Source organism: Anas platyrhynchos, chromosome 7 (genome assembly GCF_047663525.1).
Source record: "Anas platyrhynchos isolate ZD024472 breed Pekin duck chromosome 7, IASCAAS_PekinDuck_T2T, whole genome shotgun sequence".
Taxonomy (NCBI): domain Eukaryota; kingdom Metazoa; phylum Chordata; class Aves; order Anseriformes; family Anatidae; genus Anas; species Anas platyrhynchos.
This window is the reverse complement of record NC_092593.1, coordinates 8892112-8945929: the sequence shown is the minus strand read 5'-3', so window position 1 is coordinate 8945929 and position 53818 is coordinate 8892112. Positions and strand designations below refer to the sequence as shown.

The window sequence follows — 53818 nt, the reverse complement described above, 5'->3', positions numbered from 1 at the left end:
GGCAGAGACACCCAATTGGTAAACCTACTGTTTTGTGCAGGGAGGAATACTGAAGAAGGTTGAAGCAGTTGATGAGTTGGGGAAAAATCATTTTATTAAAAAATAAGTTAGAGATCAGGTCCATCAGTTTCCAAAAGGCTGGGAAGAAAAACATTACAGCTCCAAAAGCCTTAGCTGCGAATTCATAGAGGACAAAATTCAAATATAAAAAGCAAGAGAGTGCTGAGCCCAGAAGACCCAGGTTCTAGCTCAGTTGTTAAAAACCCACCTAGTAGGGTTCCATAGACAGTGAAAGTTCTTACATTCAGCTGTCTCTGAAGCCTGGAAGAAGCTGTCTCATGCAGAGAGAGTAAGCAGCCTACGCTCATTCACAGTCCCACTTAATGGCAAGACCACGTGCATACTGCAGCCAGAGAGGCACGCACTGCTTGCAACTGAGGGTCAGCTTCAGCAGAAGCTCTTCCTTTTAGCTCAGACATTTGTGATTCAGTCACACCAGCGGTCACATGCCAGAAGGGGAAGATCCCTCTTCAACAGCTCTGCAAGCTCCCACATGAGGCATGATTTCATTATTTCCTTTTCTACATGCCACAGGGCAGCATTGCCATCATGCTGTGCATCTAATGGCAGTCATGTGGCATGTCGATTTGGAAACAGCTGTGGATGCATGCTTCATATTCTCTCCTGCCTAGTCACAGGCACACAGGTAGCAGCTGCTATCGGTGCTACCTGCTATTTTTCCTTCACCAGTGATAACAGAAAGGAATCAGCTGGCTTGAGGGTGGATCTCTCTGAAGCTTTTTTGCTGCTGATTAAAGGATGGGTTATTTAATAAAGAAACCTGATGCCTCATGGATATGGCATAGTCAGTGTTACTAAACAATGAACATTAAAAATTCAATCTCCATAAATAATGTAATTGACTTAAATTCAATCTCATAAATAACGTAATTGACTTTAATCAGGTGATTTAATATATCTAAATTATATATCAATATGAAGGCTTTTCTATCTGCTTTTTGGCTTTTGAGCCCTTGGAGAGCTTCCTTTCCTCTCCTCTCCTCTGCTTCCCTCCTCTCCCCTCTCCTCTTCTCTCTTTTCTATTCTTCTCTTCTCTTTTCTTTTTCCATCAATGACAAAATGAAGAAAACCTTTCTTGTTTGTTTTTAAATTAAAACAGAGACTTTTCACTTAATCTCTTGATTCCAGGAGCTGGGCTTTAGACAAACACTGAATATTGCAGAGCCCATAACAAAAATAGGGAGAACTGGCAATGCCTTATTACACAGCCTCACATCTTTTAAGCAGGGCCACTTAGGACAAAGATTTACCTCTAAGATTTTTAGCATTTTTCTTACCAGTCAACTCATAAGCAGCAGTTTGATTGACTCCAGTGAATGTGTTAGATTTTTTAAAAAATTTATTTTTATTTTTTGTACTTCAGAACTAATGAGGTCTTTTTGTTGTAGAATTCTCCTAGCAATTTCTCTGCTGTCTCCAGCAGTTCATTTTTTTGTGAGTTTGAAAAGCTGGAGGTAATATGTTTGGAGTTATACCGTGCATCCCCAAAGCATGCCCTCTTATCAGTGACTACTCCTAGAAACAGATGGAAAGGGAATGCCTTGAAACTTCCGTGACTTTGCAACTCGGAAAAACATTCCTACAGACACAGTAACAGTTGGGCTATGTTGGAGGCTGTCCAGTCTAGTCTGGTCCAAATGGCAATTCAAAACATGGCTCATTCACAAAGCAAGCATAAAAAGCTGCCTCCAGCAAGCTCTGCTTCCCATTACTGCTGCCCTCTTACTTGGGATCCGTGCTACTTTTGCTTAGTATAAGAAATAGATGTGCAACTAGCGCTTATCTCCTAAATCAGCCTCTGTGTAGGGAATATAATCACCTCTTCCGGCTTTCTGTCTCTTGGAACTGCTCGCAGAGCTTAGTCATGCTCCTTTTGCACCATACCCCTGGCTAGTACTACTGTAACTGCAGAGACATGGTGCTGCTGTTTTTCAGACCTTTTACAAAGTAGAATCCCATCCTAAGAAGCCACACATTCCTGCAGATGGATCCAGCAGGAATTTTTTCCTTTCACTGTGGGAAGCCTGGGCCTGGTGGGAAGCTGAGCAGGCAGCACTGAGCCTTGCTGCAAGCCAGCAGTTCAGCACAGTCAGCATGGGGCAGAAGTGACCAGCTTAATTTCTTCATTTGTTAAAATTTTTGTAAAATTTGTTAAAATTTTAAATTTGTTATATTGTTCTACGGAGCTTAAGGACACTTCTGTCTTCATCTCTTCTGCCTAGGTTCTCTCCCACCTCCCTTTCTACTGCAGATTTAAAGAGAAATCTGGCAATGCATTTTCTTTTTTGTCATTCTCTTCCATAGCTGTCTATACAAAGTCTCTATTTGTATAGCAGAAAATAATCTGTATTTTTTTTTTTTTTGATTTAGAAAGTAGGCTGAAATGAGCTGCATATGCTGTATCAGAATGTCACATCAAGACTCACCTGCCTCTATTTCTGGAGCTGTATATGATGTGAGGCAGCATGCTGTAGAGCAGCGAGAGGTGGAGAAGTCAGCACAAGCAGGAGAAAAGTTGCAGCTGTTCTTAGTGAGGGTCAAGGTGTTGAGATGCTCACAGAAAACAGGTCTGTGCTGAGCTGTAAGAGAGAGAAAAAACAAGTCTGCTTTTAGTAAGAAGTGAAATGGGGTTGCAAAATAAAATGGCAAATGGACTGTCCATGCTGTGCAATGTCAGAAATGCCAGTGATAAGCCATGGATTTGCCAGCAGAGGCAAAATTTCCAACATTAGGACAGTTCTGAAGAGCTTCTGGAAGAGGGAAGGGCTGCCTGCATATATGCTGGGTGGCTGTGCCGAAGCCTGGCTGTTCACGTAGGAGAAACCAAAAAGAAGAAGAAATGAGTTGTGAAAGGGTTGGAGTCAGAACTATTATTTCAAACACTTTATGGAGAAATAACAAAGAAAGAATCTCTGTAGCCTTTGACCATGTTCAGCTCTAGACCACATTCTTTATAAAATTTTTCAATTAACTTTCATTTAAGAGGTGGAAGATGACTATTCTGTTCCATGCCTCATCCAGAGCTGTTTAAGAAAGGATGGGGACCTGAGTCTGTCCACCAGAATACTCGCTGGTGCTAGCAGGCAACCCAGCACTGGAGAACTCTCATGCAAGTCTGGTCGCCCCAAAGGTTATTGTTGCACTTGGAAACTGGTGTGCTGGTGTTCTGTTCTGATGCTTTTGCACTGAATTCCCTATCAAATTCACCAAATTTATAAGGCAAAATATTACTTTTCTAACTGCCAGCTCTGCACTTAACAGAGTATCTGAAAATCGAGCTACCTTTTTTTATGCCTTGTAGTTCATAACTTAGCTCTGATAGCAGCTGATATTCTGGGATCGGGATGGAACTGCAATTTTATTGCTAAGGCATAAGGGGAGATAGACTGTATTTTGCTTTTTCTGCAGCTGTATTGATTATCAAGCTTTATAGTAATTAAAAAAAAAAAAATCAGAAAAGCAAGGAGTTGGAGGTGTTGCCATGGGGAAAGAGTTAATACTAGAGTAGTAACCTGCTTCTGACAAGAGCATATCCCTGACACTGCAGAAGAAAACTAAGCTATTTCTAGTAAATGTAATATCATCATTTAACTTTCAAGGCCATCAGATTAACTATCTAAACACAATATTTAGGTTAATCTTCAAGAATCTCTTTAGCTTGCACAGCAGTTTTACTGACAGTCTCATGCAAAGCCTGCTGAGGTCAAAGTAAAGATTTCTGTTGCTTTGTACTGAATCAAGCCAAAGAATTGTCATTTGCTTTTACAGACTTCCTATCTCCAATTGCACCCAGCAGTGATAAAATACTTTTTTACTCTTCACATGTTTTCCATAATACAACTCTATTGTATGAAGTCACAGTCTTTGCATACAGCCCTGGTTATTTATTTATGTATTTATTTATTTTTCTGAATGCACCCAATTAGCCCTGAGGATACTTCTGTTTGTTAAATACAGCCCAAATGCCAGCATCAGGTGATAATTGGACTGGAAGGAACTACTTGACACGCTGAATGATATGCGTTGATGATCCATCTGGGCTGGTCCTCTCTGCCTAAAAAATTGGCCATGTTTCCATTGCACACAGTGAGAGATACTGGAGTTACTGGTTGCTTTTCAAGCTCTTCTACGTTCTTTTTAGTTGGAAACGATGGGATTTTCAGGATCTGTTTGAGGGCAGACAGGGCAATAGTGCTGGAAAAGGACCCTGAGGAAGGTTTCCCCTCGTGGGAGGAAGATGCAGAAGAGGAAGTGAGCAGAGGGAGCGATGCCTTTACTTAGCCTGGTGTTGCTGGAGCCTTGACAAGACGTGGCTGGGGTGAAAAGCTGCCCTGGGTGGGGTACAAGCGTGCAGAGGATGGCATCACACAGCAGTCTGTACCAGGATTGTTTTTTATTTAATATTCACTGCCCTTTTTAAGACTTCGGTGGGCACACAGCATCTCCTGGGAGGTCTGTCAGAAGACCTCCCGAGAGCGGTAGCAGTAGCCTGGTGTCTCATGGGTCATAAACCTCATGGGCAAATACTTCTTCCCTCTTGTCCTTGCAGAGCACTGGAGCCTTGGAGGCGATGTGACACCACCTCGGCCATTTCCCGGCCCTGGGACAGGTTCCCCTGTGCACCAGCAGATGGCAGCGAAGTTCAACAAATGGGTGGCAGTGACCGAGCCCCGGTGCTTTTCCTGCAGGCTTGTGTTGCTGCAGAGAGCTGAGAGCTCCGAGCATATTCACAGCCTGCAAGGTTCATTTCCAGTGCACAGATCACCCGTGGGATGCCTTAGGTACATCGAGGTAGCAGAAAATGTTCATTCATTCATTACTGTTCGTAATCCAAGTCATATTTATTATGTTTGTGATGTTTTTTTTCAGAGAAACAGTAGAACATACAGTCTCTGCTATCTTCCCTTTCTTAAATCTGTAATTAAAATCTATGTATATCTGCACAGATGAGGATGAAGCTCAATTGCAAGTGAGTAAACTTTTATTCTTTATTATTATTTATTTAGTATCTTGTGCTACATTTGAGAGAATGAGGATATATCACCATGGGCTGCTTTACAACTTTTATAATGTAATTTTTTTGCACCACACAAAAGCTGCATGAAAGGTTTAATAATAACTTGGTTTAAACCCCAACAACAAAATGATTAAGATAAAAACTTTTTCAGCCCAGCTTCACACTTTCAATTAATCTCACTTCTGGCAGAAGGATGGTAGAAGGGGATGTTTGTTTTCCAGCTTCCATCAGGCAAACGATGGAGATGTCAGGAGAGATGTTTGACTGCAACTTTTAAATTCCTTGCCTAAAGTGAAAAAAGGCTGAACAGATACTAGGGATGTCTACTTAATGCCTTTAATGTGTTAGCTCCAGAGTGGTATCATGAAAGACCATGCTTGCAGGATTTGTGCTTGTCAAGAAGATGCTAAACCATCCTATGTGATATTTATCTCCCTTACTGCTCAGTGCTTGATCCATCTAGGGAAACCCAACACGACTCTGCCTCCATCACACACCACGGGGATTACACAGCCCTCTACAGTTATGCAAGATGCTCAAGGAAGATAGGGCAGTCAAGGCCTAGATCTTAATTTCAAAACCTGTTTGAGACATTAACAAGTTTTGTCTGAAGTCCTCAGCTATTGACATTGCTGAACTGAACATAAACACCATGGTAGCAGGAGAGGATCCCTTCTTGTGCCCCTCTTTTGGGCCATTAATGCTCTGCAACACAGAGCTGGACTCCGTAGCCCTGTTCCTAGGAAAGGAATCAAGCCAGTGGGACTGCTTGGAGAAGAGAGGGCTTCAGGGCTGCTCAGTTTGATTGCCCTTATCGTAGCAGCATGCATAACTACATATTTTCTTTTCAAGCTCATATTTACACATACCATAGTCTGAATATGCTTTTAATCTTCCAGTTATATTAGAATTTTTGTTAAAAAAATGTGCATAACAACCCAGTAGACAAATTTATAGCAAGCAAGGGCACATGTTTCAGTCACTTGCGAAGCAGCAGCATTCTTAATCTGTCAATCAGTCCATGCACAAAACGCACGGAGCATCAATTGCTTTTTAGGTTATTTACTGTGACTTATGTATCTGCCAATAAATCTAAAATACAGGTCAAAGAATATGTAGCTCAAGTATATCCATAAATGTAGCAGAAAAGCTTCACTAACTACCTCAGATTGCCAAAGCTGAGGTCATTTCCTTGTTGTGAAAAATACTGAGGTCCATAAATTATTTTTATCACCTCTGGGGCAATGCAAACAGTTTCCCACAGATGCTGAAAGTATGATATGTTTTTTCTTTAATATCAGAACACCACTTTTACACAGCTCTTAAAATATGAGGTCCAAGATTCTGCTTTTGTTTTAAAGCCCCAATTCAGCAACATATTAAAACAGATACTCCAGGTCCTGACATTAAACACGTGCCAAAGTGCTTTGTTGCATAGTCATATTGGCTGTATTGGAGCCTAAAGGCTAAACCTTTTTCTCATGAAACTCAGAATTTACCTTACAGTTTCTTTCAAGGAAAACAAGGCATTTATTCAAACAAGATATCAATAAACATTTAAAAACATTTTTAAAGTCTTGTCTTTCAGATATCACTTGGTGAATTATGGAAGTAAACCTTGGTGGAGATAAAAGTTGATGAAACTTTTTTTTTTTTTTTCTAACAGTTTAACTGGTGTTTATTTAAGGCTTAGTTAGCATTGTTTCCTTGAGGAAAATAAAAATATGTTGAACATGTAAAGAACATAAGCATGAATGGTGAACCTCCTCCAGAGAACTTTGGAGAAAACACCACTGAATTAACTTACAGTACATTTGTTAAACATGAGCAGCTCTAATAATGACATTTCATTTAACAATGCCCTTTGTCTTTTCAGTTCATCAGTTACCTATTTCAGTAATGAACTGCAGTCATACCATTCTGATTTTCTCCTAATGTAAAGGCTGAGATCACTTCAGTTGCAGTGGAGCATGATGCTATTATTCAGTTTGTGGCTTAGGAAAAAAGCTATAGAATATATCACATTTGTAATTGGCCAACAAATATTAAAGTCTGTGATTGGTAAGGATACCAATAATTTCATTTAGTTTTTAATAGGAACAAGTAAAATTAAAAAAAAAAAAAAAAAGGTTGAAAATGGCCAGTATATCTATTTCATGTGCAGAGCAGTAAGTGTTCAGCTGGGAAAAAAAAATTATCCACACATTAAACGTTATTTTAATTTTTTATCAATGGTCCATACATAGAACTTAACAGCAACATTTTTAGTTAGGATGAATAATATTGGTTGCAAAAATAAAATGGAGTTACCTGCACTGCTTAAGGACAATTTTCTAAAGGACTAGAGGAAGTCAGATTAAGTGGGTAATATCCCACTTTACACTATGTAAACACAAGGCAGATAAAAAATATCATAGGTCTACTTGATATGATCCATAAGTCTTGCAAGGGGTAATGGGGCCTACTTTTACTCATTTGCCTTCCTCTTTTTTGGGTTTCTTATACTTCAAAAGCTTTTTCATTGCTGTTCCAGCTGCAAGAGAGACATTTTAAGCAGGCTGCCTTTTTCCACTTTCCTGTTCACTGTGATCCATTCACAATATTTTCACAGCTCACCAAAAACATTTAATTAGCAAAGACTGATGTTCAGCACTTCATAATCTTTTCCCAACTGAACCAAATCTGCACAATTTACAATAGATCTTTGGAAAGCCTCTTTTTACCATGTGCTGCATCTATAGATCTCTCTCAATTACCCACAGTAAATTTAGGCATTGTACAAGAGCAAATTTTACAGTCCATGAAGAGATGAAGTGAAATCTAGATGAAATTCATTGTGACAGATTCTCAGTTAGTGCCCTGATGTGTCTGTATTACAGAAGATAGACATTCTATTAGCATGGAAGCTCCCATAATGGACTGTGAATCATTTCAGGTAATAGAGATGCCAACTGGAATGACTGAAAAGCACTATTGAATTCCATTAGAGCTCTTTGTTTTTAAATCAGTCATTTCTTTGTGAATATCCAACTATATACTTCTTGACCCTAGCTGGGAGTAATAATTGTGAACTAATATTACAAAACATTAATCTGAGTTACTGTTCAATTAATGTTTCTGTTCAAGGGTTATTTTTATGCTGCAAATGTGAAGGAGACTGGCTTGTATTACAAATATGTATTTGGACTTGAGCTAGCGCAGAATGCAATTTTCAGTTATATTTCTGTCTCCACTGTATTCAGTCTCATCTCATTAGCTGTAAAAAGACTCAGGTATTGGCTTTTCTTTTTCCAAAGTCATCCTACCAGAATAAAATAACTATAATCAACAAATCTATACAGATAAACATTTTTATAAGGGATGCCACAAATGTTCTTCTTTCATTTAGGTGCTTGGTTAATTATCAGCAAAATAACTAACACCATATCCTGTTACCCAAACAGCCCCACCTTATCTATCAATCATGTATGATTTATCAGACTTGATAATTGCTTAGATAATTAACACAGAATTTAGGTTTACTCAGTGTGCTGAAACCTCAGAAATGCCTGCATAATTGCCATTTGTGTAGAAGATGAAGTTATGAATAATTCTTTTTCACATAAATCTGAAGGCTGGATTGCAGGCAGTGCATATTTCCTCATCCATTGCTATTAATGCAGATATCATGTCATACAAGTGTATGGCATTGTCACATGCCTTCTGTTAACTGTATGTACATAGTCAAAGTAATTAAAATACATATCTATAAAAATAAGACAAAAATGTCTTCCTTTGTTTGTAAGTACTGCAAGCTTTTTTTCATGAGGAAGTACAGAAGGGAGACTGAAGAAAAATTAGTCTACTCAGTACAGTGGCAACAGGATTTGAATCTCTGTAATATTCTCACATAAATCCTCTGGGAAGACTTTAAAAAGAGTAGGCTCTATATCTTCTGTCTACGATCATCTATTTTCACATCAGAATGAGCAACATTATCCTTATATGCCAGAGTATCTGTGTCTACAGCTTGAAAATGAGACTCTCCTTAATGTTGTAATGACAGGTGTAAGATTAACTTTGTTAGGTGTCTAGCCACTCATGCAAACTAAATTAAATTAATGGAACAAATTTCTCTCATAATTAAGATAAAAATTCATGTCAGCTGTAACCTTGCTGTACACTAATTATATACAAATGATTTATCATCTGCTTCGCCCAGAATATTAATCCTCAACTCATTGATAACTGCAGCCAGTGTTAAGAGATGAGAGTTGATTAACTATGACAGATTGGGCGACCACAGCACCAAGTGCCTGAACAACCAGTAAAACCAATAATATTCAAATAGCATTTCTTATTTAAAAATGCATTCCCGTGGAAACAGATGCACATTTAATGAGGGATATGGAGATTATTTCAATAACGACTGATATTGGAACAGTGGGCAGAACTAATCAATAACAATTAAGCCTGGTTAAGATATGGTTCTATAAAGCAGGTTATACACACATTAGTGAAATACCAGTTTGGGCCACATTACATGTAATGTCTTCATGCATTCTCTTACTTATTTTTTTTCCTACTGCAGAAGGTATTGCATACTTTTCACGATACATAAGCTCCGACAAAAAGAAGATGAAATGATGCTGCCAACCGTCTTTTGAAGGCCCAAATGGGAACTCCAGTGATAATTATGCTCTCAAAAGTGGTACCTCTTTATGAAAATGATGTTCTACAATAAATAAATAAATAAATAAAATAAAAAAGAATAAAAGGGGGGATTGGGAGAAAGGAGAAGAATCAAATATTGAGGCATTGTATGTGAAACAGGATAGTCTTTGATCTCCTGGAATATGACATTATTCTTCTATTTGAAAAAAAAAAATTAAAATTAACTTGTGAAACCTTTAAGGAAAAGCTATTAGTCTTTTATTTAACAGCTGGCATGTATTTTGGGGAAGATTGTTAGTTAGTAATATATCTTTTAATGAATAAAAAAATATGCAAAATTCCAGACATTGAAGATTCACAAGTTTGGGCTTGGATTTTTATTTTATTAATTTTGTCTCCCCAGGACAGCTATTTTATACTAATTGCTCATTGAGACTCCAGGAATCCCTGTCAGAATGAAGGAAAAAAACAGTCTTTTGTACGTAGGCATTAATAAGACACAACCAGCAAGCTGAATTAACTAAGTAATATTGCTGTAAATTATATTTTTTCTGAAAAGTCTGAAGCTGAGTTATGTGTGGAAAGGCAAACTAATTGCTAACATAAAATTGAAGGCAATTATGAAGTTAACACAGAGTGGGAGGAACCTGTTATTCAGACTGGTAAGCTGGGACAAGCCCTGTGGAGCACTGTCAGGTTTGAGGTGTAGGGTATAGGTCTGGTCTTCAGGGATGGAGATGAGAGCTGGAGAGCGGTGCCCAGAGCTGTCCCTTTTACCAGTCACTGCAGTCACAACTTCAGCTCTCATATTGACCAAAGGGTGTTGGATTTGACAGAAAGGGAGCAAACCCAAGACCCTGTCCTGTCCTATGACTGCTCAGTCACTGGATGTTGAGGGCCAACCCTTCTTGGCCTGCCGACTCTTCATGTGAGGACACCTATTCCTTTAGCACTGGAATGGCTCACTTCACATAGGCTACACCTGGATCACATTTTAAATGCAAGTTGGAACCTTTCCTTGAGCTCACATGTTCCTTAGCATCCACTCAGCACCTGGCCAAACACAGGTGCTTGTGAACAGGTAGCTCCGAATCTAGGCTTGGAGGAAAATTTTAGCTCCTACGCCTTACTGTCTGTAGCACCACTTCATGCTAGCCTGACGCAGAGCCAGGCTGAGCACAGTTTGTCAGTGCTCTGTAGAGAGATTGCAGGCTGATAATTGAGCAGACAAGCCAGACTACCTCATAGAAATAACAAGTGCTGCCCACAGCCCAAGCTTGAGCTGCCCAGGGGAAAGAAAGAACAAAAATACCTGAGCTAGGCCGCTTCAGCCTGGCAGTCCTGACCCAGAGGCTGGGTCTTTCTACCTGCCTGTATGGACTCAGCCTCTCAAACAATGTCTGATTCACCAGCCTAGGAAGAAAATACTCTATTTCATGAAAATGGTCCTCCTCTGCCTCCAGTCCCATGAGGGACTTTCTTTTTCCATTTGTCTTCTGTTCTTCAAAAGAAATTACAGTTCCACTTAAATGACGATAGGAAATAGGAACTTTATGGGAAATGAAAATTCAAACATTACTTTCTCTGCATTTCTAGCAATTTCTGGGCTAATTGCCTTTGACTTTGTAAGCGCAGATAATGAGAAGACTCATATGTATATGGAATTGAAGAGAATATATGCAGAGCAAGCCAAGTACTTGATATCCAATTTAATGTGGAGTTTGATATCAACTTTAAATAAGCAAAAAGGCCCTATGTTTTTTTCATCATCTTTCCTCAGGGGATGTACACCTGCTATGAACCTAATCAGCTCTAGTACATCACTGGTCCTCTATGCCAATGCTAATGAACAAACATTGACATGGCAGGACAGAGGTGGATCATCAGCCCAGGCAACCAAAGACTGGTGTGTGTGCGTGTGGCAACCAAACCCTGCCCTATCCATTGCTACCAAGATTCAGTACAGAAGGTTTTGTGCAAATTGCCTTTCAGGTCCTTGGGATCACAATAAAAATACATTAATGTATTTTTAATGTATTTATAAGTGGTTCAGCTGTACTGTAATTTTTAGGAGTACACTTCCATGTGAAGTGAGTAGCAGTTCCTGCCAACACAGTGGTCCCATCCAACACTTTAGCCCTTTTGCACATAGTATTATGTAGCTGCTCTGGTGGTTGATGCATGTTGCAGTTCATCAGTAGCTACTGCTGCTCTTTTTTTTCCCCTTTTCAGATAAAGAAATCCTGGAGTGAAAAGTTACCTATCCTTCTAGAGCACATAGGAGTTAATGGACTGATTTCAAGGGTGATAAAGTGGAAGGTTGTGACACTCTTCACTTTGCTTAGGAAAAGTAAGCTAAAAAGAAAGCACTAGTTAGAGGGCTTGCAGCCATTTAGCACATCTTTTCTAGCAGAAACTCAGCATGAACATTTGGCAGTGTTACTGTCTAAAGTCAGCCTTCTGGCAATGGCTAAAACAGGTGCATATTGATTAGTGCTCCTTTGGCTAATGGCTCCGAGGTAGGAACTAGGCTTACAACACACCAGTCCCTCATTGCCACCAGCTACAGCTACGCCTTATAGACCTGAATTTGCTGATACTGACACACAAAAGAAAATACACTGCCTTTGCCAGTTTAACAGGCAAAAGGAAAAGCGGATGCCAAATATGGGTAGTGTTCTTGTCCTAAATCTCTTTTGCACAGGGAGTTACTCTCACCCTGAGCATCTTCTACCCCCTCTGCTTAGTGAGAAATGGGATTGCGCACTGCCAGCCGACTTCCCCAGCAGCAGCAGCTCATTCCATTGATCAGGCTCTGCAAACAATGCAATTATTTCAGAGGAGAGTGCAGTGAGCCCTAGTTTTGCTACTTCCACTTATTACTGAGGAGCATCAAACTACACAGCCATTTTCCTGCAGCCATCTTTAAAAAAGGCAATGATCTCAATGTGCTGCACACCTAATGAGGGTTGTGTGTGACAGAGTCGTAGATACATTTTCTCACTAGCCTAATGAGGAAAGAGACAGTGAAACAGTTCACACTTGAGTAATTTTCTAGTCATCAGCAACTGCAGTGTTCACGGTAGCAGAAGCCAGAGAAGGGACAGAGAGATATACAATAAATACGCGCTGGTCCATTGGCCAGAATAAGTTATCACTAGGATAGAGGTCTTGGGGCAAACTCCCTTAGGAAATTTAAACAAAAAGAGTCAATTTAAGGCATCTCTAGCAGTGCATTCAATTAAAATTAAATTTAAAAAGTAGGATCAGCTGCTGGGCTGTTAGGCCACCTGCCCAAAGGAAGAAAAAAATTAGAGATGTAACGAACCTTTACTCCCAATGTCTGCAAGCTGCTCGCAAATGACTGAATAGCACCCACTGCCCACAGTCACCCATTTGGCATAAAGTCCAATTCTCCTTCTTTGCCTCCCACCCAAAAAAGAAGGAAACGAGCAGCAGATAGCTCGTTATCCATCTTGACAGCAAGTGTTTGCATTAAAAAATGCTGTCCTTCTTACATTTTTAAAACATTATTACTTTCTTCCAGGGAAATCACTGTTTCTGGAGGAACATTGCTATGAGCCAAGCCTTGGTGCTTCCATTAGCACAGACTCCAGGACTGATGCCACAAGGAAGCAGTAGAAGCTGTGCAGAGCTACGCAGCTCTCCAGGCAGGATGTTTCTGTGGCCCAGCACCTCCCATCAGCTGACAGTCACCTACAGGGGTGGTAAGGAGATGCTGCAAAGCAAGGAGCCCTTCCCAGAGATGGGAAAACCAGCTGGCCCAAGGAGAAGTGTTTCACATGATAATGGCATGTTTCTGGTCTTGAGAGGAACAGAGACCACAGCTTCCCCCCCGCTGCGAACAAGTCCAGCTCCCTGAACTGAAGGGATATTAGGAAATGAATAGGCTTGTGGCTCTCTGCTTGAATCCTCCTGCTGTGGCCCTTCCTGCCATGCATGTGTGGAAGCCAGCACGTGTTCAGAGGGACAGGTCATATCAGCTTCCCAGCTGTGCTGGAATGACTTCATGGAGAGCTGTGGACATGCTCTGGAGGTGCAGCAATTAGCCACAGCCAAGATCACACTGCTCATCCAGGCCTTCCATGGCTGCCCTGCAGGCAGCAATGACCTCCCTTGGTGTTTCAGCATAGCTCTGCATAGATCTTTCTTCAAGCTGCTCTGTGGGAGCTGGATGATTCCCAAAATGCCTGAACTCACCTCTCGCTGCACCAGCCACATGTTTGCTCAGTAGGGCTGCTGAGGCACATACATGTGCTATAGGGTGGGTCAAAATTTCCCTCAGTGATCACATCAGCAAGAGATGAGTCCTTGTGCAATTAAATCCTACCCTGCAAGAGCAGTCTATAACCCCTGGACAGAGCAGACTTTGCTTCTGTTCCACTGAAGGGAGAGCAGCTCGTGGCAGAGCTTTTGCCAAATGTTAATTAGCTAATTTTGACAGTCACTCCATAGGTCATTTCTGCTTTGCAGGCTGCTGGGGACGAGAAGGCCTTGCAGGAGCCACCAGAGGCATGGGTGCAGTTTGTTGTGACTAGTTCCGAGTTCTGGGTTTCAGTCCTCAACTCTGTCTGCTTGAGCACAACAGATTTATCCCAGCTCGCTATGTGAGCTTGGATAAACTTGTTTTCTCTGCCTTGTCTCCCTGCGTGTGTGAAGGCACCCCCTCAGCCTGGAGCAGCAGGGCTGTGGTTCAAAGGCGGCTGGGCTCTGAGTCAGATGCCTCTGCCCTCACACCGCCTCTGCTCCTGTATGACCTTAGGCCAGGCGTTTAAACTTGTTGCACCACACGTGTCATGGCAGAGGAACCTGAAAGAGCTCCTGCGAGGCTGTTGTGTCAGCACAGTGCAATTTGGGGCAATGCTCATTTGCTCCGCTTTCTCCGGATCCAGGTCCTGTGGCTTGGGTTTGGAGATGGACTCAGCTTGGATCTGCTCCTGGCTGGGGTTAGCCTCTCCCTGACCACATCCAAGTACCCACGCACAGTCTGCACCCACTGTATTTTATTTTATTTTATTTTAAATGCAAAAGCACATGGACAGAATAAATCTGAACAAAACGGGGAGTCTTCCTTTGAGCCACCCAGCAGAGATTGCTGCAGACTGTGCCACTGTTGCACAACCCTCAGCCTTACTTGGGCTTGACTTGCAGCTGGGGTAAGCCAATAAATACTGGGATTTTCTGAAAGGAGTAAGGGAATTAGGTGCTTATCTCCTCCGGACTTTCTCTGGTGCTCGGCATTCAATTCCTTTAGGCTATTTTAAAGATCCCCGTCTAGAAAAAGAAACTGACTTTTATGGGCATAGCACAAACATTTGACTACTTTGAATAACTCTCCATGTGGAACTGCTCATGTGCAATAAAAATTGAAGTGTTTTCCAGTATAAATAATCATTCAATTCTTGAGATCATAAATCGTTCACTTCTTGAATTATTTGGGTGTCAGGGGATAAACTGATAAATCTATATTTAGTATCTAACTCCAAGTTCTGCCTGATTTTCTGAAGTATTGCACACTCTTCAGCTGGGAGACCTTGTACAACAAACCCCTCAGATAAAGTGTACAAATTTGAACTTACATACTTCAGAAAACTGCACCCAGTGCTTAATGGTAATCTGTAAAGGAAAGTAAAAATTAGTTAAAAGCTGTTCTGAGAGCTTTCAAAAAATTGTACAGTAGAAGGCATTCCAGCTGGAAATGTATTTTTAGCTAATTTTTCAGAAACATCCTCCATGTTGTAAAATTCTCAGTTATCATGGATGTGCTGGAAGGGAATAGCTCTAGACATGACAGCTTGATCACATGCTGTGCCTGCCACGTGAGGCCACAGGACAGGAGGGAACCCATGGTCCAAGGGGCTGCCAAGGAGGAACTTAATCTGTGCTGCTCACTATGTATAGATGGAAATAAAAAATAATAATAAAAAAATAATAATAAAAAAAGTTCAGCTAACCAGGAAGCACAGGAAGCATCAAGAGAATCTTAACAATCTTAACCAGAGAGAAAGATTTAAAGAAATGTAGTGGTTAAGTCAATGTTCCTAATGTTCCTTTTACTTTGTAGCTTACCTTGATTGATCCCATAGGTGAGCCAAAATCTCTGAGGCAAGAAATGTATGCAAAAGATGCAAACATCTGTGAAATGGTGGGACAAATAACTTCTACTCCTCTAGTAAAACAAAGCAGCAGCTGCTTGTGAAAAGAACCCACGTGTCAAATCTGTAAATACGCTCTACCTCTTTTTATGCTGCTGCTATAATTAATCTAAGAACCTTTAAAATTCCGATCTGATACTTACACTTGTTATAGCAACATATTTAATTCCAGAGCTACATCTTTTAGCAGATTCTTTTACTTCATTCAAATTACTAATCGTTTAGATTCTCTCTGAAAGTCTTTCCTCCCTCGCTCCCCATGCATGCTTAACCTAATTAACTATAAATGAGAAAAAATGCTATTCACATAAAAAGAAAATGTTAACCTATAAATTATCCAGTGCTCCCTCCTGAGGCTGGCAACGCCTCTCATAGAAAAGCTCAGATGTTGGTGCAATATTCTTGGCTTGCTATCCAGTTTCTGCCACCCAAAATCATTTTATACAACACATTACTCTGCCATTTTGTACATCTGGCAACATTTGCTGATACTAAGTCCTCTCCAGTGTTTTCAAGATTACACGAAGGAGAATTTCCAGGATGATTAATTGGAGAGAGAAAATCATTCCTTTACATTTCAAGGAACATTTGCAGAAGACTAATGGTCATTTATGGAAATATGGCCTCTTTATACCCATTAATGTCTTGCAGTGCTCCCCGTAGGTCACACAATTAACCACCCATTTGTGTTTCCTTGCTGCTATCCCAAGTTCTCTCAGTTGTCATCATCAAAAAACTTCTGCTTCTCCCCAGCCAGATCAAAAGCCCACTCAGGTCTGTGGGACTGAGCCACTGAAGGGACAGTCTTCATTCTATAGGTTTTTTCTCAAAATCCACTTTTTTTCCTCAAGGTTCCCAACTACGTTCAGCCAAATTCCACCCTGAAAACCTTCTCCAATCCTTTATTTCCCACTCTACTCCCATGTTTTTGTGACTTCATTCATCTCACTTTGTACACCTACTTACTAGCCTTCTCGTGGTGGGAATTCTGCACTTTCCTTTGCCCCGGCTTGGTGGAACCACCCATACAAAACAACTGCAATAACTAACAATTGCTGTGCCCCAGTTCTCCATCTTGGAAGAACTGAGCAAGGAGTTCAAAACATAATCTTAAAGGAAGTCTATATCCAAGTATAGAAGAAAACGAAGCCAGAGAGAAAGGAGAATGGACGACAACACAGGCAAAAACAAGTAAATGCTATATCAAATATCAAAAGCAGTAAATTAAAGGAGAGACAAACTTCTTATCCATTCATTCCCAATTTCCTGAAGATTTCCCCATTTTGATAGTGCTTGTTCATGAGCTGAGAGGAGATGGGCTCTCCAGCTGTGAGGAGACAGCCTCTGACTGTAGCAGAAAATAGAAGCATAATTTACTTGCCATACTTGAAAACAGTAAAAAGAAATGGAGAGAGAAAAACTCAGGAAAAAGCTATTGGCATTTTCCTTTAGCTTTCTGGATGGTGAAATCATCAAGACATGGATTTTGTGAATGTGTGCGCATTATATGGTTCAGGAAAGTTGCCATTACACGTTAGTTGAATTAATTATACATCCACAAGTTTTCTCAAACACCCTTATTGAAGGTATATTTAAAGTTGTGGAGAAGATAATGTCATCTCTTATTTTAACATTGCTGAAGGATGATTTACAACATCTCAGCAGAAAATGCAAAAGCTGTCTGACATACTTTCATTCCAACTTTTACATTAATTTTCCCTCTGTGGTCCTTTCTGTTCTGTGGTCAACCAAAAGACTGGATTAGGACAGCAGCACCTCACAGACAACCCCTACTTGAAATGATCCTTCCTGTTATGCCCCCACAGGCCCCCTCCCAGGCAATACCTGCATCGCATCCCCTGGTCTCCCTGTTCCCGTATCCATTTCCATGACCCCCCCCCCCTCCACTTCCATACCATAACCATTTGCTCTCATTGACAATGGTTTCATCAATGGGTTTTCAGGAATTTCAGTTAATTGGAACTAATTATAGTTAACTGTAATTAGGGCCACATTCGCAGGGGGAGGTGGGGATGAAGGAAGGGAAATGTAATTCAGCCCACTCTTAACTCTGTACACACACCTAGCTGAGCTGGGTTAATAAGAGTATCAGTGTGACTCCCAAGCACACAAGAGGCGATCAGCTAGGTAAATCGAAGCCATTTTTCATGTTTCACTCTGCAGAGTGGAGTTTTACCAAGACCCATTTTACAAGTGAGGTGAATGACTCTTAGAAAAAGCAAGTAGCTTGACCAAGGCTCTGCAATAAGACTTTGCCAACACAGAGATCTGGAGCAACTCCTTTCCAGTCCATACTGATCTTCATGAGAACAAAATCCTACATTTTTGTTATTATTATTATTGTTGCTGTGAAAAAGCTACCATCATTGCCGGCACCAGGAATTTGAGGCTGCACTGTGGCACAGCTGTGCAATTTCATTTTAATTAATCAATCCCTAATCCCTGATTAGGGGAACACAGCAAGAAGAAAATATCTGAGAGAAAACAAAGCTCTGCCAGATATGTATACATACATATGTATATATATTATTTTCAAGGCTAACATCTTGCATCAATTGACAACTAACAAGTTTCAGTAAGCAGCAGTGGAAAATAAGAGAAAGTCTATTAGCAGACACTGAGGTGAACATTGTGTTCCCACCTTTGAAACCCAAGCTGTGGTTTAAGATTATAACTATCTTTTTGCTCCAGAACAACAAGAAAAAAATTGAAAGGCACGACTATTAAGCAAGGATAAAGGTTGGGTCATAAGCAAAAGTCATGTTATAGATTTACCTACCAACAAGAAGCCAGCAGGGTTCAGGTCAGAGGTTAATGAAAGACATCCAAAGGTCGTCCAGTGATTATGTGAGAGCATGAGTTTAATAGGGCGCGGGGACGACAGACACTGACAGAAGATTTATACCAGAGGTGATGACACTGCTAGGAATACTGCTGATAAAAAGAGCCCCAATATCGGACTGAGCAGGATGATGAATGGCGCACATGTCTACTCACACTTCTCATTATAAGCTCTTTCACTCATGGTGGCACTTAGCGGCGTTTATTTACTGTGGTTTGAAGGTACTGAGCAGAAGCACAGTATATCTAATACTTTAAATGTAGGCTTGCCATATAAAAATGAAACAAGAGATAAGATTAGACCATTGAATAATTGCCCAGCTTTCCTGCAGAGATTATATTCACTAGTGCTAACATTATTTTTTCCCTAATGTTCTAGCGTATGAACAGCTCAAGTGAATTAATTTTCTAAGGCAGAAGGTCAAAGGAAAATAACTGATAAGCGTTGTGCCTGCTATAGAATATCACTTTACAATATTCTCTCCTCCTCATTTGTCAGATAGAGAATAAGAGATAATATAATAAAGGTATATAAACATATTTTTTGTCACGCCGTATTTAGTTTTAGTAGTCCCAAGTGCTATTTTTCCTTGTAGATACTGGTAGGGAGAGGATCAGAGAAGTCAGACAAAAAATGTCAAATAAAAAAATAAAAATAATAGAAGAATAAACCTTAGAACCAAACCCGAGGAAAACTAAGACCTGATGAATAACATGCACTGCACCAAGAAACTCCTTTTCAGACTGTTATATATTTATCAAACCACTGGAGTGTGAATTCTATGAATAAGTCTTATCATCTTTCAGGCAGCAGGCACAATAAAAATTAGAACTACAGAAAATTGTGGGTATTACAAAAGGTTATTTCTATCAATTCGCACGTATCAGTAGATGGGAATGTCACAAAAGAAAGTTCTGTATGTCTTGCCACTCGTAACTTCGAGCAGAGATGGAGCAGTATGGCGTGACGTCATATTTAACATTTAGCTGGACATGTAGCAACATAAATAAATCCCTACTCGACCAGGAGGTGTTGTAAATAGCCTGTGTAATTTTTGAAGGTGGAGATGTAACATTCTGAGCACACTCTACCATCACTCTGCGGGATGGTTCACTTACAGTTACCTCGTGTGTGCTGCCATTATTACCACTTCCAAACACAATACATCTGTATTATATGCCGTATCCATCTTGTAGTACCTGAACATCTCCCGTGTAAGAGAAAAGGGAGGCAGCCACAGAAATGCATTGTTGTTTTTATTTCTGTCATTGTTTATTGTGGTCTGTATTGCAAACGTCATTTTCACAGGGATCATTTGGGTAAGCAATGGCTTATTACACCAGTTAAGAGATTCACAGATGGGTTCTCAAAATGTTGCTTCTAGATGTCACAATTATGCTATGTGTTGCACTCACACCTGGCAAAAAGATGCTGCCTCTCCCCAAAAGCTTACTGTCTCATAGATCTTACCTGCTTGAGGTAGAGGCTGTGGTTGGCACAGCTGAACACAAGGTAGACATCACTGAGAATGTGAGGGATGTGCTTGCTGGAGCACTTTATGTTTCTGTAATAATGTACGAGGTCTTCAATCTTAAAAACACTCACATGAAAACCTTCTTAACAAACTGCTTGTGGCCAACTCTTCATGAACCAATTTCTGGAAAGGAGGCCAGTGCATCCACGTTACAGTCTCTAGCCACATGCTGACTCTCTTAGTAAGGAACAAAAAGTAATTACTAAGAAAGGGAGGAAGTATTTTCAATACTCTTGGAATTTCATTCCTTCCTCAGAGTGGAAATATGTGATAAGTGAGGGAAAAACAAACAAACAAACAAAAAACTATTTGCATCTCAGAAACAAAAATATTTCCTGTGTCTCCTTGAAAATCACAAATTGATACCTAATATCTGAAAGGCAACTGAACCCCAGGGATCCCTCAGGTTAAGGGGCCTCTGATAGACTCCAGAAAACCAGATGTAAGGCAGCCAGGAGTTGCTCAAGTGCCAAGTCTAGTTACTAGAGAGGGATTACATTTGCTTATACTTCTGTTTGACTAGGAGGACTGAAAAAAATGAAAAATGAATTCAAATAAAACCTCATCCCTGTGCAGCATATGAGGCCTGTGCACTGTGTAAGTAAAAAGGGGATTGTGAGTAATGGTACCTTTGTACCAGGCTGCTGCAACATGGCAAACTCCAACCTGAGAGGAAGCAAAGTCTTTTGTTCCCATACCAGGTGCCTCATCCCACCAATTTATACCCCTAATCTGAGTCACAGATTTAGCACTCAACGCTCATTCAGTCACCTCTTCCATCTATGCCCAGAGCAGAATATCTTTGTTTAAAGACCTCACACAGTTTTCCAATGCTTTTCAAACACAGCAGAGTAATTTACCAAAAATAAATTTCACCAACATTTTCCAACAGCAGGGTTCTAATTCTTGAGATCTTGGCACCCACATTTCCCCTTGGAAAAATAATGTAATCAGCTTCATCTGACAAGGCTTTACACTGAGCTAATCACTAAAAATTAATAGAAACATACCAAAAGGTCCATGCCTCCATTAATATACAGTAGTGGGGGGTAGACTCAGATATAGGAAAACTGATGAAGAGGCAAGAGGCAGAATGGTTTCTTTCTTTAAAGCTCTGTAGTCATCAGTGACACTTTGTCATTCAGCATGTTTTATTGTCCACTTGAGTCAAATGAATAGGACGGTCTAATGGAAGCCATGGTGTTTCTGAATAGACAGCATATTTGTTACTGAGGCAGACAATAAAATGTTAGTAAAGTATCTGAAGTGTCTCTACACCAAATGAGAATGAGATTTCTTATTTATGAAGAGGAAAAATAAAATTTGAATGCAGTCCTTCTTTATTATGCAGCAAAAGAGAAAGCCAGGGCAACTGAGATTCTGCTTAAAGACTAATAGTAAATGTGCCACTTCTTCAGCGCGGCCACAAGAGACCAAGTTTTGTCTGAAGACATAAGATACAAGATCATTGCTGACTATGAAGGTGAGATCACTTCTGAAGCAGCAGAAATTCTCTGATGACAAAACATTACTCATTTTGGCCCCTGTTCTGGTTACAAGCACGTCAAATTACTACTGAACTGTCTAATAATATATAGCCAGAATTTAGTAACCAGAATAAAATATGATCTTTATTCTGTTGCACCAAAAATGTTAGAAATATTGAGCTAAGAGTCAAGAAATTGTAGTAGATTATTCTCAGAAAGACTGATGCATGAAATTCCCGTCTTTTTACAATATATTTGGCAACTGACACACAGCTTTGAATTTATTGGGAGTCGAAGATCTTCATAAGACTCTCAGGAAACACATTTCAGAAAATGACAGTGAACTGCTGAGAAGCTGGTGCTCTTTTGCAAGCTAATTATGTTATTTGGAGCCCAGCATCTACCCTGGAGATCCAAACTCAAGACAAACTAAATATCAAATAACCTAATCTGATGGAATTAGATTGACCTCTGTAAGAACTAGCAGATACTATATTTGCATCTAGATGTATGAGCAATGTTTTTACTTCAATACTCCCTATGATTTTAATTCATTTAATTCTTGAAAAATGTTTCTTTTGAGAAAAAAAAAAAAAAAAAAAAAAACACAGAGAAGAAAGTATTGTGACAGCAACCGTAAATCCACATCAGAAGGTCTTCCGGGTAAGTAGCATAGACCTAAGACAAGACCTAATTCTTTTCTGTGTTTAAAGTATTTGTGTTCACTTTGAGTATTTGTGTTTATCTTTATGCAATTCCTGGACTGTTAAGGGTACTTAAATTCTTGGGTAATGGAAATACCATCAGAAGCCTGAATCTCATCAACTTTTTCCAGAAATGAATCACTAGAGCAAAAAGAAAAGAAAAATAAAACTTTTTTTTTTTTTTAACAAAAGTTTTTTGTTTCATTTTGTTATGTTGTAAGAGACTAAAAAACCACAAGGAACAATCCAAACACAAACACAATCTTGAGATTTTATTTATGTCTCTGTTATATGAAGGCCAAATTCTTCACTGGGGCAAATTTACAAAGCCAGCATAAATTCAGTCCAAAATTTGTACTAAAGGGATAAGACAAATTTCAAGATACAGTTTAGGCTGTTCATGGTTCAGTGACCCACATCAGCAAGGTAGTTTGGTATGTAAGTTTCTTTAAGTACATGTAAAGTCCTATGTAGGTCAAGTTATGCGTTCACCTTGTGTGTAAGATTTCTGCTAAAACAAATAGAAAGTAAAAAAAAAAATCTTCCTCATTAAGCCTTCTTAAACCTTGCTCACTCAACCTTTAAACTAAACCATTAGATCATCATCCACCTTAAAAAATATGCAGAAGAAGGTACAGCTCATTTTCTTATCAGATCCATTTGCTGTCACATTCAAATCCACGTTAAGAATGTTCATACCTCATGTTCTGGTTGCAACATCAGATCTTAAACAACACGGCTAAATCCCAGTGATCATCAGAAGAGGACAAGTTGAAGCAGGAAAGAGAGAGCCCAGAAATATAGGACAGCCTAACAAAACATTGCTGACAATAACTGGTGGTTCTCTACAGAAGAGATACTTGTTTATTTATTTATTTATTTTTCCACAAACATTATAGCCAAAATTGCAAAATATATGGAGGAAATGGGTTTCTATTTTTCAGGCCAAACTGAACTCTGAGAGAGAACTCTGGAATACAAATTCCATTTACATTATTTGTATTGCGTTCTTCTGTCTCTTTCCTTCTCCAGCACATGGTTTCCTAGCGTTGCCTTTGATCCTGTGCCTCAAAAAACCCTGTAGTGCTGAGTCATATAACCATTAATCTTTCTTGTCTTTTTATAGCTTCAGGGGGATCTACATGGGGTTGCTTGCTAGCTACAGCTCCATTTATCCCAGTTTCCTTGCCTAATTAGTTATATTCTGGCCAAGCTGGTGGGACTCCATGTCATGTGCAGCGGTGCTCAGAGCACAACCTGCCTCTTGCCTCAGGACCTGGCACTGCAGGCGGTGGGTGAGCCAAGTACACAGTGCCCTGCACTTGTTGGAGGTCCTGGCATGGAGCTGCCCGCTCATGAATTTCTGGATGTTCCAGTGGTAACGTAACCGGGAGGGGCCAAAGCGATGTCAAGAGTGTGGGGTGAGACTTGAACGCGCTATGGCACGGGCCTCTCCCCTTTGTCAGACTGAGAGCCCTTGAATAACAATAGCAGATGGGATGTTTGATTGCATGAAACCATGTAGTTCTGCAGAGATTGAGACTAACCACCTGAGTGAGGCCTATTCTGTAACAATTCTATGATTTTATGATTCCAGATGCCTCAGCGTGCCTCCCCAGGTGCAGCTGCACCTCGGGAAGGTGAGTGCCCTGCACGTCCCATCACCCAGCTCCATGCAGGTGTCCTGGACGCCTTCACGTGTTTCTACAATGGAGCCTGAATCCCATGTTAAGGCACCTGTATCACTTCTGGGCAAAATCAGCAGAGGCTGACGGGATATATTTCATTAAAACTACTTTTCACGGAAAATGGTGTTTCTAAGTGAGCTCTTGGTTTGCTTGTTTTTTGCATCTTGCACTGGGTACTTTCAGAGGGAAAGGTCAACTTCAGAGGAAGGTGGATTGCCACAAGATGGAAATATTTGTTGGAAACAAAAAGTCTTTCAGTATTTGAATTGTCACTGTAAATGGACAGATTTCTGTTGGCTAAGAGAAACAGACAATTTTCAAACTGCTCTGTAATGTGTCCTTCCCAGCAGTGTCAATGCCAGCAGTGATTGCTGTCCAACGCAGCTATGTCTGAGAGTGGTTGCAATACAAACATTCGTCAGCACTGACCCAGATAACCTGTGCTGTTGAACAAATTACACAGGATAACATCATTATCTCCTTATTCTGAGGCCTAAAAGTTACATGCCTATATGAAGTTTGGCATAATTCTGTGATTCTATGATAATTTCCATTCGACAGCAACAGGTGAAGGGAAAAAGCAGCCTTCTCCAGGAGATACTTTTTTTTAACTTAAAATAGATACACCAAATGAGCAAGAAGAGTCACTCAGTATGTGCTATTTCTCTCTACCAGCCGCAGAGGAACCTACTTAAGGTCCCGTAAGTCCACAAGGGTAGACCAGTTCTCTTTTTTGTACAGTGAATAGCAAAATAGGGGTGTATGCTATTGCCATATCTTGAAATAAGTTAAAATGAGTTGTTGCCACTTTTTTTTTTTTTTTTTTTTTTTTGTAGACATAAATGCAAGGTCTGTATCTCTACAAATCTAATGCAGATTGAAATAAGTTCAGTGTTACCCAATGCAGTTGCCATTGCAATTTCTTGCTAATGACATAGCAAGACTTATGGTATTTGGTAGGAGCTTTCCAAATACAGTTTCTAGAGTCTTTAGCTTCCTTGTGGATCTGAGATGCCACAAACAGAACAAGAGGGGAAGAGGGGGAAAAAAAAAAGAAGAAAGAAAGAAAGAGAGAGAAAGTGAGAGAGAAAGAGAGAAAGAAAGAGAGAAAGAGAAAGAGAGAAAGAGAGAAAAAGGAAGATCTGTAATTCACAGCTGCAGAGAAATTGTGAACCCCCAAACCTTAAACATATTAATAGGGAAAACATTTTCTTCTATCTTCAATGCCACATATATTTAAAACATTTTCACAAAACATTTTAACTTCCTGTGCAAGACTACTTTCATTCTCATACACTGCAGTTTTCCTGTTTGCATTTCTTATGCCATTCTTCTCATCCACTCAGCCATCTATTTTTAGCTTGATTTGACATGAATTTTCTTCTTGCCCTTTTCCCATTTACTAATTCATCTGCACTGACCTTATTTTCACTCTTAGCCAGTGACACGCTTCTGACACATACACACACCTAGAACTGGAGTTCATCTGTATACCTTTTCTGTATCTTCAGTTTCTTTACTGTTCTTCTTCCCACCAGAATTCTTCTCTGAAAAAGCTATTTCCTAATGAAGCTCAGTGTCCTGGCTATTCAGTTTTGTTTAGTCTGTCTATTGAATAAGATGTTGTATGGCACTGCAATAATATGATAGGGGGTCTTTAATTTCTAAATCCCATAGTTGGATGTATTCTAACATGATGACAGTTACCTTGCATTTTCTGTATTTTATTTAAATGCCATATTCCTTCAGTCCTACAGCTGTTTGTGGGTCTTTGGCTTGTGATGCAATGAGGTTATCTTGGTAAACTTCTGACTGGGCTGGGCTCCATATCACAGAAACCACGGCCGTGGCTGGCAGCGTTTACTCCCTAGGTAACTATTTTAGCAAGTACTGAATGAGTGTGGAAAGCAGATCAGGGCTAAGCCACACTGGCACACTGATATAGGGAAACTCATGCTGCATTTATCCACGCAGCACCTTTCAGTAAATAAATAAAGGACTTTAGCCTCGGGAGCTAACAGCCCAGCATCTTTTGCAAGTGTCTAAATAAATAAAGCAAACAAAAAATGCCTTTGATATCAGCCCTAGAATTGTGCATCCTGTTGCTAACCTGAGATAAGCACAAGCCTTTTTCATATGTAAGAATGCATATGATCTGACAGTTTCACATTGCTGCTGTCTCTTTTTCCTTCCCTCTCTAAAATGCCAACCCTATTGGAAAATCAATTTTATAGAACTTATCTGCAGCTCTTGCCAAGACCCCAGACTCATTCACAGTACACTGCCCCTTTGTGCCTAACGAGCCTCCCATATGTTGCAGGACTTGTCAGCCATTCTCATCTTTGCCTGTGACCCAGCTGTGTGCTAACGAGGATGGCTACTACGCCTTCTTTTGCAGATAATAAAAGAGACAAGACAGCAGCCTCAGCTGGTGAATTAAAAGGCATTGCTGGAAAATGTGCCCAGTACTATAATCCTTCATTTCTGAAGGCCTTCCAGAAGCCTTCTGTATGCATGGAGAACTTCCAGGGAGGCTTTGAAGGAGATTTATATTCCTGAAGAATATTTTGATAAATAACGAATCTGTAATTTATTTATTTATTTACTTATTTTCCCTTCTTTTCCAATGATAGCTAAAGGCCCCAAGTACAGCAGTATTGATGCAGTTGTCTGGAACTTGGAATGAGGAGGGGACAGGTTTTGCATGTTGTGAAACTGCAGTTGATCATCAGCCATCCTTCAGCGCAGTTCTCATGAAGCCTTCTTGAAAACTGCTCAAAGGATTGCCAGAAACATTCAGGCTCTGCAGGCTGTACTTGTAGAGCTCTACCTATTATGCTCTCATTGTCTCTCTAACTTTCTTTCTCGGTCTACTCATCCATTGTCTTGTCTCCTTTCATTCACTGCCCTGCTGTGCACACACCCTCAGGTAGGCTGGCTTTGGCTCACACAACCAGTGGGTCAGGCAGCTACCATGGCCTTGACAACACCAGTTTTTAAAAGTGGCTCTTGGGGATGCTAGAACAATTCCACTTTTTCTGTAGGTAAGTGGCTACTCTATGCTCCTCTGCTTTGTATGAGCTTTGCTGAGATTTTCATTCTCAGATGTATCATATCTGCAGAAATATTTATTTCCCCAAACTAAATCCAGAATGTTCTGTGTTGTCTTGTTCTGCAGCCAGCGTAATGAAACAACTCTGTGTTCCTTTCCAGAAAATATAGTTTTCCTATGATGTTTCATAGCAATTGCAGTCAGAGTCAGGACAAATGACATTTTTTCTGCGGGTCATGTTTATCTCCTTTGTTTGCGAAACTATTTGTTGATGTATTTATTTTGGCAATTTCCAGTTCAGACTTTTTCCTGTACTTTCTTCTCATGTTCATCCCACTTTTGTGACATCAGACATTGTACCCTCCGATGTAACCAGATGGCTATAAGGACTGAGTCTTTAACTGGTGTAAATTGTCAATGTCAATAAGGTTCTTGGAGTGGCACTGATTTATACCAACCCTGGTTATTTACTTTCTTACATACTGGTTTTAATACCTTTATACTAATATAGCTAGTATTTCTCCTATGATCAGCTTATTTTTTATTGGAATTGTAATTTTATAGACGTGACTATAAGTAACCTGATTTTATTGACAGACAAATCATCACCTGACTATATATGTGTCTAGAGAAAGAAAGATCCAGCAATCATTTGCAGTCACCATTCACTTATGCCACACTTTCCCCTCTAATACTTTAAGTACACAAAATTTCTGTTTTCAGGCTCTCCCATAAGGACCGACAATTCTGGTCTGCTTTGCTCTGCCTTGGACATGTGACTGTCCAAAGGAATTTATCTGACATCGGGGAAGACCATTTTATTTGATTAAAATGCCCTTTTGTTTGTCTTTCTGGATCCCAAACTTAAAGTACAGAAAAGTAACTATCTAAATCACAAACAAGTAGCTCTCTAGGGGTTACTGAGAAAACAAGATTTTGTTTCTGTGTGAAGAAAACCAAAGCTGAATGATTTGAAAATTCTTGCATTGCTCATATAAACCACAATGGGTTTCAGTTGCTGTAAATCTTTCTTTACCATTCTTAATACAACTATTACAATCTCCTTTGAGTTTACATGTTCGGTAAAAGTGTTTTTCATAACATATCCGTATCAGCACAAAGAAACCAAAGTTATCACTAAAGATACCGCTGTAGTAAATAGAGTAACAAATTTCATCCTATCCAATCATTATCTTGGGACTTGTAACAGGAACTGCACTGCAGTGAATCGCTGCGAATGGACCTTGGAATATGGATAGCTCAGCAAAGTGTTTGCAATGAAACACTAAGTTTGGACAAATGCAACGCACAAGCATTGTTTAAAAAACTGTATTAAATATCAACACAATGAGAATATAAAAAGTTCAGAGGAATAATAATGAACACAATGATACAGTGAATATATATACAACATACAAATGAATTTAATAATGTATATAGCAGCCTTTACTACTTGTTGTAGTAAATACTGTTATGCCATTTCTACTTGTAAAAAAAGGTTAAAGCAGATTGTTTTCTGCTTGGTGTTGTACTTTCTTCCTGAAAGGCCACAAATTGGTGATGAAAATGTGGTTTCTGGAGTAATGAGCTGTGTCATTTTTGCCCTAATCAATAAAGTTAAGCACATGTGAAAGTCTCTACAGAATCTGGTGCTCGAGACAGCTGGACTCAGGTGAGCAGTTTTAGCTGAGAAACAAGTATTTCATCTTCTGTGTTTCTGTTACTGAAATCTGCTAAGGATATTGCACTGTGTACATGGCTAAAACCACCTAAGCTGGAAGCATGAGCACATTACAGAAAGCTGAGCTGCCTATACCCTTTCATTTTGGTAACAAACCCCATTTCCAGAGCAGTGTTGTATAGTTTAAACAGCATCCTACTGATTTTTGTACTAGTTACTCCTTCATTTATTCAGCACACGTGTTGCTGTTGGCCAGCAGGCGTAAATTCTAATTTTACAACGTTCACCTTTTCACTTCTCCTTTTTCTTTGAAACTCGCAGAGGAAGTGGTGGCAGCTGTTTCCCTATGTTCTGTGAATCGTGGCCTGGCAGACAGCGTGTTGGGACCCCATCTTCCCCCTTTTCCCTCCTTTTACCCCCAATTCTCAGACCCCAACCCTGTGGGCACAGCCGGCTTCAGTTTCGTTGAAGTCCAGCTGAACCTAACGCACCCGTGCAGACACTGACAGGCCTGAAGAGACAGCAGAGTGCACAGAATACAAGAATTACACGGTTAGACATGAAAACGATCTTTAATGCGTGCGCGTCTTGGCAGCCAAACACCGTGCTTCGAGGGCAGGGCGCTGGTGCCTCAGGGATGCTCGCGGCCCCTCCGCCTGGCGGGCCGGGCTGGGCGAGGCCGGGAGCTCCGTAGGGAGAGCCCTCTCCCCATCCCTATCCTTGTCCCTATCCCTGTTCCTGTCTCTATCCCTATCCCTGTCCCTGTCCCTGTCCCCAGCAGCAGCCGGCCCGGCCGTGCCCGGCCCTCCCCTGCCAGCAGGGCGCTGCGGAGGCTGCGCGAGGCGGGGACTGGCGCGGGAGGCAGAAGATGGCGGAGGCCGAGTGAGTCCAGGGGCGGCGGCGGCTCCCGGGCGGAGGGGGGCGGCCGGGCCGGCCTAAAGTCGGGCCGAGCCGAGCCGAGCCGGGTCAGGCCGTGCGGAGCCTTGGGGCCTCGGGGCGGGGATGGCGCAGAGCCCCCGCCGCGGCCGGGGTGCCTGGGGCTCCGGCGCCGCGCAGGCAGCAGGGGCGGCCCCGCTGGTACCGGCTGCCAGCCCTGCCCTGCTGTGCCCTGCGGGCTGCGGCTCGGGCACCGCTCTCCAAGGGCTCGGTGCCGCCGGGCAGGGCTGAACCTGCCGCGGGGAGAGGCTCCCCCTGCCCCCGGAGGGTGCTGCCGGCGGGGCTGGGCCCGCTGCCCGCGGTCGCCACGGTGGCTTCGAGGTGGCCGCAGGCGGTGTCCCGGCGCTGGCAGTGCCCAGGCCGGCGGCTGCCGAGCCGCTGAGGTGCCCGGCTCCTGCCCGCCGAAGTGGGGAGGTCAGGGCTCGGCGTTGCGGGGTTCCCTGCCTGAGGTTTCCCTTCGTTTCGCCGTGGCGTTCAGCTCCTGCTTGGTCTTGATGAAATAAATCTTTCCTCTCTTGGCCCCTCCGTACACCAAATTGTTCACAAAACGTCTTCTGATGTGAGGAGTTTGGTGAAACTTGCACAGCAGAGCTCTTCGTTAGCTTGGGGAGTGCTGGGGAGCGGTGGTGGGATGGGTCTTCTAATTAAAAGACAGTTAAGTGTTTTAAAAATGTCAGGAGTGATAATTTGCTTGTTAACTTTCTGGGTAAGGCCAGGCATCGCATGGTTGCCTTGCGAATCGTATCTGGTTCTCTCACATGGTACATTTGGTATGTTAAAAAGCTCGGGCCGAGGCCGTGTGCCACTGAAGAGGGAAAGTGAAGTTGTGACTGTGACAGTGCCAAGCCTGTAGCTTTCTGTATGTTTTTGCAGCTTTGAGTGCTCATGCCCGAGAGATGAAGGCATAGAAGTTGTGTTGTAGTTCGATGTGTGAACTATTCCATCTGAAGGGAAACCCTACATAAAAAATACAAGGCTTGTAAGGAGACAGGCTGTCTCAATCATCTGTGTGTACACCAGCTTCCCAGTCTAGTAAAAAGAGTTGATGTCTTTGGAAATACTAATTTCCATTTTCATTAAAGGAAGCAGCAGTAAATACCTTTGATATGCAGGTAGCGTGTCTTGCCTGGGAACCTTAAACCCAGGCTGTCAGAGACACTGAAGAGTCCTGACGTTAATTTTGGTCGGCTACCTTGCACTGTTCTGCCATTTCTCTGGCATGCCAGCAGCCAGTCAGCAGCCAGAATTTGGGAACTGTAATAAAATAAATGGGAACAGCATGTGTAGGGTGGGAAACCAGGACAGAAACCACTGCGTCATACTAATTTGAGATCTGGCATTACTTGCTATAAAGACATTCATTGACATATACCCACTGAAAGTGTCCTTGTGCTGGTAGGGCTGTTTGCCTCATAGTAAAAACATGGCTGGAGTCTGCAGTGCCTTGAATGACTTGCAGCTGCAGGGCTTGTCTAAAAGCAGCAAGCAATTCCCTGGCATGGAAAAGTCCTGTTATGTTTTGATAAGTCTTAATTGTTAAGCATCATGTATTTGCCAAAGGGTGTATTCAGTGCGAAATCAGGTAAATATGGTTTTCATTTTCTGAAACTGGTTTATGCCAGAGTAAAATTGACTTTAATTTGATCATCAACATTTGTAGTTTTATATTTATTTTTTTTTTTAAAAAAAAAGAGTAAGATCTGGTCGATTTTTACGTCAGTAGAACGTTTTACGTAGTGCCCAGTGGGACAGCTGATGCTTCTTAGTTAAGTTGGAGATTATTCAAAGAATTACAAGAAGCAGAGTCTTGTTAGAGGGAGATATCAAGAGATGGTATAACATGGGGAAATAATAGCTGCAGGGAAATTATTAATAGATTTCCTCAAAGATTGGGAGCTGCATTGGTCTTGCTTAATATTTTAATTGATGAGCTTGATACACAAAACAGAATTGTAGTAATGGTGTTTGCTGATGACCCAAAGTTGGGCAATGTTTGCAGGGTCAAAGAGGACAAAGGTATCCTGCAGGAAGAACTGAATGGCATCGAGAGTCAGAGTGATGCATGTTGGATAAAATTTGGCATGCAAGGTTTGGAGCTGGTACTGAGAAACAGGAGTTTGCTAACAGGAGAGAAGAAAGATGTGAATGTAGTTACAGATCACAGGATGTGAGCAACTGCTTTATGGCGGTGGAAAAAAAAAAAGCAAATATGGAGTGCCCCAGAAGAACTCAGCTAAATAAGCACACTACAGTAGGAACTTTGTTGTACAAGGAGAGCCAAATCTGGAAATTTGGTTTAACACCCCTCCCTTCCCCATTAGGTACAGTATTCTTGTGGAGTTGTTTTTTGTAGTTGAGACCTAGAGTTCCTGGTGCCGTTTAAGACCTCCCCTGTAGACTGTGAATGCTCCTATCATCGCCAGGTGGGCACAGTCTGCAGAGGAGTTTCTCAAGTTGTGATTTACTTGTGATTCCCTGCTTTCTTTCCTGGAGGCTAAATGTATTATCCAACCTCTACTGCCATGCCATCCAGAGGAGGGAAAAAAAATCTGGAGCACCTCCTTTTTGCTGGAGGGGAAGTGTTGCAGTGCCAGCGTTGATGCAGACATCTCAATGCTCGGTGTGAGTCAGGGTGCTGAGTAAGAAGCCAGGCACTGTGGTTGCCGTCTTTCCCCTCCGCCTCCCCAAGACGTGATCCTGATTACAAATATCGTTCAGAAGCAGCTGCATAGAAGAGATCCTGTGTTCTTGGGAGGGCTCTGCTGCCTTCTCAAACTGCCAGTGGGAAGTTAGGTGTGATAAGAACAATTTTTTTTATTTTAATCTTCTTTTGTTTTGCCTCTTGGAAATTTTTTTAGTTCTGGAGGATACCTCAGCATGGCATCGTGTCGCTGCTGGAGGTGTCCATAGTGTCTTAGCTAGCCTGGATGCATTTCACTTGCTTTTTGGCATTTGGTCAGCAAAAAGGAAGGCAGGTGCCTCGGCGCTGCCCTTACATCTTCAGAGAGCCTCCTCTGGATCTGTTGAACTTGAGCGGAAGGGGAAGGATGCACCCACTGTTTCGGCTCCCCTTCTGTCCCCGTGGCCATAAGTAAGAGTTTACAGAAGCTGCCACCAGCTGGCAGTTTCAAATTTAAAAACAATGTCAGGGCTTTTTCTTTTTCTTTTTTTTTTGAGTTCCAGGTGGCTAAGCTGCCGATCAAAACTGTTGTTATACACGAATGTGGCACTGAATCCGTGTATAACAAGACTCTTGACTGACAGTTTTGTTTTTTAAAAAAGAGTGATTGGGATGGGAACTCTGCCATTCACGTAGTGCCTGCAGAGTTATTCATGTAGGAAGCCATCCAGGGCACGGGCAGGTGGAGCTCCTTTTTCCCTTTGCTCTCAGATTCTTTTCTGCCTGTCTACAATTATAGTTTGTAATAATGGATGGTAGCTTTGACAAAATGTTCCTTTGGTAAACATTTTCTCTGTACCGGGGTTACTTTTCTGGTTCAGCAAGTTATTTGCTCTTTATCTGGGATTACGCAAATTGGTGCACTCTGGGATTGCTGAAATTTTGTCTCCATCCTGAAAAATATTCCTCAGATTTCACTTTCCAGTTGAGAAATGTTTTCTGGCTTCTCTTCAAGAAGAAAGATCTGTGAACCCCTGTGGCTAACTTGAAACCAAGGGCTGTCTTATTTCTGAATTACATAATCTCCAGTTGTTTAAAGGAGGGAATTAAGACAAAATTTACTGTTACTGTGAAGCAAGCCTTTCTTCCATCTGATATCAGTTTTATTTTTCTCATTTCTGTGGTTTTGCATTCCTAGCTGTCTATCCCACATTTTCTTCCTTGTTTCCTAGTAGATAAAGCTATTTGTAAAACCTGTTTTCTTTGTAAGGCACTTTTGCAGCTGCGGTTGGTTCCGTTCTCAAAAGACAAATTGCCTCTTCAAAAAATTCAGAAAAAAATATAAAACCCAATTTCTGATTTATTTAGGAGAACTATGTATAATGTTTTTTACATCTGAATTTTTCACCGTTGTTTTATTATTTTTCAGGGTTTGGCTATCTCCTAATTGAGAAGAGTCAAAATACTGCCTACAAGTGAATCCTCCTCAGCCAGCCTCTCGGATGCCTCTGAGAACATAAGAAGTCATGGCGGAAAATGACGCAATGCCAACCTTACCAAAAAAGTGTGGTCCATACATTTCATCTGTAACCAGTTGTGGCATGAATTTGGTAATTCGTGGTATAGTGCTGTTTTTTATTGGCGTATTTCTTGCATTAGTATTAAACTTGCTTCAGATCCAGAGAAACGTTACTCTCTTCCCCCCTGATGTGATCACAAGCATCTTCTCCTCAGCTTGGTGGGTGCCACCTTGCTGTGGCACAGCGTCAGGTAAGTTCAGTTATGTATTTATGCCTGGCATGGAGATAAAAGATTGGATAGGTAGTTATAGTTGCAAAAAGCTTCGTTTGAAAGGTGTGGAAAATATAAATTTCTCTTCAGTCACATTGCCTTTTCTAAGCTATTGCTATCCAGATCTCACTGGGTATTCACAAATAGTGTGCATGTGTCCAAAAAATACTGTCCTGCTTACTCATTACACTGTAATATTGTTAGCAGAGTATAACCTTTGCTTTTTCTTCTGGGAAGGTGGTGCCACTTGTAACTTTGGGGCTGGTTACAGAAATATGCTCTACAGGCAGCCCATGGAAACAGCCTGGAAACATCAGATTTCTGCACACTGCAGCTTGTTTTTGAGCACAGTGAACCATCCCCAGTAATGCTCCGTTTTGTGGTCCAGCTTCCATTTGTTCCTCAGTCCAGTTGAGGTATCGCTTTAGCTGTGTAAAGTTCAGAAACCTGACTGTGTCTCAGGGAGTAAAGGCCAGATACGCAGTTTGCAGTTGCAGAAGCCCGTTACAGAACAGAGCACCTCATTTAGATTCATATATCAAGTCGGATGATGTGAACATGCTTCGTTTCTCCCATAACCATGCAGGGAGTTGAAGCTTTTTTGTGTGATCTGGGAACTAGTTTAAGTGAGTTGTCTACTGTATGTAGTAAGAAATATCCCTTTTTCCATTTCTTTCATCTTCAAGTATCGAGTACAAATCTGATGGAGTTAGGCTTTCTACTTGGCTTTGAAGATAGTTGATCATGTGGGTCGATTTTACACTTCACTAAGGGAATATCCTTAGCAGCGAGGTCTGGAGGAATTCTGATTTAATGAACCTGTACAGTAAATGCAGCATCTTCTCAGAGATAGTTTTAATAAGATTGAGAAGCTCACTTTTCTGGGTATTAATCATAGCATCGTAGAATGCTTCGGTTTCAAAGGGAGCTTAAAGATCATCAACCCCCAGCCATGGGCATGGAGATGAGGAGAATCAATGAATGAGTTTTTGAGTTGATACTGTTGTGCTGATGATAATATTTAAGCCTCTCTTTTTTCTTCTTTTTTTTTTTTTTCCTGCTCATCTAAATGCTTTCCTTGTGATAGCTTGTTGAAATAGCTCTCTGAATCCGTCAGTTTCGTTCTACTGCGGAAATGCATTTGGCATATTATGGCCAAAGTTACATACCTACTTTATCTGCTGGTTGTCTTACTCCTCTTTCTCTTGTCTTGCTGTGATCATGGATTATTTTTTTGGACTGTATTCTGGATTTTTCTTTTAAACTTTAAATTGGTTGTCTAGACAAACACATCTGGTAAAGAAATGGTCTTCTATGTATGGAGAAGTTTGGTTTGAACACTGTTAAAGTTTTGACAGAGTTCAGTTAGTCAACAGTTTTTCAATGGCTTTCTGTGTAGGAATGATTTAGTGTGTTGTGGTTCTTAGCATGTGGATGTAGCTGTCTGTAATTATTACTTGGAAAATGTATGTCCTATGTCTGTGAGGCTTACAATGTGAGAAGGGTGACATGGTTGAAAAGAGACAGAAGGACCAATAGTACACTTTGTGTTCTGTTAAAACCATGTTCACGCTATTGTAGCAGTACTACTTTCTATTTCTCATTCAGGGTTTCTCTGGGGGTTAAAACCGACAGAATCCCATCTTGCAGCAGCAACATGTAAAGTTCACCGTAAAGTTTGAACTGTGAACTGTTTGCATCAGGTTGTACCCTAGGCACTCTTGGTTTGTTTGAGAACACCATCTGCAGCTGTGTACAGGGAAGTCAAAAAGCTGCTCATGTGTTGGTGGTTTTGATGGAAGGACTGGATATTGTTTATAAAACACAGTCATCTGTTAGATATTTGCACTACTTGCTTTTAAACCACCTGATTTAGAGATATTACTTAATTGGCTTTTCCCAGAGTGACACCTGCTAAAGTTCTAGTTCTTTCCCTTTTATTATCAGTCTTTTCCGTTTACCTTCCTTATCCCCTCTGCTAGCATACAGACAGGCAATCTCTATGGCACATGCTGATAATTCACCCATTTTCTTACCATTTGTACTTGGACAGCCTTCCTAGAAGTGACACGAACATTTCTTTGCAGTATGGTTTATTATTATGAACAGAATAAAGGTGTTTTGCATATTTATAACCGGTGGTAATCGAGGTTGCTTTCAGAGAAGTCCTTTCATCCATCCCTGTTATTAGTCATCAGTTTGGCCCAATGCCTTTGGCAAGAAAATTGCTCATGGAAGATTTTTTTTTCCTCTCTAGCCTTACTGGTGATTTATTTTCCTGAATCATGGAGATCAGGTTCCTCTCTGTCTGAATAAAGAGCATTTGCCATAACATACCTCCAGCAGCATGCCAAACTGAGGGTGCTACAGTCCACACCAATTATTCAGCCTCTGCCTCCCTCTTGCAGCACCAGTTTAACTTTAAGCAGCAGTGTTAATCCTCAGCTGTGTTGGTAACAGTCTTTTTCACTGCAACTGCAGTACAGAATAAATTTATGAAGAAGTGTTCAAAGAGCATAGCAGTTCCCTGGGGTTGAAAGTCCTGTTTGCTTTTAGTATTCAACAGCTACTGCAGATTCTTGGCTTTCCTTCTTCTGTGTGAGCCTTTATAGTAGCACTGAAGAAAATAAAAACATTATCCAAACAGAGACTGCTTGTAACAACAACAAGAGAAGACAGAAAATACTGACATTAAAGAGGACGGTTTGCCCTTACTGTGGTGTGTTTGTTTTGCTGTTATTTTAACGTGCATCTTTGATACGTGGGATTTTCAGAAGTGCCAGCCTGCAAGCTATTACTGTTCTTCTAGAGTGCTTTGAGCCTCAGCCCTTAGTTCAAATCAGCTCAGTTTTACTGTTACGTCACTGCTGCTGTGGTTGACAATGCTGCTGAACTTTGTTAACTAATGGGCTATATGGGTTATAACAATAATAATGGATTAATAAAGGGCTTTGTTGAATAATGAAATTATTTGAAATTCTGTTTTGTTGCAATGTGTGTTTTGTACCATGTATGCTTAAAATATTTGTTTTAGTTACAATAATTGTCTGGGTAGTCTTTGTTTTAGTTAAATATTGCCAGTACTTTAACTTTTGGGCCTTCTTTCTTTCATGTTTCCACAGCTGTGATTGGGTTATTGTACCCATGCATGGACAGACATCTGGGAGAGCCACATAAATTTAAGAGAGAATGGTCCAGTGTAATGCGATGTGTAGCAGTCTTTGTGGGAATAAATCATGCCAGCGCTGTATCCTATATTCTAATGAAAGTGGCGATAACAAATAGGTTTCCAGTAAAGCAAAGCTTACATAGTCATGGTGAATTGTTGTTAAAATATAACATGCAGCATGTTTGCAAGGGAAACACAGAATATGTCTTACTGTTAAACTGTGATAGCGTTATTGGAGGTGGTAAGTCTCGCATTTTTTGGTTCTGAAAAAGCTTTTCTTAGAAATGCCTCAATATTGGGCTTTGTCTTTTAGTCTTTATTATCTCTGAAAGCGTGGGGAAGTCATAGAACCATAGAACAGCTAGGGTTGGAAGGGACCATAAAGATCATCTAGTTCCAACCCCCCATATACGCACCTCCACAGATTTGGCACCCACAGCTTCTCTGGGCAGCCTGTTCCAGTGCCTCACCACCCTCTGAGTGAATAATTTCCTCCTAACATCTAATCTAAATCTCCCCTCTTTCAATTTAAAACCATTCCACCTTGTCCTGTCTTTATCTGACTGAGCAAAGAGTCGCTCTCTGTTTTTTTTTTTTTGTAAGCCCCTTTTAAGTACTGAACGGCTGCAATGAGGTCTTCCTGGAGCCCTCTGTTCTCCAGGCTGAAAACCCCCAGCTCTCTCAGCCTTTTTCCATAGGAGAGGTGTTCCAGCCCTCTGATCAACTTTGTGGACCTCCTGTGGACCCTATCTAACAGAGTCTCTACATCTTTCTCGTGCTTGGGGCCCCAGAGCTGGATGCAGGACTCCAGGTGGGGCCTCACAAGGGCAGAGCAGAGGAGGACATTCCCCTCTCCTTGCTGGTCACTCCTCTGTTGATGCAGCCCAGGAAGCAAGAAGTACTTACAGGGTATATGTGAAGCACATGCACTTTGCAGAGAATGTTACCATTCCTGTGGCCATTCACTAAGAGCAATTAGAAGGCACTCCGTGTGTTTCACTACATTATTTTCTTCCTATTTGTGTAGCTGTTCATGTGCAACCTTGCACAAGTGTGCTGGAAACTGGCATTCCTCCCCTTTGAAGCACCTGGTAGTGCTGGGGGCTTGCTGGATCACAACAGGGCGTTTGTCATGTGGATTGGTGCACCTTACTGGCAGCATGGTCCCAGTGGTTTTGTGTAGTCATATCTAGTGCCTCCTCTGCTAGGTAAAACCTGTGTCTGTCTGTAAAAATGGGGTTCTTATAAATGGATCAGAAAGAAAACTTATCTCTGGAACTCTCAGTTCTTTCAGTGTCAGCTCCAGCACCAGAAATCTGGGGGGTGGGAGCGCTAAGAAGTTTCTGATTGTGTGCTACTGAATCTCCTCATTTCTAGGAGAAAAGCACAAGTCAAGTGAGCAATGTAAGGGCTGGCTGAATTCTTACTGAGGTGACTTGGCCCTTTAAATGGCTTTTATTTTATGGTTTTTGTTCCTGCAAGCCATCCTATGCACTATGTCCAGATGAGCTGGAGTTGCTGAAGTTGAGTCACTCTTGCTGTCCCAGGCAAACCTTGCTTTTTTGTCAAAGATTTGTTACAAAAAGGAATCCAAGGTTGGTTCACACCAGCCTTGGACTATACCTGATCTGTAAGCACGTACAACTTCACTTCTTTTAAGAATGGAAGAGAGTTGACAGCTTCTCTCTGCATGGGTCAGATTATTTGCAGCAAACCATCTTGCAGTTTTCTAACAGCTGTTACACATATTCCAGAATATCATTAATGTACTGTCTGCGTTTCTTCCTTGACAGCTCTCCAGACAGCTTTCTTTTCAGTTTATTACTCGTTTTGCACATTGCCATATTTGGTGTGGGTTTTGTTCATTTGACATTTTTTTTCTGATGCTATTGATTTTTATCCTGTAATTAATTAATTTATTTGCTAGTTGAACTTTTCTAATTTCCTGTAGGTCTTTCTCCAGGCCTGTGTGAGAAAATAGGACAGTGGTTTTACATTGTTATCCAGTAAATTTTCTTTAAGGCTTATGAAACTTGACAGCCTCCTTTTTAATAATCTGTTTTGGAAAGGGCTAGTGAGGATGAGTTTATATTTCCAAAACATTTTGAAGAAGGTGAGGTACTGCAAAGGTATCTCAAGCAACTCACAATTTCATTGCAGGTTTAATAAAAACTGAATTTCAGTGTTGAATACTTTTGCATTAATATTACTTATGTTTTGTTCTACAGAAAGCGTTATTTTTTAATGTTTTGCTGAATGTAAACTAGCGTGTAAATTAAACATAATTGCAATTGAAGTAAGAGTGAGAAATAACTTTTTTCTTTATACCTGATAGCTATATGGTAGCTGATACAGTTAGTGCTGTATTTTTTTATTGTGAGACAAAGTATCTGTTGTGCCAAAATATGATAAAAGGAATTAAGAGAACTGCTTTACATTTGTATTTGATATTTCCAAGCTTCTCCTTAACAATTAACCCAGAAAGTGGATTTTGCCAACAATATCCAGTTGTCTCTAACATTAGCAGCACTGTCAATTGGACTGTGGTGGACATTTGATAGATCACGAAGTGGCTTTGGTCTTGGAGTAGGAATTGCTTTCTTGGCCACATTGGTGTCACAGTTTCTGGTCTACAATGGAGTTTATCAGTAAGTATTTAAATTCTTTAAGGATAAATTATAGTATCCTGAAGCTATACAATAAAATCAGGATAACTGAAGGGGCAGAATTTGTCACAACTTCCAAAGCTGCCAGCACTTAATTTGGAGTGTAAAATAAATTTGTGAAAGCTTTGTGTGTGTAGGTAGGTTTTTTAGTTGGGAGTTATTTCAATAAAATTGCTGCCATTACCAACCAAGCATATTTTTTTTTTTAGTTTAACGAATGGGTTTATAATCAGTAAGAAGCCTCATTTGTTATTTGCTGTAAGCAATTAAGTTTCTATAATAGTAACTTTTTGAGTTGAAGTGTCCTGTTATTTAAATCTGTGGATTTGTCTCCTGTGATTGGAGGTCTCTATGTATTGCACAAGATTGAGCTAAAAAAATGTATTTTTTGCAGATACACATCTCCAGATTTTCTTTATGTTCGTTCCTGGTTGCCATGTATATTTTTTGCTGGTGGAATAACTATGGGCAACATCGGCAGGCAGCTGGCAATGGTAAGTTTGGAGGGGAGGATTGACTGCCTTCTAGTGGTAGATATAATCCACATGTCATTGTTTTCTTCAGAGATGCCAATCGGTTATTTGAATTGAGGTGGAGGAGTAAGGTAGTAACTGGTAATCTTTGGTTTTTGATCTAGTTAGCGAGCCATTAACACTGTTAGTCAGCCCATGGTTTTGCTCTGTACCCTCAGTTGCATTCTTTTAGTCATCTCAAGACTAGGAGCTAAATAAGAACACCAGGTACAGGGAGAAGTCAAGCCATCCCCTAAGTCTGCTGCTCACGGAGGCAGAAATTGCAGCCAACAGCATGTGCACAGAACCTAGGGAGACCAAACTTACCTGGGTGAAGCGTAAAATGAGCTATCTTACCACTCATTTTGTAGAAAATTCTCCTTCATAGTCTTTTTCATTATTTATGTAAATGACTATTGTTGTTTTTGTCAACTTGTGTTTTTCAGTATGAATGCAAAGTCATTGCAGAGAAGTCTCACGAGGACTGAGGAGAAACAATATGCACCTTTTACATAGGAAAATATTTGACAAATGACTGTCGGAGGAGCATAAGGAACACTTGACTATGAAATTGCCAAAATGCAATTTTTTTCCCTTCAGTGGTATACTTTACTGCAATCTGTGATTGCTGCTTCTATAGAAACCTTGATGTCTCTTTTTTGATTACTGTGAAGTTACAATAGTATGCAATACATTTGACAATATTGGTTCAAATATAGGATTCTCTTTTTCCAAATCTAAACCAAGTTTACCATAAATTACTGTCTGTCCGTAATGTTGCAGTGCCAAACTGAACCTTTTGCACTACATTTCTGTAGCTGAAACTTCTGCTTCACTTTATCTTGAAAGTTTTGAGGAATTTGTTCTTAATAGCGCAATGAAAGACAAGGGATTCAAAGATAGGAATGAAGATCTCTTTACATGATGATAGCTAATGATACCTTTAAGAAATTCATGGATTACAGGTGAGCCTTGATGCAATAAGTAACTGATTTCTGCCTATTAACATGCTGTATCATTCTTCATCACAGGAAACCTGATATTTGTCTGTGATCCGTGCCCAGTTTCCCATATTCAGAATGTGAAAATGGAAACTGAGGAAAATGAAAACTGAGGCTTCACTATTTTTCCCCCTTGTACAACCAATATACATGCTTAGATATGGATTTATGTGGATGATCATTAGATGTGGACAAATTCTGAAACTGCTTGTATTGAGTACCAGGATACAATTCGGGTCATTCTTGTACAATTTCTTAAGCTGACTTGTGTTGATCCCTTTTAAAAAGGTGTGGTTTTTTGTTTTTTTTTTTTTTTTTAATGAAATTTAATTCTGCTGAACTAAATCAGCCACTACCATTTAGTGTCAGAAAGACCTCCATTACCAACATTACTCGTGATTGTTCTTGTCTTTTCCCTGTTGTATTTGCAGGGATTGGCAGGAGAAGGCAAGGCTGTATTTTAGGTACTGATGTAGCCCTTATTTCTGTGACCTTGGTCCAGGCACTCATAAATGCATTCGTTCTCATCGCAACTTTCTGAAGTAGAGAAGTCCTGTTATCCTTGTTTTACAGGTGCCTCTGCACAGAAGGTCTGATAGGACAGAGCTGAAATAGGCCATATATAAATTGGTTCCCTTCTTGAGAAGAATTTTAGTGTGACCCGTGTTCATGAGCATACATGGAATCCCCTTATGTTGGCCTTGCAGCTCCCTTTTAAGAGCATGAGACAAAAGAAACTGCAAGAAAGCAGAAAGCAGACTTGAAGAGGACTCAGCCAGCAGGCACCGGCAGTGAATTTGGTGTGGAATGGCTCTACTTTTTCCTCTCTCTGTTTCTGTGCTGTTGTTGTTTTAATTGTTGTATTCTTTTTGTTTGTTTGTCTTGAAGTACTTTTTAAATCTTCCATGAAAGGTTTATAAGAAATGTTACAGTCACCTAAGGAGACTGGAGTTGGTCCAAAGAACAAATAGATGTTTAGACGAGTTTTTATTAATAAATGTGCATATGCGTTGTACATGAAGCTTGAAATAGGCAACTCTTTTTCAGTCTTATATACCTATATTTAAGTCTGAAAAGTATGCAATGGAGTGCTTCCAAAAATGATGGTCACAAGAAGGAAAATTTCTTGAATGGGAAAGTGTAGAAACAATAAATAAGCGAGTGATGTGTAAAGAGCTTGGTTCTGCAGCTCCACAATTTCATTAGCTTATAACAGTTCTATGGCAATTCAGCACCTAAAGCACACTTTCATTTGGTAATGTTTCAAGCAAGCATTTGCAGATATTCTTTACCATGTTCTTCTAAACTGAGGTAGACCGTGTTTAAGTAAATCCCTGACTAGAGATTTCTTTTAATCAAATCATGTGGCAATATAAAGCTTTAAATTATTAATGTCAGGAGACCATTTGGGCATGAACTGAGGGTGAGTTTCCTTAGGCAGCCTGTGGCATCCCACGAAAGAAACTGTTGTGCTTTCTGTACAGTATTTGGCCTGATCTGCCTTCTTTACTTCAACAAATGGTTTTAGCCTGGTGAGCGGAATGAGGAGTCCCTCTTGAATTATCAAGGCATGAATGGCAAAAAATTCAGATGTTGGTGTTTCTTATCCTAACTGTAGGAAATAACATGGTACCTCAGTAGCCAGTGTGCTGACTGTGCTGACTTGGCAAACAATTTACTTTCATTGTGACCAGTAAGTGTGTACAACTCAAGATGAATAGTTTTAATTATTCACTTGGTGGTGGAACTGCTTTTACCTGCCAGTCTAAATATTTACACAGAAGCAGCCTTGTGTATGTGAAAATGTGTGCAGTATGTGAGAAGTGGTTATTGTGCGTTTGTGGCACCCACTTTACAACAGTTTGCACTCAGATTCATCTAAACCTGATTAGACTGCGCTGTCAACTTAACTAACTTCTTTTAAATTTCTTTTTGGAAATTTTGAGCACGTCTTGCAAAGGCAGCAATCATCCAAAATAAATTTGGGTGGAGTCCTTTATTACATGTGTTTTACTTTTTTATTCTTATTTGACTGAAGTTGTTACAAGAATGAGATCTTGGATGTCTCATTTTTTTCAAACTGTGTTGTAATTTTGTGGCTGATGTGTTCAAACCCTGACAAAGGTTCACAAGAATGCTGACACGGCCTTAACTGTAGTGGTGTGAACATGCTGCTACTGTATAGCATGTAATTATACCATTAGACTGTCTTAAAAATGTTGTTCAATAGAGAATGAATAAGGTATATTTTAGATACAACTTTATAAGCACTATAACCTCTTCACTAATTAAGCATTGTAAGCTCTATGCTGTTTAAACTGGCAAATTGCTGTTAAAAGCAAAATGTTCATTAAATACAATTGCAACCTTGTTTGAAAGGTTTCTTTTTCTCTTTTTTTCTTTTTTTTTTTTTTATAAATAATATATATATATTTTTAAATACATTAAATTGTCTTATATTAGCAGTCATATAATAATAATGAGCTGGCATATTGGTTACACAAAACACCTTTCTGAAAGTTAAAAAAAAAAAAAAAAAGGTACATTCACATCAGAAGTGATTTTATCACAGTTAGCATGCTGAACTGCTTCTGGAAAAAATTTGGAAATTTGCCCTTTTGAATCTGTAGTGGAAGTATTTGAACCAGGGGAAAATAAACTTGGTAACTTCAGTATAAGTATAGAGATTTAGATTTAAATAGTCCTTGAGAATATGAAAAAAAAAACAAAACAAAAAAACAGTGATGACAGGAGATCCCATAATGAAATACTTGTATACGGAGCAGAACATTAATAAATGTGAGCTAAATGCTAGATATTCACTGATTGTATTCACAGCACCCCTCCCTGTCTCAAAACAGACGTGGCAAGTAAAGGTTTAAAAATGTGTGATGAAAAAAACTCAGGGCAGATCTGATGGAAGGGTGGGGAGGGAGGTTCATCAGTATTTGAGGAGTCTTGGAGCAGGACTGGACTACAACTGGAAGCTGCAGAGAGCACAGAGGCAAATGGAAAAGCCCCAGGTTTGTGTTGGACGAGGCAAGCAGTGATCCAAAACCCTAAATTTGTTGTGAAAAGGCAGAATCATGGGTGTTGCCAAGTGTCTGACCAAACTGCAATGAAAGATAACTATAATTTTACAGTCAGAGCACTACGTTCATTCAGAAGCATGTTGGCAAAGCTGCTTTGCTGATGTGTTTACCTCTCCCTGCCCTGTGAGAGCACTGCCAATGGGAATGGCAAATGTAGGTCCTCCCTGCCTGCCTTCAGCCAGTGGTTGTGAATGGGAACTTGCCCGTTTCAGAGAATATTCCAGCTGCCCGGCTGCCAGGCCCTCTAGAAAGGCATCTTGTGCCTCCTTTTATAACGGGGCTGATGCACGTAGCTAGAAGGAGAGAGAGTAAACCAAGTTTTCCTCCGTAGCTCCTGTACTTCCCTCCTGCCATCTGGCTGGGATCTGCTGCGGGGACCTGTGAGCATGCCAGCCTTTTCATCTCTCCCAGCCTGTAAGGAAGGGATGTAATTTTACCAATGGCACCACTCTGGACATTTTGTGTATATTTTTTTTTTTACATTTCGGAGCAGTGTTACCAGTAAATCCTAATGGTGGTGTTAAAGGATGAACGCAACCTATGGAATTGAGGTTAAATGTGAAAAACAATACTTATAAAAGTACAGGCACAGCTGGCGGAGGGAACGTGCGTCTCGCAGGGGGAATAGCTATCTAATGCTGTTAGTTTTGATGCCAGTACTAAACGCAAAGCATAAGTAATTTTGTGGCTTAATGTTCAGTACTAAGCAGTAAATGAAAGGTCAGTCCAACATGTTAACTGTCAGGGAATAGTAAACACTGCTTTAATTGCTTCATACAATCAGCCTGGACTTTTGGTGTGTCTGGTGTCATGTTTTGAGCAGCGTGGTCCAAAGCCTCGTCCTGATTGCCTTCCCCCCAGTCAAATGACAAAGCCTCAAATTAAAGGCTAAACCAGGGTTTTTCAGGCAGCATATTGGGGGGTTGTGCTTTGAATGCTTAAAAGCCACTCCAAGGAAGAGGTACGGGGCATTTCTTGATCAGACTGGAGCCAAAATCCAGGTGTAAGGGTAGTTTTGCATTTTCTCAAGGCTTTCTTTTCTTGCTTTTCCGTTTTGAAGTGCCAAAATTTCGTAGCTCCTGCTGCGCTGTCACACTTTTTTACCCTGCCCAGCAGTACAGCACGTAGGAAACAAAATATACAGGAAAGATTATAATGGGAAAAGGCTTTTACTATGATTTCCTCCAGGTGAGTGAGTTGGGAGCTCAGTGTACAGCATGCTGTGCACGTCAGTGTCTGACTCATGACCTGCAGCATTCCCGGTATCACGTGCCCGGGATTAGTTTCTGTACTGGCAGCAGGTCTGCCTGGACTTTTGCACTTAAAAAACTCTCTGTGGAGTAGCCTTATGTAATGTGGTTATGCAGGGATATTTGAACACTTTGCCCAGTATTCTCAACTGCAAAGTTCAGGGGTATAGCCATCGGGTCTGCTTTTTATGGATTTGTTGATAGAAATACTGAAATTGTACCTTTTAAAGCAAATATGGCAAAATATTAGTTGAAAAGCAATCTGTGTTTATAAATGTTGGGGTTCACAATGAATGTGGTTCTGTTTCTTCTGATCTGATTAGTTCAATGTGTGGCTTGCACTATGTGATAAGCGTAAGTTTCACCTATATATATTTATTATTTTTTTTCAATCAAATCTCAAACAAGATTTGCTTCATCCAATTACAATGAACATGAATGAACTGAAAAAGCTGGGAGGAAAAGTGCTGCAATCTAACTTGCAGGCTAAAACTTATGCAAGGGGTAGCTCCCACACTTGGCATAATGTTGCAAGAAAGAAAAGGACAATAAATGATCATTTCAATTTTCCATGCTGCGTTTCAAAACAAGAGGGGAAGGGGAGCTTTACAGATGCATTTGTGCTGGCTTGTTCTGATCTTCAGCTGCTGTCCAAAGGCATTGCGTTGCTGGCCACGGCCACTGGGCCATGTTTTGGCTTGTCTGTTTTCCTCTAACCCATCTATGCCAGTTTTTGGCTCAGTGTCTAGAAAAGAATCCCAAACCCCAGTATGAGCCTGGCTGTGCCACCAGCCACTGCATAAGAAATGTTTTTAGGAAGGTCTAGCTGAGATTGGCACAGTCCTTTTGGGCTCTGTGAGAAACCAGTGAAGTGTCCCTGGGCGCTTCGGTTGGTAAAGACGTGTTACGAGGGAAGGCGACTACATGGTGCTCAGGGGTGCTGAAAGTCCTTGTAAGTGCATTAAGGTCATACATGTAGATTCAATTATAGGTTCTAACAAAAAGCAAAGTCACCTTGCTCTACAGACCGTCATTTCTTGTCTGGAGTGCAGAGATCTGTCGTCATTGTGCCAAGGAGAGAAGAATACGCTTTCTTTTCCTCCTCCTCTCCCTTTGCACTAATGCATAGGAGTCTGAGTTAAGGACAGTTAATCCCGTTCTTGGAATCGGGACTATTTATAGGCTGGGTTAGCACTGAAAGACTCCACTGTTTTCTTTTAAAAACAAATGCTTGTTCTGTGCTGCACGTCAAGTGCAATCACTGCTGAATGAACTGACAAGCAAAGCCAAGTTCTCAGCTGAACTGGCTGAGCTCCACCGATTTCAGTGGATATGTGGTGTTTCGTGCTAGCCGGGAATTTGGCCCACTGTGTTTGAAAGGGATGAAATTGTTTTGAGCTCCTTTCTTTAATGTGCCACAGGTCAAAAAAAAAAGTCCTGCATTGTGCAGCAAGTGCGAGCGCACAGCAGAATCTGCCTGTCCCTCTTTTCTTTCACCACTGATGAAAAGTGTCATTTTCTGTGATTTACACTGTGTGCCTTTTATATGGTATATCAGCTCTTCAGGGGGACAGACTTACAAGAATCAGATCTGGCAGATCAGATTAATAATGATGCAAATGCAAAATGTTGGCCACTGATGGGCTTGTTGTCATAAAGGCTTGCCACAATCCTGCGTGTTGTGTCCAGTATTTCACTTGTAGGAAATTCAGCTGCTGATTTGTTTTGGACCCGTGCCTGTTCTGATTAAACTGCAGAGAGTGAAATAATCCTGCTTTGTGGGGTTTCAGGCCCCTCTTACCAACCAGTTTCCTCAAACCAGCGTAACAAGCAAAAATGCAATGGGAGAAGTGGCTTAAGGAAGATAAATTGGAAGCTCCTGAAGACTGATGTTTCAAGGATGTGACTCAATGTAGTGATGTATGCACTGTAGTGATAAGTAGTGTAAGAGATGATAGAAATGTAGTATTATGTATGTAATAAATGTAGAAGTGTAGTGTAAAAAACCGTGAAGCTGGTAGAAAGAGGTATGCACGCGTTGCTGGGGAGTTTGCTCAGGCTTGCTCTGCAGGCTTTGGCTGTGGCACTGCTGCAGCAGCGAAGGGCAGTGGGAAGAAGGGGCACATGGAAAGCTGGCTCCAAGCAAATAAAAACTGCTAAGTTTAAGCAGGAGCAGCTCCACAGTCTCCTGCCTATAGCAGCATCAACACATGTGTCAGTGCAAAGGGGAAGCAGTATTGCTGTGTCCTGACTTCAACGGGCAATAAAAGCAAGGCACCAGAGAAGCTGTGCAATCAGGAAGGGACCCAGTTTCTCCCAGGAAACCCCACGCTGTTTCATCAGGGAAGTTTCAAAGCCACAGGGGACAGCATGTGCTTTCCGATGGGATTTCTTCTAAATCAGCTTTTGATGGAACACTGTCAAATTTTGGTAGTCCGTCTGTGATTTCTAAGGCTGTGGCAACTACTGAAACCCAGAGAGATGGGGTGAAGTGGATGGTGTGGCTGCTACATGTCAGAATATCAGAGATGTGAGCTGGAAAAGGGACCATGTACACATCCCCTGATGTCTCTTGCACGGCTGCTATGAGGTGCACACAGAGACTTCGCTGCAGGAGGAAACAAAGAGACAACTGACACTTGTACTGATGAATTGTTATGGGATCTGATACCCTACCTGATGCTCTCTGATGTTAAAGGGACTTAATGGGTAGGAAAAATGCTAAAAGCAGTTCTTGTCACATAAGTAGAGATAAGCAGTGCTGAGTATTTGGTGTCTGCGATGAAGATTGACGTATATTCATCACGATGGCATCACTTAGATTATTAAGGCCTATCCCTTCTGCTACCTAAAATTCTCAAGAACAATATCTTAGCACCTGTTGCACTGCTCCCTGAGATGGTTCCCAACACTGTTGTAAACACTCACATCTTACATTAGTGATTCAAACGGTAACTTCCAACAATCTTCCCGGGTGAGGAAAGTGGTTTAGGTACTAGTTTTCCCATACTACTTCAGTACCAGGCTTCTCTTCATCACAATACCACTTCCAATTAAATCTGCCAACCCTTTTTTTCTTTTGTCAATTCTGATGTAAAACACACTGACTGACACCCAGACGCACTACCTGCTTCTCAAAGCGCCTGCATTTCACTCTGCCAGCCAGCCAACATCTAACACGTACACCTCCAAACATTTACATACGTCCTTAGCTCTCGGGATGTCTTCATTGAGCCGATGAGCCCGGGGCCTGACACAAGTCGTTAGATGACGCCGGCTGCGTTGGCGGGAGGATGGCATCGTGCTGCCGGCAGAGAAGGAGCTGATGCTGAGGTCTGGCCGTGGTTGGGTCCCAAAGACTGCTGTGGGCAGGAGGAGATGGGGACAGACCCACCTGAACTTCATCCCCGCCACTTCAAAGGGCACCTCCAGAGCCTCGCTCCTAGCTGTGCGATAATTGTACAGTTTTGCTTTACAGTTAACCGAGTGGTGAAAAAAAGTGGTTTCTTTTCAACGCTGCCTTGTCAAAATGCCAGGCACCGCTTGTTTTTGACATTTCCAGCTACTGTTAAATAATAGTCTTGCTTCTGTCATAGCTAATGTTGACTTGAAGGCAGTTGTGCATTTCTCAACTCAAATGCTAAGCAGACAGACTTGGGTCTTGACAAATATTTTCCTGGCTTGCCCAAGGCAAGTAAAAAATGAGATTCTAGTTAATCGTTTGTTTTAAAATTCAAATTGGTGAAATAGGCAATTAAAAAAAATGACAATTTTCATCAAAATTTGCAAATTAAATGTCTCTTTGCAGTCAGAGCAGGTTCAAGAAACTGCAATAGATAATTGCTATTTGAAATCAGTGAAGTATCCAGCATTTTAGGGCCGCGAGGACTGTGGCTGTTCTGCCTTAGTAAATCTTGATTGATTTGGTAAATAAGCATTTCAACTTCTCTCTTTAAAATAAATAAGCAATTTTATTGCTTTATTGCTTACCCCTGTATGGGAGGTAAACAAGCTCGGGAGCAGGAACCTTGCAATATCATGCGCCCAAGTGCCATCTGTCACAGAGAATTTTGTCCCTTTATGCACAATAGCTTCTTATGGCATTAGGTCCATTGTAGGTTAATTGATTAGCAGAGATCCTCCTTTCAGTTGTTCCTGCTTTTCTTCGCTAAAGGACCATATCTCTCATCTCCATTTCCTTTTCTCTCTCCTATATTAGCATACTAATCGCACTGAGCTCCCACTGCTAAAAAACTCTATCCATTTCATACTGGGGGAGGGGAGAGGAATAAACTGGCATTTCCTGAGAGATTAACAGATGCTGTTTTATGGCAGCAAGAAAGGAGGAAAAGAAAAGAAAAAAAAAAGAAAAGAAGTGGTGGCAGAGGTGAGTAGCGCACTATGCTGGTTGCAGTATGCCACTGAAAGCCAAGACGATAGCCACATAAATATTAAATGCATTTGAGAAGCACTATTAAAATAAATATCAAAGACAAAGTTGCTCACACATCTGTTTCTCCTCAGATTTTGCCGCAGCTCTCTATATTTGTTTTCTCTCCAGCTGTTAACACCTGTCTTTCTGTCAATGGCAATAATACAATGTTAGGTGGGCTACAGAGCTGACAGTAACATGAAAGAATTCTCTATTTTTGATATAAGAAGCTCCTTTTTCAGAAATAAAAAGGTCTCCGTGAACAAAGACATATCCTTGTGCTGATCCTTCAGAGCACTAGATGGTGGATTTCTGTAATAGCCTTTTTTAAATCAAACTACAGAGAGCTAGGCTAGTTGTACTGCACAACTGAACTTTAGCTGGATGAGACATCCTACAGTGGGCAGCTACTGCTTGCCTTTGTAGTTCTCATTTTATTGCTGACATATTCAGAAGGGTGTGTGTGCATGGTACTCTTCTCTCCATGTGAGGCTTGTTATCTAACCTCATCAAAAGTGTATGCTGTGCATTGATTGCTACCAGAGGACACATAACCAGCAGTGGTCTTCTTTACTTATATCTTAAATGAGCACAATATTCACAGGGCTGCCTGAAGAAAGCTTTTTATGCCTTTGCTGCAGTCATCTCAATAGAAGGATGATAAGACATGCCTGGATATCTTGGCATTGAAAGTGATGGGACAGATCCTCAACCAGCATAAAACAGGAGAGTCCATTTACTGTGCTTGTTTAACTAATGCAGAAGAAAAATCTATTTATTCCTTTTGGCCTACAGCAACACAGCCTGAGATTTTGTGCAAAATATTGATGAACCACACAAGAAACATCCCATGTAAGTAAGAATAATTATGTTAAAGTGAGTATTAGCAGCAAATTAATACTCTTCACCCAACACAAGGTTAGTGCTCTGGCTGGGGTGTTATAGGAATAGGCTCAAGGATATAGAGCCCATCTTTATTTCTCCTGTGAGGTAGCTCATGGGTGAGAAAGTAATGGGAATGCAAGTTGCCATCCATAATCCTTGTGCTGTCTGTGAGTCCAAGGAGGAAAATGGGTGACCTTTGCAGGTCTTTCAGCACATGTTGCCTTCAATACCTGGCTGAGATCAAGCAGTTTCTCAGACGTTTTTTTGTCAAAATTTTCCGGGTGTGGCTGGCATGCCAAATAGACATCCCTTTCACCCCAGCCAAATATAGTTTGTCTTTGAGTGATAACAGCTATTAACAATATTAACCAAATTAATATTTGAGTCGTAACAGGTAGTGACAGCTATTTCCAACCAGCAGTAGATTCCTGTACTTCTGAAGGTCATAGGTAACAATTTGTGGCTATTTCCATTAATGAATGAAATGTGTTGATTTTCAAAAATACTACCTGGAATCAAAATTTGCAATGAGGGGACCAAAATTCACTGTATAATAGTTTGTTTTTTTTTCCCATCTCCACAGCCCTGAAATTCAGAAGTGAGGGTCGGTGTCGGTTGTATGAGGGGACAGAAGTACGAACCACGTCCTGGTGATAACCGTCCCACAAGCCTACTCTTCTAGAGCTTTGTGGACATTGGTCAAATGACCACCTGTAGAGGTCCAGGCTCCCCCAGAAGGGCAGCAACGTTCCCCAAAATTATGCCGGTCCAGAAGCAGCCACAGCTAACACCAAGTGGTCGCAGCAGTTGTGCTGGCCCTTGGCAGAGCGCCTTCAGCTCCCCACCACGGCTCCTTGTGCAATGCTGCTCATTCAGACTTCACACGCGGATGAAAGGTTTGACCCCACTGTGAAGGATGCGGCACGAGGGCAGGGATTTCCCGAAGCGCTCCGTGTTGGCTTCGCTCTTCTGCCATTAAAGCCGTGGGGGAGAAGGGGGCTCATTGTTCCCAACAGGAGAGGATTTAGGCCAAGTCTTCAATGCTTCAAAAAAAAAAAAAATCCCACCCAAAACCTCGGTCATAATAGAAAATTGAACCCAACTGTAACTCTGAAAAAAGGAAATAGTGTGACTGCATGAGACATCTCTGTGCTTTCTGTTTGTCACAGGGGAAGCACGTGCTTTGGGGAAATCTTTTTACATGTTTATTTCATGCTGGAACATTTTCCACTGCCTAGGGAAAAATCTGAAGGTGCCAAAATTCGCTGTCAGCCCCAAGTCAGCTTTCCCATGTTTTATGTGCTGTTGGTGCTGATGGGCAACCACACCATACCAGAGCTTGTGGTAACTCTCAGAAACTCAAATACTGTACAGATTACAGCCAGGATGTTCAGGGAGAAGAATGTCCCTCCCTTAGCAGATGGCTGCAGCCCACAGTGTCCCATAATCACAACATAAAATATTACAACTTTTGCATGCTGTGTTTGGGAAAAGATGCCAAAGTGTAGCTAGGTTTCATAGGATCAGAAAAGTTTCTTTAGTAGGAAATAATTTGTAGGGTTTGGCTTTTTTTTTGGCTTTTTTTTTTTTTTCCTTTTATTCTTTTGTTATTACCAAATAGATCTGTCTTCAATCTGCAAGTACAATAGGTTTCTAAACACGGCACTGTCACAGAGGTAGTCTGGAAAAGACCATTTTTTGCTAAGGCAGTGGCCAAGAGTTTAAAAAGTCCTGTAGGCCTACTTGGGCTGACTGATTTGGCAGCACTTTAAGAGGCCTTTGCCCTGGGAAAGTCTTAGGGCTGGGCTGCTAACAGGACAGGAGCCCATAAGAAGGCAGCAGGCCTCATGTGACTTCAGCAAAGCATTGTTCTACTGCCTCCGGGCGATTCTCAGCCATGATAAATGATGCTGTAAACAGGGTGCGCAGAAAAGAGCAACCTTCCTCCTACAGACAAATTGCTGTCTTGTTCCTGCTGGCTGCATGGTTGTGATTTTTCCCCCCAGAGCAATCTGTATTGGGATTAATGTTACATAATAAGCGATTAAAGATCAGTGATGACTGAGAAGGTAAGCGATCAAATGTTTTAGCTGATAGACATGTACACATCATTTATCTCACTTTTCTCACAGAAGAAACTAAAACGGATTCCACAGCTGTTAGTCCAAAGCAAATGAAGTCCTGAATTTGATGAAGTGTTGATCCTTCTGCCTTGAGTTCTCCTGGAGATGTTCAAATGTCAGGATAACTGGGTGGTGGTGAGTCCTTTTATTGCTCTCATCAAGTCCCAGTGGTTACAAATCCCATGTGGTTACTTTTGTGGAGCAAAGGAATCAAGTCATCTGGGCCATTCTAGAGACTGTAATGTCATGGAGAGGAATTTCTTGTGCTTCACAGAGAGGTTTACTGGCCAAAATGTTGTACTGTTCTGGAGATGACTGAGAAAATTCCTATTTTTTATGTCATGGCAGCACTTATAATTTTTATCCAAATCATGGCTCTTTTACAGTGCCATTTTTATGCTTATA

The 53818-nt window shown here is 41.0% G+C and overlaps 1 protein-coding gene and 1 long non-coding RNA gene across 3 annotated transcripts; both read left to right on the top strand.

The window, feature by feature from the left end:
* Window positions 1-4601: 4601 nt before the first annotated feature.
* On the top strand, window positions 4602-10089 carry LOC106017337 (uncharacterized). Its single transcript, XR_001190747.5, has 3 exons — window positions 4602-4862; window positions 4951-5050; window positions 9669-10089. It is a non-coding gene; the product is annotated as an uncharacterized lncRNA (long non-coding RNA).
* A 19532-nt stretch (window positions 10090-29621) lies between these two features.
* Window positions 29622-44002, top strand: INSIG2 (insulin induced gene 2). Of its 2 annotated transcripts, XM_027461489.3 has the most exons (6): window positions 29622-29818; window positions 33922-34262; window positions 37406-37530; window positions 39934-40100; window positions 40513-40612; window positions 41077-44002. In XM_027461489.3, exons 2-6 carry the CDS (start codon window positions 34019-34021, stop codon window positions 41116-41118), a joined length of 678 nt encoding a protein of 225 aa, XP_027317290.2. In that variant the 5' UTR covers window positions 29622-29818; window positions 33922-34018; the 3' UTR covers window positions 41119-44002. The 2 variants fall into 2 exon arrangements, with proteins under 2 accessions (XP_027317290.2, XP_027317291.1); XM_027461490.3 differs by lacking the exon at window positions 29622-29818 and having other exon boundaries at window positions 33949-34102.
* The last annotated feature ends 9816 nt before the right edge of the window (window positions 44003-53818 follow it).

Bases quoted from the DNA above. Each gene is read 5' to 3' on its own strand.
- INSIG2 (XM_027461489.3), top strand. From the start codon at position 34,019: ATGGCGGAAAATGACGCAATGCCAACCTTACCAAAAAAGTGTGGTCCA. The intron at 40,101-40,512 runs GTAAGTATTTAA...TATTTTTTGCAG, and splicing joins GTCTACAATGGAGTTTATCA to ATACACATCTCCAGATTTTC. The intron at 40,613-41,076 runs GTAAGTTTGGAG...TGTGTTTTTCAG, and splicing joins TCGGCAGGCAGCTGGCAATG to TATGAATGCAAAGTCATTGC.